Below are 72,089 nucleotides of genomic sequence, written 5' to 3'. Positions count from 1 at the left end.
ATTAATCTGGCAAAATTATGAATATTCAACTAAAGAAATTAATGTCATAAGATACAAAATTTAGACATAGCTAAGCATAAAAAAATACATGTGTAAAGTTAATTAATCAGTAAGCACCTATCTAACTTCTTTAAAAATCAAAATTGTGTTTTTTCAAAAACTAACATACAGCACAAACAATAAATCTCACTCCCCAGAAAAGAGAAGTGGATGATACAACTACATGTCAACTATTTGTTCTATACTCCACTTCAAAACTCCACTTAAACTCGACTTTAACTCCACTTTTGAATCCCAGTCACCAACTGGGTGAAATCTGGGTGCATAAACTCAACTTAAACTCGACTTTTTGAATCCAATATATTCCCAGTCATCAACTTGGTAAAATCTGGGGGCATAAACTCCACTTAAACTCGACTTTTTGAATCCCAGTTTTCACCGAGTTAGGGTGAAAACTGGGAGTTCAAATATCCACTTTAAAACTCCATTTTAACTCAACTTAAACTCCACTTTTGAAATCTACTTGTCAACTGGGTGAAATCTGGGTGAATAACCTCGACTTAAACTCAATTTTTTGAATCCAATATTTTTCCAGTCATCAACTGGGTGAAATCTGGGTGCATAAACTCAACTTAAACTCGACTTTTTGAAGCCCAGTTTTACCAATCAGGGTGAAAACAGTGAGTTCAAATATCCACTTTAAAACTCCACTTTAACTCGACTTAAACTCTACTGATGAAATCCACTTATCAACTGGGTGAAATCTGGTTACATAAACTCGACTTTTTGAATCCAATTTTTTCCAAGTCATCAACTGGGTGAAATATGGGTGCATAAACTCGACTTAAACTTGACTTTTTGAATCCCAATTTCTGTGTCAATATATTCACGAAACCTCAACTGCACAAAATTGAATTTTTAAGTGAGAATTTAATAATATTTGATGATTTTTGTTAAATACAATGTTTCAAAAATTCTATCAATTTGGTGTAAATCGAAGTTTTCATTAGAATCAATGTCAGAAATTCTTAATGTTTTGATAAATAGAAGTTCCACTTAGACAGTCTTGTAACAAGTTTAATGGTAAGTTAATACAGTATATCTAATATTAAAAATGTGAATGTTAAATATGTATGCTGTATGTATGTGGGTGATATCATCTGGATGACATGAGGGTGATATCATCTAGATATCATCTAGATATCATCCAGTTATCACACACATATCATCCAGATATCATCCACATTTCATCCGGATATTATCAAGATATCTCCCACATATCTTCCACATATCATTCACATATCATTCACATATCATCCAGATATCATCCACATTTCATCCACATTTCATCCAGATATCATCCATATATCACCCACATATCATCCACATATCATCCACATATCATCCACATTTCATCCAGATATTATCCAGATATCACCCACATATCATCCAGATATCAGCCACATATCATCCAGATATCATCTATATAGCATCCGCATATCACCAAAATATCATCCACATATCATCCACATATCATCCAGATATCATATCGTCCAAATATTATTTTTTACAACCCCCCAACTTGGTGAAAAGTCGAGTTTTAACCCTTGTATGGCATGACTATTGCAGGTGAAAACTCTACACTCGATTAAAACTCCACTCCTCATCATCCAGATATTACCCAAATATCATCCAGAAAGTCAAGTTTTACTCTACTTAAACTCGACTTTTTGAATCCCAATTTCTGTGGCAATATATTCACGAAACCTCAACTGCACAAAAGTGCATTTTTAAGTGAGAATTAAATAATATTTGATGATTTTTCATAAGAACGGAGATGTAAGAAATTTTATGCAACTTTTTTGGTAAACACAATGTTCCAAATTTTCTATCATTTTGGAGTAAATCGATGTTTTCATTATATTCAATGTCAGTAAATTCTTGATTTTTTGATAATAGAAGTTCCACTTAGACAGTCTTGTAACGGATTTAACGGTAAGTTAATACAGTATAACATATATTGATTATGTAATTGTTAAATATGTATGCTGTATGAATGTATGAGTGTTAATTTAGATTATGACAGATGGAGGAATGATGATGTTTTATAACCCCCCAACTTGGTGAAAAGTCGAGTTTTAACCCTTGTATGACACGACTATTGCAGGTGAAAACTTCACTTTTAAACTCGATTAGAACTCCACTCCTCATCATCCAGATATTACCCAAATATCATCCAGAAATCATCCAGAAATCATCCAGATATCATCCAGATATCATCCAGAAATTATCCAGAAATCATCCAGAAATCATCCAGAAATCATCTTGGTGAAAAGTCGAGTTTTAATCCTTGTATGGCATGACTATAGCCGATTAAAACTCCACTTTTAAACTTGATTAAAACTCCACTTCTAGAAGGCAAAAGTCAAGTTTTACTCGATTTTAGCTCGAGTTTTTGTTTGCTGGGTCAAGGACTATTTGATGAACTGTCTTATTCCATTCTATATATTTATTACCTTTATACTTCTCTATCTATCAAAACTTTAGTTACCTATATATGTAATAAATACAGTGGCAGATTCCAAGACTAATTACTTTGTACATTGTCGTAAAGCTAAATGTGCTTATCAGATCCATGCAAACCTTGTATTGGGATTAACCTAACCTTGATATGTCTATAAACAATTATGTCAAACATATATGTGATTAGCTTAACTATGTGTGTATGTAACAAAGCAAAACCTGTTTTAACATAAATTAAACTTAACATAGAACCTAAAAAACACTCAGTTGGAATAGACTCCACTTAAATTACAGTGAGAGAAGTATTCATTCCTTGTTTAGTGAACGAGTTGATGAGATCATATCCGTGTTTGACATTGAGGGCTCAAGAGATCATGTCCGTGTTTGACATTGATAGTTTATGAGATCTGTCCATGATTGGCATTGATAGTTTACGAGATCATGTCCATGTTTGACATTGATAGTTTATGAGATCATGTCCGTGTTTGGCATGATGGCAGAAGAGATTGTGCCCATGTTTGGCATTGATAGTTGTTGAGATAATGTCCATGTTTGATATTGATAGCTCAAGAGATCATGTCCATGTTTGATATTGGTAGTTTACGAGATCCTGTCCATGTTTTATATTGATAGTTTATGAGATTGTGTCCAAGTTTGAGATTGATAGCTCAAGAGATTGTGCCCGTGTTTGGCATTGGTAGTTTACGAGATTGTGTCCATGTTTGACATTGATAGTTTATGAAATTGTGTAAGTGTTTGACAATGATAGTTTATGAGATCGTGTCCGTGTTTGGCATTGATAGTTTACCAGATCCTGTCCATGTTTTACATTGATGGCGTAGAGTTGTATCTGGAATGATATGGGTCTGAGTGATACTTATGGAGTAGGGCATTTACTACATTAAGGATGGGACTGTAAGAAAAACTGAAACTCGTCAAATATGACGATCCCAAGTTAAAACTAAATCGTCTGTGGTCTTTAGATGGCTTATTCAATGATATGACAAAGAAAGAAAGAAGTTAAAAGTTGCAGGAAATCATGACTTTAAAGAAACAGAAAGCATAAATTCCGAACAGTCGTCTATAAAATCACATTTTTGTGGGTAACCCTGTAGGCTGTACATACTTATCTAGATATTCTTCTAATAATTTGAGTATAAAAGAGGAGAAAATATGTATATACTGATCCATTAGATGAGAGTAAGTGATGCTAAGATGATGAACAATAAATTGTCACATTTTGCCAGCATTTATCCAAATCAATCATTCATTAATAAACAATTTACTAGGTTCTTTTTATAGTTACTTTCTATCTATCAACCTACCTACATATATACTTATCTATGATTCTTCTGATATTTTTAGTACAAAAGAGGAGGAAACATGTATATACTGATCCATTAGCGCAGATAAAAGAGATGTAAGTGCAGATGTTAAAAGATGATAAAAAATAAAGTGTCACATTTGCCAGCATTTATCCATTGGGTTAGGAGAAAACTTTACAACCATCTTATTTCTAACATTTTATAAGGTTTTGTTTGCTAATCTTTCGAAGAAATATCAATACAAGTTTTAGCAAATTTTCTTGTTTTTAATTGCGGATTTCTAAACAAGCCTATTCCTTTACACTAATCAGCATTTTTTTATTGGTATTTTTTATGCATATAAATTTATTATCTTGCAGACAGCGCTTTTTAGCAAATCAGCTTTACGCTGGTTTTTTTAATTTTAAAAGTTGTTGTTTTTCAAGGTTGATACTTTTAGTCTTTTTAGTGTTTTATATTACACAACAAATGCTTAAAAAATCTCATTGGAGAAAATAATGTATGGATATCCAAAAAGAGAGAGAGTGGATTAAGGAGTAAAATTAAAAGTTTCCACAGTGGATATTCGGATTAAGTAGTCGGGATTAAAGGTTATCCATTCTAAAGTTCCCAGCTCTGGCCAAAATAGTATTGTTTGACTTAACAACTCTCCAAGGGTAGTTTATTTTAGTAAATTTTGAAACTCACAAATGAAAACAAAGAAAAAATTGCAATTTTTACTGTTAGTGTTGAAAGATACTGGAAGTTAAAATAGCTGAATTAAAGTAAAAGAATTGAGTCTTTGTCACACGCTCTGCTCTTCTAACCTCCTTTTCTTTGCAATCCAAAGTCGTAGACGTTAGATATTTCAAAGTATGAATTACATTAGATCAAATAAAATAAGTTTAAAATATCAAGTGTTTACGCCATCAGGTTGCAAAGATATAGGGATTTTAAAATTTCAGTTTGTGGCAAAGACTTATTTCTTGAAAGAAGTTCTATTTTGAGAAGCTGTCGGGGGGGGGGGGGAGGGTCATTCATTCCAAAACTAAATAGTTTATTTACTTTTTTTCCTCCTTCAATTTGTTCCGAATATTAAATGTAGTTGACATATTTAATAAAAACTTCTTAATTTAGTTTATTTATTATTTATTCACAAAAACCATTCTTGGGTCTTCATTTCAAATCATGCTGCACGGCTAATAATAATATTTATTTTTATTTATTTTATGAAGCTGTTGTGTACTTAATCATTCATACCCACTTCATCGTGAATTTCATTATGAACGTGCTGTAAAGTAATCATCGTGATAAAAAGTTAAATTAACTGTACATTACTTTACAGCACGTGTGCCATAAAGTTTTGATTGGTTCCCGGATTTTCTCCAAAAATTTAGGATATTTCCCAAATATTTTTTTCAATTGAAATGAAAATAAAATTGAAATCAACTTTATATTTTGACTTCTGAAAATTGTTCAAAGCTTATTTGATTTAAAAGAGCCATTGAAATAAGACGAATGGTTCATAAAATTGCCTAAACCACTGTTATTTTGGCACGACGTGCAATAAAGTTTTTAGACAGAAATGTTCTTTTTTATCGAGAAGGTTCAGGCCTTTTTAGATTTAATTTTGTCCCGAGCTTTAAGAGAAAATTTCTGTCCAAAAACTTTATAACAATGCGAACCAAAATATCAGTGCAGTTGTAAATAGTTATTTTAATAATTAGCTAAACTGAACAATCATTTGCATTACTTTTCAGATTAGGGTTTCACGGGTTTTGGCTCAATTTCCATTTTGGACCAAATTCTTGAGACTTTTTCCGGAATAATTGAATGTTACATAATTTGATCCCGTAAAATGTGGTTCACAATATTAATCCAGAAATGGAAATAAAATCTGGAAATATTTTGGCTTTAATTAAATAAACTGTATATTTTCCCGGTTTAGATACAAATATATCACTACAATTTTTTTGTTAACGGAAGAAAAGCCGGAAGTTTTCCGGTCTCTACATTTTGACCGGAAATAGACTTCCGCAATTGATTTTTATTCCGGAATATGAGAAATCCACTATCAAGGTTATACTGACTCGCATTAATAATGTATAAACCCCAATTTTTAGAACATTATCACTCAATGTTAATAGATGAAGTAAAACAACTCGAGAATTATATTATATAGTTGGTGCAGGGTTACCCACAAAGGATGAGACATTAGAGACGACTGTACGGAATTTGTTTATTCCGTTTTCTTGCATCCAGGGTTGGTTTCTTGTAGGCCAAAACTGGAATATTTCTGTGCTTGACCATATGTGTATAAAATCAAATTATTCTTGAGTGCAGAAACCAAAAATAATGCTTCAAATTGTCATATTTTTAGAGTTTTGGGTCGTATTTGCAGTCTCATTCTTTTTGGGTAACCCTGTAAAATATAGTTCAACCAATGAGAATTTAAAAAAGGTCGCCCTTGAAAAAGTCGAAACAGAATTTGCTCTAAAAATGTCAAGTTTTTAGAATCTGAAGAATCATCTAGAAAAGTTGATTTTGTCAATTTACGTGGAAAATATATTTACTCTAAAGATTTTGTATCGCCCCAGGGAAATGAAAATAATCTGATTTTCAATATGGGGTTTTATTACCATCTTGAACAACTATTGAAGACATTTTCTTCATTTCTGAATGTTCTTACACCTGGCCAACCTCAAATATGATTTTAATTTTACAAAACTCTGATTTTATAAGTTTGAAAAGCTCAAAAGAAAGGTATCTTGAAACTGGTGTATCATTTAATCCTTTTACAATATCTAAAGCCAGATTCAAAAATTTTATGTAAATTTTATCAACGGTTTTATTAAATTTTAGTCTAAAATTTGTTTTCTTTATTCTCTTTGAAGTGTCTTGGCATGTCAAGCGTATTTATCTTCAATGGTTTTTTTAAGATCACGGCAAATTACACTACAGAGGTCATGTATTTTAAAAGTGAACATTTTATACTTTAGAACCAATTTTTTTGCAATAATTATTTTAATCTATTTCTAATTGAGTTTTATTTACGTAATTTTAATAAGTCTTTTACGGTATTTTTGAAGATTAAACTGATTTATTGTTGTTAGTCTTGCGTGATATAATTTCCATATTCTGATAGTGCTAGTATTATGTATATTTTATGCATATTCCTTTATAGTCAAATAAATGTTATCATTTTCTTCTCTTTGAAAATCTAATATTCTGTAAAAAAATAATGCTTAACACTAGAAATAGGAAATGAAAAAAAAACCTAATGCATGACTGTAAATTTCTGAATATATTTGTATTCAATAAGTTTGATTGTTTAGCTGATAAGTAGGCATGTATGTTTCAATGTATATAATATTTATTTTGGTTATTTCAGTAAGAAATGCAAAGTGCAAATGCAATATATGTTAATTTCAAAAATAATGATGATTTTGTAAGTCTTTTCTTTTTTCAGAAACAAATTTTTTCAAATTTTATCAAAATTATATTTTTTTACGGAATCTCTTAAACTTTAATATTAAAAAATGGATAAAACCAATTCCCAACTTTTAAAAAGTTTCAAAATTTGTAAATATTTTGATAATTTTGACAAATTCTACGATTTATAACCTTGTTTTGTAATATTAATGAAAATGACAGTGTTAATGACTATAATAACAATAATGATAATGTAAATTATATTAATAAAAATAATAAAAGAGTCTAACACTTCACTGAAGACACATGTCAGACAAGAATATAATAAATCATTGGTGATGTTCAAATACAACAACTTGGTGTAAAGTTTTACACCTTTGTACACCAAGTACATGAACAATAAAACTAGTGAAAGGGTTCCCTGAATTACTTGGTACGACTTTGCGATAATTTTACTACTTCAGTTTTGATTTTCAAGAATGAATTAATTAAACTTTGAATGCAACTAAGTACAGTTGGGGTTTTGAAACACTTTCTCGCACTTAAAACCGAGTACTAGGGGTAGTGCTCGGTTTCTGCCTAATAGAAACTGAACCTGTGGGGGTAATGATCGGTTTCTGCCTAATAGAAACTGAACCTGTGGGGGTAATGATCGGTTTCTGCCTAATAGAAACTGAACCTTTGGGGGTAATGATCGTTTTCTGCCTAATAGAAACTGAACCTTTGGGGGTAATGATCGGTTTCTCCCTAATAGAAACTGAACCTTTGGGAGTAATGATCGGTTTCTGCCTTATAGAAACCGAGCGTTGGGGGTACTGCTCGGTTTCTGCCTTATAGAAACCGAGCATTGGGGGTTTTGCTTGGATTCTGCCTTATACAAACCGAGCATTTGGGGTAATGTTTGGGTTCTGCCTTATAGAAACCGAGCATTGGGGGTAATGTTTGGTTTCTGCCTTATAGAAACCGAGCATTTGGGGGTAATGCTTGGTTTCTGCCTTATAGAAACCGAGCATTTGGGGGTAATGCTTAGGTTCTGCCTTATAGAAACCGAGCGTCAGGGGAGTCAAGATGTAAAGGTTGGAATTTTTGAAGACTATTGAAGCAATTTACTCGCGAAGGAAGTAAAACCTCAATCTTCTTTTTATGAATTCTATTATGATAAGAACAGTATCATTTTGGTTGGCAGTGCTATAAAGTTTAAGATTTGGCATATTTCCTTTATTGAGAAGGTTCAACCTTTTTAGATTATATTTTGTCCTAAGCTTAACTGTGTCAAAATAATTGTGTGAGAGTTAATTTTATGAAAAGTTTTTGCACTTGTCTTATTTTAAGTAAAAACGAACTTTTAAAAAAAGCAAAAATCAAATTTGACATTTTCTTATTACCATAATTCGGCTAGTTTTTCTCATCTGAGGTTATCTGAGTAGCACTGGAGGTAAGGTACCGGGGTGTATACTTGAGCACCGGTGTGTAGAGGTCTACAACCGGAGTCAGTTTCTACCGGAGACCAACCATTGGTGTAGTTTATTCAAATTCTCTGGGAGGGAAACAACCTTCGGCAGTATTTATTATACAGAGGATATAAACAGTTAAACTTATGACACCGGATCAAATGTGTGTAGTTCAATTTTACCTGGCTTTTATTTTGTTAACCATTATTTATACTTTTGCAGTTCTAATGGATTTTAGTAAACACTTGTTTACAGTTTTAGTTTAAAGTATTTTAGAAAACATTTATTTGCAGGTTTAGTTTTGAAGAATAAAAAAAAAGTTGTTTAGTCATGAAGGATTTAAACCCTTGTTAACAGGTTTAGTTTGGAAGTATTAAGAAAAACTAGCTTTTTTGAAAGATTTTAGAAAACACTTGTTAGCAGGTTTAGTTTTAGAGGATTTAAACAAACACCTGTTAAAAGGTTTAGTTTTGCAATATTAAAAAAAGAATGTGTTAACAGGTTTAGTTCTGAAAAATAAAAAAAACACTTGTAAACATGTTTTTTAAAGGATTTTAATCTAGAAAGCACTTGTTGGCAGGTTTAGTCATGAAAGATTAAAAAAAAACACCTATTAACACGTTTAGTTTTGAAGTATTAGAGAAAACACTTGTTAACAGATTTAGCTTTGAAAGATTAAAAAAAATATTTGTGGACTAGTTTTGTTATAAAAGAATAAAAAAAAAATATGTTGAAATAGGTTTAGTTTTTAAATTTTTAAGAAAAACTATGCAAGGGAACTTTAGTTTTCTAATCCCTATATCTGTGCAACAGCTGATGATGTATCCTTTAATATTTTAAACTTTGATCAGAATGGACATATTTTATTGCACAGGGCATATAGATTCAAATATGTTTTTTCTTAACAAATTTTGCAAACTTTATTATTATCAATAGTTCTTTTGTGTAAGACAACCCATTCGATTGCATATTATAGCAATATAAAACTTGTTGGTTCTTCTTAATAGGTCTTATACAAAGGAGATATATATCCATACTACTGCCTAAAATAAACAAATATAGTAAACGTGATTGTAAGTAAAAGAATTGAGTTTTTGCCACAAACTCTGACTTTCTAATTCGTATAACTTTGCAACCCGTTTTCCTAGAAATTTGATATTTCAACCTATTATTTCTCTTAGATCAAATAGTCTAAGTTTGAAATATCAAAGATTTCATCATCAGGTTGAAAAGATATAGGGGTTAGAAAATGCGAGTTTGTGGCAAAAACTCAATTCCTTTGAAAAAAAGTTTGTTGAGATTCAAATGTAGATATTTAACACTAACAGATAATACTGAAATCGAAATATTATATGAAAAGAGGAATTTTTAAACTTTCAAGATATAAAAAGATAATAAAAAATGTGCATTGCCTATTATGATATATTTCTAAGCTTGACAGTGCTACTGATTTAATAACAAAACAACCGCCCAGTATTGGAAATGAACGGTTAAATGTGCATTTCTTGAAATCAAAAAACAATAACGATAACTTTAACATTATTGACTAGATACAGGTATGAGGGGTACCATATTGTGAATCAAGCGTAGGTACGAAAGTTTTATTTAAAAAAAAGGTTTTGTCAGAACTCTGACCTTGCAATCCTTTAATCTTAATGTTCTAATTAAACCTTAGATATTTCTAGTTATGAATTATGTCAGTATTAATAGCCTAGGTTTGAAATATCAATGGTTTACACATTAGAAAACTTGATTTTGTGGCAAAATAGGCTTCAAGATTGTTATTACAGTCCTTGAATGTTAATCCCAATCAACATATATTACAATAGTTGAAAAGTTTATACCTAGAGAATACATATATTGAGTAGAGAAGGTAAAAAGGTCCCAGGAGATTATCTATATGTACTAACTTATCGGAATTAGAGTTTCAGAACTTTTCCTGAAGGTGTGAAGCCTTGAATACCAAGTAGGTTTGGTATAAAACTCACATAAACTAGGTTTTAGGCTTTAAACTGCAGACTGTAGGATTAAGTTAGTTGAACTCAAAATTTTAAAGCCATGAAAAAATAGCTTTTTAGAACAATTTTCTAAAAAACTTAGTTTCAATGCAACATGCAATATTGTTTCATGCATTGCATTGCAAACAATGCATTTGGAGTAAATTTTAACACGGTAAAATTTAGAAATAAAAAATAGGACATAAGTCAAATTCAACTGTATGCATCACCTCCTCCTACATTTCATCTCTTATCATTTGTTTACTTAATTTTCCTTGACAATAGAATCTATCTATCTACATTCTTCCCCTTCATCCAAACTGAATCTAGTGTTCTTAAGTAAACTTAAACCTAGGAGAACCTAATCTAACTGGGGTTTCATCAGTAAGTGGATTTGCTTTTTCAAATGTTGAAAATTTTAAACACATTTAATATCTAATCGGCTAGCTGCTATCCAGTACTTGATGTTATATATAGCTGATACAAACAACATAATAAATTTGTTTCGATTTTAGCATATATTTAATTAAAGGAGCTGTACACGAAGTTTCAAGTGGTCTTATTGATCTATAAAACGATTTCATTCTTAATTCCTTATTTTACCCTTTTCCCATTTTGGTAGGATTTACAATAAGGAAGATATTGTTGTTTTTATGCCTTAAAATATATTTCTTTCTTCAGCTCATAAATACTCTCTTTTTTAACCCTATTCCTGTTGGGGGGGGGGGGGTCCAGCATATCCTGGTTTTCAAGTACCCCAGCAGAGATAAGGTTAAAAAGAACCTAAATTAAAAAATTATCAATTTTCAAAAAGAAAACTATGATCTTTTTTGGGTTTAGGGAAAGAAGTTAAAAGGGTGATATTTAGAATGTAAAGCTCCGTGAAATTTTGCAGTTTGTGAATTGCAGGAACTTAAACCTATTCACCTTGGTCTATTTTTGTCTAATATAGACGGGGTAGGGGGGGGGTCCACACCTATCTCACACACACTTAACCCATCTCCTTAAAGTGGAGATAGGGAAGTGTGATACATGTATTTAGTCAAACTTTTCAAAGCCTGCTCATTAGACCTCTAACTGTAATGGTTAAAGTGCAAGGGAGGATTTTTAAATAGTTCAAAAAGTACGCCGGAAAAATGTTTTCAAGGGCTTTTCATTAATTAAAAGTTTAGCCCTGTAGTTTAATCAATAAAAAAAGTTATCAGCATTTATTTTTAAACACCGTTCCGCCGTTTTACTGTCATTAGCCATATTATACGTAGCTAAAAGCATGTACAGATCAGTTCTGTAAACTTGCAGTACGTTGTTCATTACAAATGATTTAGTGTTCTAATCTTAGACATAATAACATTATTCATTGAAACTGCGTTTCAATTAAGAATACATTAATTAGCTTAAATCATGCGACATACTTAAATTACGCTTTAAAATATTGACAGAAATAACTGCGTTATATCTATTCTCTTTAATCTTTTAAATACGCACCTTGAACTTTTACTATGCAATAAATACTTTAAATGATGGTCTTAATCATGTAATATCAATAACATGGTAGGAATTGAGTTAAGTCAATTTCTGTTAACCTTGTAACCTAAGCTATTGAATAACGTGAGTTGATTAAGACTTGGCTTTTACATTTCCTTATCACAAGCATATTATGCTGGAAAGTCAGCTTTGGTTCTTGTTGAAACATACGAGCGTAGATCTTTTCTAGTTGATTTAGCATTGAATCAAATATAGTTTGGAAGATAGTTTGGGTCCTTGTTGACGTACAAGTTGAGATACAAGTTGAGATATGGCTTGTGTACAATTAAGCCTGAGAGTTAGTCGTACATCTATTGGATGCTTGTGTCCCTGTGTGGCATTTAGAGCCGGTCCTGGTTGAGTATAGAGTCTAAGCTTGAGTCATTGATAATTGGCAATTGAATCAAATAGAGCTTGAAAGATAGCTTGGGTTCTTGTTGAAACATGCCAGCGTAGATCTTGCCTTGATAATTGGCAATTGAATCGAGTAAAGCTTGAAAGATAGATTGGTTTAAAATTCAGTGATGGTGTTGGACCAAACCATCAAAATTGATAAAAAAAAATAAAAAATGTAAAAATCACAAGAAGATAAACAAACAAAAAGATTATTCAAAATAAAATTTGGGCTGTCAAATGGATAGATAGATAGATAGATAGATTGGGTTCTTGTTAAAACATACAAGTGTAGATCTTGCCTTGATAATTGGCAATTGAATTGAGTATAGCTTGAAAGATAGCTTGGGTCCTCTTTGAATTATTCAAGTTGAGATACAGCTTGTGTACAAGCCTGATAGTTAGTCCTATATTATTGGATGCTTGTGTCCCTCTGTGGCATTTAGAGCTGGTCCTGGTGGAGTATAGAGCCTGATATTTGTCCTATGTTATTGGACTCTTGTGTCCCTGTGTGGCATTTAGACCCGGTCCTGTTTGATTTTGTTTACTACAGACCTGGATAGATACGTCTCGAGTAATTTGTTATGGAGTAGGTACTTGCTACATATATGCGTACAATTTTTTTTAGCAAAATGTGTGCACAACTATGATGTTGAAAAAGTGAAAACGTTTAAGCATTCTTGCTTAACCCTATTCCCGCTGGGGGGGTAACTGAGTATGCAGTGTTGTGGAAAACTTCTTTCGGATTCATTTGAGACATATTAAACTTTTGAAAGATCTGTAAATCCTGAGTTTGAGCGCAAATTCGACGTTCAAAACTTCTACTTTGAGGGCGGATACTTTTTTTTAATTATTAAATAACCGTTTTTAAGTTATTTAGAAAAAAACACAGTGGGGGGAGTAGAACCCCCCCCCCCTCCCGGCCTGATAGGGTTAAAAACAAGATAAATAAAAAATGTATAATTTATAAATATCCATTAAACCTCTTCCATATTTTGTCCATTTATATGTTGTTTTCATGTTTTGGCAGGAATGTTACATTTTATATCATAATAAAACTTAAGTCTTCATAAAAGTTTTGAGAAGTATTCTCTCCTTATGAAATCCCTTTATATAAATCATAAATTTTAGATAAATCAGTAAACACATGATGAACAAATCATCAAACTAAAAATTAAATAAAAATAAAATAATTTCTATAGGTCTAGAATTCAATTATAATGACAATTATAAAATGGTTAATAGAATCGAGAGACAGGATTAGCTGCTAAACCAGTTCAAGTGTTGTTAATATGATATAATTAATGTCTTTGTTAAAGTTAATTCACTCAAGGGACAAATTGAAAATTATATAATTTTATGTTTCTTTTTACTAACTCAGTTACCATGTTTTAAATCATATTTTCGTTGCCTAACCCTCCTGTTTATATTTTCTGCTTGAGTTTATAGTATTTGCAGATGGGTTTATATCAACTAACACTCTCAATAGTCTTAACACAAAGTATAAACAAATCCTTCATACTCAATAATACATTGAAAGAAAATACTTTAAAGGAACTGAAGGGACTGTGCATGTCATTTCATTTAATCCTTCATTTCAAGAGTGGCAGGCCAAGTTCACAATAGCACCGTTTAAAGGGACTGTAAGCGGGATTTCAAATGAACTTCACGCACAGACACACTCCCCTGACCCTTTAGTAAAAGTAAATTCAACCGTTTGTTGCACCGGATATTCCTATTGAGTGTCTGCTTTATTTACCAAATGTCCGGGCGATACAGTACAAACTGGGATCGGAAAGGTTGACCCGGCTCGGAAATTTAAATGTACTATGGCTGCCCGAGCAGAGGACAATATCATGGATGTACAATTCGGTCTCTTTGTTTGATCAAGTATGAATTAAATATCTTTTTTATCTTAACTTTTTTTTTCATTTTTGGTTTAACATTTCTTGCTTTTAAGTTTTATACAGAGAATTTTCCAGAAATAACCAATTTTTGAGTGAGAATACGTTATCTTCCACATTTCCATATCTTTGCCATGGAAAATAACCAAATATCTGCAGCATTTAACCTTGATTAAACAAAGATTCAAAGATTAAATAATAAATATAGATCTATAAACATAGTTTCGTGAACAATCTCTTTAACACAAAGTATAAACAAATCACTCTTCCTCACACAATAGATATTATAAGAAAACACTTCAAACCTCCAATCCTTCCTTCTTTCATCTGAAACCCACTTGTCCCAAACTATCTCAGGAAAAGTTTTAAAACTTTCTTTTCAGGCAAAGTGATTTAGTTGGCCTAGTTTTTACAATTTAATTATTGTATGTTGATTCAAAACTACTTCTCTGACAAAAACTTGATAAAATTGTAAAATTAAAATACAATATAAAGATTTTAAACTTTCCTTTCCTCAAAGCGGCTCTAGGTGTTTACAAATACAATTGTCTTCAAAAATCAAATTCGTTTTTAAAGGGATTGTAAGCGTAATTTCAAGTGACTCTCCAGGGGGTACCCTTGAAGCCTTAATCTGATAAAAATGTGGAAGACTCAAATTGTGTTTATCTCTGATATTGCTCCATTAATTCTTAAAGCAAAACACTCTCTTTCGTAAAAAACCTCAAATGAAAATAAACAGTTTAAATACAAAGAAACATGGATATCTAATTTATATACTTGATCAGACAAAGTTTTCAAGGGTATTGTTGTAAATCGGACATTGTCATTCTTACTTGGCGGGTCACGCTTACAGTTCCTTAAGTTTATCCAGAAAATAACAAAATTCAAAAAAAAGAATATTTCCATAGTAAATTAGAAATTACAAACCAAATGTAATTACCGTAAATTGCAAAAAAAACTTGATTTTACAGCAACATAAAGAGAACCCCTTTTTTCTGTTCCAAGATGCTAAGACGAAGTACACATCCTAGTTTTTCTAGTTTAAAATTGATTATTTTGATTAGTGGGTTGATTGTTTATTTAAAATTGCATTGACATTCTCTTTAATTTGAAATAATGTAAACAAATGCAAGGCAATCAGTAAGTTTCTAAAAACTTGGAAAAGTTTTTCTAATCGCTAAACTTCTTAGTTGTTAAATTACCGGTAACCAAAAACATAATTTGTATAATTTACAGTGTCAAATATATAATTTGTATAATTTACAGTGTCAAATATATAATTTTTTTATAACTTTGTGTTTATATAGTTTTTTCTAGCTTTTGAAGTAATCAACTCAATGACAAAGGAACTGAGTTTTTGGCATAAACTCAAATTTTCTAATTTCTATATCTTTGCAACCCGATGGTGTAAACTTTCGATATTTCAGAATTAGATTATTTGATTTAATAGAATTCATGGTTTAAAATATCTGAGGTTAACGAGATTGGGCTCAGACTCAATTCCTTTTTTTTTCTTATTGATTTTTCGGAGCACAAGGATACAAAATATCGATTATTAAAACTTGGAATAACAAAATCGATAATACAAAACGTTGCAGCGCTCGGCCCGAACAATTTTTTGACCCTACCTAACCCAACACAATGTAAAATTCTGTAGTATTGAACATTTGTAGTATTCAACGTTTTGTAGTAGTCGACGTGTTGTAGTAGTCGACGTGTTGTAGTATTAAACGTTTTGTAGTATTTAAAGTTTTGTCGTAGTCAACGTTTTGTAGTATTAAACGTTTTGTATTAGTCGATGTTTTGTTGTTCGGTGTTTTAATAATTGACATTTTGTACCCACTCTGCTTTTTCTACCTTTCCCAAATTTTCCAGAAGTGGGGGAGGGGGGGGCGGGGTTACAAACCATCATAAGCCTCCTCCGTTGTGAAGATTTATTATGTTTAAGTGTGATATGTTTAATGGATCCCAAGTATTGTGTTTACAATATCAATAAAGGAAACATTATTCGTGTCTATACTATTAAACTTATATAAAGCATCTACATCATCTATCTTTTCAATGAAAATGATATAAACATAAGAAAAAGAAGAAAATATTTATATCTGAGGCAAATTTTAAAAAACATAATTTTTTAATTTTTAAAAACTTTTTTTATTAGTTGTCGAAAATATTTAAACAGTGCTTAGGTTTTTTTTAATAATTGATGTTCTTTAACATTAATAGTTTAAAAATTCACAAAAACATGTCATCTGGTTTAAAAACAAGATCAAGCGCAATTAAGCCTAGTTGAAAGTTCTCATTACTAGAGGAGCTAATTTCATTAACAAATATTGTGGTGTCCATTCATTTTAATAAAACTGCATGGTTCTTTAGTTATATATTTCAATTCCTGTTTAAATAATAAAATTAATCAAGTTGAAACGTTTAATATTTAATGAGATTACAATTATTTTACTTGTTTCATCCACAAACTTGTCTAATTTGTATAATTTTTTATGATTTCTACTCAGTAAGCTTTTTTTAATAAGTTTAAGGGTAATCGCATTGGAACACATCGGATTAAGTGATCCAATGCAAGGTTCATTTTAAAATTTGTTTAAAATGTACTCTACCTGGGAGGTATTATAAACCACATTGATGTTTTTTAAACATATGTGTTCTCTATTTTACCTAGATTTATAAACCATCTAAAGATATGTGGATTACAGCGAAATATATGATGGCAAAAATGACAGTTGTTTAAAACCTAGAGTGATAGTTGGGTTGGAAAGAGTACAATCATGTATTCATTAATCTTTTTTATAATTTACTAAATTACCAAAATCATCAACAGAAATTTTCTAATTAAATTTTGATTTAATATTAAAAATTATATAACATTTCTATGAAGGATTAATTTTGCTAAAACCTTTTAGAGATGGATTTTGTGGATTGAGATAAGGTCATTCATTGTACTTTTTATATTGAACAAATTCGGTTAATACAAAACAAAAAGTTATTATCAAGAGATTAAAATTAATAAATATTGTGTCATGGCTAAAAGAAAATCTTGAATTCAAACCTCAAATCTAAAAATAAAAAAAATTGTCAATAAAAAACAACATGATAAATTACAAATATCAAGATATCCCCGAAACGATCACACGCTTTATCAATATGAATTGAATATACAAACTATGTTAAGAATGTTATTTTATTTATGAAATATTTTCTTGTGTAAAACCATCATTCATGTTTTTTTCTTTGTCGAGCCTTAAATGACGAACGACCATGCTCACCATGTCTGGTTTTTATTCTAACTTTCATGTTTTATAAGCCAATGTACCCAGGTGTGTAGTGTAAATATTGATGGTTTCCAGATATAATGTACCCAGGTGTGTACTGTCAATGTTGATAGTTTCCAGATATAATGTACCCAGGTGTGTACTGTAATTATTAATAGTTTTCAGATATAATGTACCCAGGTGTGTACTGTAATTATTGATAGTTTACAGATATAATGTACCCAGGTGTACTGTAAATATTAATAGTTTCCAGATATAATGTACCCAGGTGTACTATAAATATTAATAGTTTGCAGATATAATGAACCCAGGTTGTACTCTAAATATTAATAGTTTCCAGATATAATGTACCAGGTGTACTATAAATATTAATAGTTTGCAGATATAATGAACCCAGGTGTACTGTAAATATTAATAGTTTCCAAATATAATGGACCCAGGTGTACTGTAAATATTAATAGTTTCCAGATATAATGTACCCAGGTGTTCTCTCATCTCACTACATCATCTTCTCAGCAATATTCTATTGGCAGTTCAGGTTAAGTTTTCAACAAAGAAAACAAATATTTAACTTCAAAATATTTTATAAACGCATAAAAATGGCTTTTTAAAGATACAGTAGTTGTACAAATAAATTACACCAGTAAAGTCAAGAAAAGTTATTTCAGGGGTGTACTCATTTTTTGTACTGCAGTGTACTGTCTCTGGGCGGTAATGTAAACACAAGACGGATGTTACAGCCTTGCATGGAATCCATTTTCACAAAAATAATCTATGAAATATTCTGGTCATAGGAAACTATTATGTGAATTTTCAAAATTATCAAAATTAAATGCGTTTAACCTCCTCGGATACTAAATGAACACTGATGCATCTATATTTGTTTACAAAGTCCGGCCGGAGAGAACTGGTTTCAATATGTACGCAGAGTATACGCGGGCGCAATTAACTTTCCTTCCATCAGTACCTTGAGTAAAGTGAGTTGTTTAATTCGCATAGGCACAATTTAAACCTTAGTCTGATATCATGTTTAGAATCTGTGAATCATAATATCATCACATGCATAAATAATCAAAATATATTTCTGAAGATAAGATATAAGTTTAACTTCTACAGTTTAAATGTTACTCCAGTGCATCAAACATGAAAATTAAAAAAGGTTCTCTACAAGATTATAATGGAAGGAAAGTTAATTGCAGTTGCGTATACTCTGCGTATATATATAATTCTCTGGGCGAAATTTGTAAACAAGAATAGATGCATCAGTGTTCGTTTAGTATCCGAGGAGGATAAAAACATTACATTTTGATAAATTTGATAATTCACATAATATATTCCAATGACCAGAATATTTAATTGATTTTTTATGTGAAAGATGGATCCCATGGCAGGCTTCCACATCCGCCTTGTGTTTACATTACCGCCAAGAGACAGTACACTGTACACTGCAGTACAAAAGATGCGTGCACCTCTAAAAAAACTTTCCTTGCATTATAACCTTGTCTATATTTAAGTTAATTAAACACACTCATTGAATACATTTATTTGCAGAGAAACCAGGAGTAAGCAGGGATTTCTAGAGTCAGACAAATTCATAGAAAAAGGAAAATTTGGTTCATTTTTATCATGTTTTATTTTTTTTTAATGCAGGATTACTCTTTTTTGTTGTCTATTCAATAATGTAAATTGCCAGGGTGTTAGTTTAATTGTTAATTATATTGTTAATTATATTGTCTAATGTATTATTGTCCTGTTGTTATGGTATTAGTTCAATTGTTAATTATATTGTTTTAATTATATTGTCTAATGTATTATTGTCCTGTTGTTATGGTATTACGTCAATTGTTAGTTATATTGTCTAATGTATTATTGTCCTGTTGTTATGTTATTAGTTCAATTGTTAATTATATTGTCTAATGTAATATTGTCATGTTGTTATGTTATTAGTTCAATTGTTAATTATATTGTCTAATGTATTATTGTCATGTTGTTATGGTATTAGTTCAATTGTCTAATGTTTTATTGTCCAGCTTTTATTGTACATAGTTCAATTGTTAATTATATTTTGAAAAGTGTCAATTGTCAACTAGTCAGTGTCTCTTGAACAATAGTGAAAAAACGTTTAATGTTTTGTGAACTTCCAAAAAATCTAAGAAGTTTTGAAAAATTTAAAATTGGGTTTTCTAAACATTATTTTCTGTTCACAAAAAAAGTAGGATATTAAACAATACAAATGGAGAAACCCGAAGCAATACCCATCATTATGTGTACTGTGTTTTATGAGACAGAAATTAAAGAAGCTCTGAAAATAATGGAATTTTATTTTTATTTGACACAAACGAGTCTTTTTTAGATATAGAATAATTTCAAGAGCTTCCAAATTCTGTGATTAACTATTTAAATATTAAAACATATGTTCAAATATACTTTATACACAGTTTCTGATGTAAACGCCAAATTTTTCCTTTTAGTTAAAAATGTAAAAAAATAGATTGTACCATTAAGTAGTTGTCATGACCAGAAATTAAAAAACTAATGCCAACAAAATTGGGGGGGTGATAGCATTATGATAATTCAATTGAATTCTTGTTATAAACCTTCACAAATAAAAATAAAATGCCCTTAGAAAATTGGCCTATGTGAAGATGCATTTTACAGTCATACCGTTACTATAACCAAGCAATTCTAAAGTTTGTTGGTGGGGGGGATAGACATTACCGTCACCATTATGACTAAAAGACCCCCCCCCCTCCTCTGTTTTTAGTATAAAAGGAAAATTGTACCAGGCAGTGGCATTCAAAAACATTTTCCTATCCTCTATCGATTTTCGAAATCCAGTCTTCCAGTTCAGTTTTAACTAGGAAATCATGCAATTCAAAACTTTAAATTTAGATAAATTTTACCAAGGTTGTAATGCAAGGAAAGTTATTTCAGAGGTGCAAGCATCTTTCCTTGCATTATAACCTTGAATTTTACTAGCTTTATAGGGACTGTAAGTGTTTTTTTTTTCATGTTACCCTCTATGCAAAGATGGCAAGGCCCTAATAACAACGTTGCCCGTGAAACCTGTATCTGATCAAAATGTAGAAGTTGTTGTTTGTCTCTAAGTTTAAAAGTGTTTAATTCTGGTTATTTCCGCAAATTTCCCTGCAGAAGAAATACAAAGGTCTCCATAATTGAAAATAATGATATTATTTTTTAAACTATAATCATTGCAAGCTATTTCTACTTGACCAGACAATTAAATATTTGAATGGCCCCGTTGCAAATCGTTGCATTGTCATTGTTGTGTGGATGGGGACTCGAATTTACGCACAGTCCCTTTTTTAAAAAATAATTTTCTTTTTTCTTTCTTTTTTGAAATATTTTCCTGCATTTACTGTTTTCCAATATAAGATGGAAATTGAATTCTAAAATTTAAATTTAAAACATATTTTGAAGAAATAGATGATTCAGTTAATATTCTTTCCAGGTTTTTAAAGAATTATGGATTGAATTGAACCCCCATCTAAAGAGAAGAATGCAGGCCCAATTCTTTAAGCTTTCATCTGAGTTAAAATTCAGGAGATATCCTTGGTTTTCTACTTTATACTTTTCTACTTAACTTCATAAAACCATGCAATAGAAAAGACAAATATTGAAAATTTTAGATTGCAATATATTGGAAAAAACAAATTAAGATATCTTTCTCAAGGTTTATTATATATCAGTGGAAAAGGCACTGTGCATAGAACTCTTTATTTGAGATAAAAGGTGGGATGGGGGGGGGGGGGTTGTAGACTAGAACGACAGCTTTTTTTGAAAATGTTTTTATTTAAACTTAAAATTTTGATTTTATTTCGATATGGTGTACTGGCCAAGATGAAAGAGAGAGTTAAGACAAATTTTAAGATATTAGTTTAACATCGTGAAAGTTTGCTTTTATAAGGGCACAAGGGATTTCAGATTTTCAAAAAAAATGTGCAGTATATTAAAAGTTAAGAGGTTGAGATTGAAAATAGAAGATTATATATTTTATTTAACATTACTGTTGCTCCTTTGTGACCTCGTGACTCCTATAGTTTGGATTTTAAAGCCAATGACGAGAAAGCAAATTAACTTGGTTATGGAGTAAAAAATTCATAACATTTCTTGTTCTTGTTAAAAAGCTTTTAGTCATGAGATTTAGTTTATTTTGACGTAGCTCTTTTTGGTAAAATTTCAGCACAATACACCTTTATTAACCTTTTTATTTAATGAAGAATGATTATGTTTGACCCCTGTGCTATGAATAAAAGTGAAACTAAACAATAGAAATTTCTCTAACAAAAGTCTTTTATTTAGTTAAAAAGTAACATCAGGACCTTCTCCCTGAGTTTTTATATAATCATATTCAAATTAATATGAAACTTTATGCTTGGCATGAAAAAGAAAACATATATCACTAGGATTTAATGGTGGATTAATGGTGGATTAATGGTGGATTAATGGTGGATTTCCAATAATTTTTATCGAAATAATTTTGTTGACACTTTTGTTTATTCTGATCATAACTTTTTCTTTCACATAATTGTTTGGTCTGGTCGGTTCAGCCGTTTTAATGTTTATTGGATAAAAACAAGCATGCCAACGGACAAACATTGTCTATATAAATTTGCTGCATTTCTTTCTATAAACTCTGCATTTATTTATTTGTTTCTCCAAGCTATAACATTAAACCTTTATAACGCTGGTTGAATAACTGAAAAGATATATAAGAGTGGGGCAGGGTACAGATTAATCATGGCCTGTTGGCAAATAAATGACTTCTCCTCTTCAGAATAAGTTTTCTTTACATTTCATTTAGATTTTCCAACCTTAATCCTGTTCATTCAGCTTCAAATCAAAAGGTTACGTTGTTTTTTTTTTCCAAAATTTATAAATTCTTGCTTGTAAAAGGCTCCTGAAGGTCTGTAAATATTAAAATATAAAAACAGAAAATTTAAAAATATTTTAACCAATGTTTACTAGTGAAGTTGTCCAACATAAGATTGTAAATGAATATATGAAAATACTAAAATAAAATAAAATATAAAAAAAGATATCTGAACCAATGTTTAATAGTAAAGTTGTCCATCTAAGATTGTAAATAGATATATGAAAATACTAAAATAAAATAAAATAACAAAAAGATATTTGAACCAATGTCTGATGATACAGTAGTACATGTGTACAACATCAGATTGTCAATGAATATACAAAAATAATCAAATAATAAAAAAAAAATAATTTGAAAATTACTTGAACCAATGTTTGATGGTCTAGTTGTCCAGCATGAGATAGTTGTAAGGGAAGGAGAGGATACAAGAATACCTTGTGAAATACAACCAGGATCTCAGGATAGGGTAAATACTTTCAAATACAATTTTATAATATTTTTGCCTTTTTTAATGTAACCACAGTGGATATCAAAATCGGGATTATGAATATCCAACAACATAATCCTGCAAAAAAACGGTTTAGTCGTTTTGTCGTTTATTGGATACAAACGGTTTAGTCGTTTTGTCGTTTATTGACACAAACATTACAATTACCAACGTCTAAGCTTAAGATATAGCTTCTAGATACGAGGATCTATTTTTTAGTAAAAAATGTCTCCTTTTTCTGTTAGAATCTTAGACGAAAAAAAATTGTTCAAACCAAAAAAAATGAAACGAATTAAGCAATGAAAGGACATTTAAAGTATTTAACCAAACTTTTTGTTTGTAAAGAATTTGATAATTTCTAAACGAGAAAAAAAGATGTATCTAGTTTTATTTTTAACATGAAACGTAATACTTAATTTTTCATTTTTGATCTATTCTATAAAGTTAAATAATTAACTGATTCATGGAATTGTGTCATTATTTGCATAATGCTCTGATTTCTAATCCCTCTATCTTCGCAACCCATTAAAATAGATATTTCAAACCATGAACTAAGATTTAAATTCTAATTTTTAGTTTCTAATAGCTATGCTTGCATTATTCAGAAATAAAATAGTTAAAAAATGGAAAACAAAAAGAATTATTGTTTCTGATTTATTATGATTGGATACATTTGCTTATCCAGACATTTTTTTCCAGTATTTTGTTGTTTTTCCTCTGCACAATTCTCAATCATGAATTCAAATGATTGAACATCTTTTGCATTAAAATAAATTGGTTCATTTCCTCTCGTTTGATTTGAACATCATGATTTCTATTTCTTTATAACAAAATAAATGATAAATTGGTTTATTGTATTTTTTGCAAATTCATTATTTTTATAAGAATACAAGTATTATAATGCATGAAAATTCAAAACATTTATTTAATCTTTAAACTCCTTGTTCTTCTAGAAATAAGAAATATAAAGTTACTAAATTCGCTACTTACTATATTTGTAAGTACTGTATCTTTGCAACCTGATAGTGTTAACTTTCCTATTGCAGACTCACAAAATTTGGTCTAACAAAATCCATACTTTGAAATATCAAAGATCCAACTTATTTTTTTGACAATGGAATGGGGGGAGGGGTTTAAATTGGCAAAAATTCAGAATTTATATCTTTTACAGGATTTTAATGATATATCTGACCGGCCTACTCTAATTATTTGGTACAAAAAAGACCAGCATCTTCCAATATACAGGTACAAAATATTTCGTAGAAAATAAATAAATGTCGTCTTTCTTATAGAAATGGAAATGCGAGAAGCAATAAACGAAAATTTGCAAAATTTAATAATTAATATTTCTTAACGTGAAGATATACTCATTGTTCAAACCTAATAGCTATTAAATTATTGTTGAAATTTTGTAGTAATATTATTATTGTTTTGTTTTTTCTAAGCAATTAAACAAATACAATGAAAAAAAACACATTGTTTGGTCTTTCTTCCTTATATATCTGTATGTACTGCATGATTGGTTACTTGGCCATTGGTTTTATTTTGCCTTAATGATACCAATCATTCATTTCTTTAGTCTGGATCTTAGAAGATATTCACAGGACTACAGAGGGGCACCATGGAGAAATAACGATACCACAGGTAAAGACAAACATCATAGTGAAAATATCAATCTGTGGTTCTTCATTCTTTTCTTTATAGTTTAAACCTAAGTTTTTTTTAAAACGTAGCTTATATGTAGGTCGCATATTTGTAAATTTCGAGTACATAGCTTAAAATTTCATATTTTTTTTTATTTCTTCAATGATTCTAAAGATTTCGAAATATAAATAATAATATAAAATAAATCTTTATATAGTTTTCAAAAATAGTTGTTGAGAAAATGTTATAATTAAGTTGCAATTGAAGAAAAATGTAAAAAAAGTGATATTTCATCTGAATAAACTATGTGAATAAAGTTTGTTGTGCATTAGATAAACCCTGGGTCCTAGATTACATGTAGACGCAACTTTAATTCCATTTCATATGTAAATGGACGGCCTAATATAGAGATGGGCTTTATATTTTTCATACTGTTTCTTAGAATAAGGATTTTTACCATCTGTAACGTACATATAGGTTGTAAGTGATGGTTGATAATAAACCTTTTTAAGGCTGGGGGTCTGCATTTATGTAAACCGGGCTCTTGGTCGCTTCGCGCCCATCTTCTATTTCAACTGTGAACATTTTCTCTTTGTATTAATTTAAAACAAAAACAAGCAAAAATTTCGCGTATTTTATGAAAAGAGGTTTTGTAAGGTCCCACACAAAATGTTGGCCCGCTCGGTTCAGCCGTTTTGACGTTTATTGGATACAAACGGACAAACACTTATACAGACAAGTAGAGGATATATGTTAATTATAAAAAATGTGTTTTTGACAAATGTGACATATGTTTTAGATTCACTTTTTAATGTATACCCAACTGTAATTCCATTTCATATGTAAATAGACCTAATCTAGAGCTGGGCATGTTCTATGTTTTTTTGGTTTTATGAGGGCCATCAACTTACCATCTGTAACATATAGATCGTTAATTATGGGTGATGCTACCCTGTAAATGCTGGGGGCCTAAATATATTTATATAGATGTTAATAATAAAACATTTCTTTCTGACAAACGTTACAATGTGTTTTATTTTCAATTTTCAAATGTCTTTTTTGAAATGTTAACTATAGATCTGTAACTTGAATAAGAAAATAAGAATGGGCTATTTTTAAAATCATTCGCAAAAAAATCCTTTAAATTACAATTTGAATAAGTCAAGAAATTTCAAGTGGCCNTCGGGATTAACACGAAATTCCGTTTATAATCTAAAAAAAGATTGCTCCCTGTTCTATTAACAATGCCTATCTCTAGTCCGGACCTAAGGAAATGCATGAACTGAATTTATTTCCTCGTAAAGAAGAATGTGTACAAGGGAAAAGTAGAAAGGAAGATAAACTCTGGGCTAGGCCAACACATGAAGGTTCAATTTAATAAAAACAATATTTGCAATCATTCTAAGTATCTCCAAATGAAATACAATATGGGCTTAATTTCTTTATACCTGGTTACCAACAAAGAAAGATTTCTCATGGCTCTAAATGTGCTTCAATTTCATATTTTCATGCCCCCGTCCCTAAATGTGGTTTCAACCCCGATCCCATTTGGGATCAGCAATGGAATTATATGGACCCCTGCGCTAGATGCATTAGGTTTCTTAAATTTTAATTAAAGCAGGGGTATTCATTTCAACAATTATACAGACCCCCCAGCCTTTATATGGTTAAAGCATAAGATACAGAAATGACAAAAGAGTGGTCAGCGGTAACAATAAAATGGTCTCCAAAAACAATATATTTATTGTTCAGGCTTAAAAGCAGCCGGGAAAATAAAGAAGGGTAAAAAAGTTTAAAGTAAATGTGTTGTAAAGAGGAAGCTAATAGTGTGGTCACCAGGCTGGATATTAAACCTAAGGAAAATGCATTAAAGAATATTCTATTTCTAGAGCGTGGGGAAATCCATTACGAAGAGAATGGTAAAGTGAGAAGGTCCCATCTTTTCCTACCAACAGTTACCAGGGAGGACGGGGGTAAATACAGGTAGGGTAACTATAGTCCTATATTTTCCTACCAACAGTTACCAGAGAGGACGGGGGTAAATACAGGTAGGGTAACTATAGTCCTGTATTTTCCTACCAACAGTTACTAGAGAGGACGGGGGTAAATACAGGTAGGGTAACTATAGTCCTATATTTAGAGAGGACGGGGGTAAATACAGGTAGGGTAACTATAGTCCTATATTTTCCTACCAACTGCAGTTACCAGGGAGGACGGGGGTAAATACAGGTAGGGTAACTATTGTCCTATATTTTCCTACCAACAGTTACCAGAGAGGACGGGGGTAAATACAGGTAGGGTAACGATAGTCCTATATTGTCCTACCAACAGTTACCAGGGAGGACTAGGGATATACAGGTAGGGTAACTATAGTCCTATATTTTCCTACCAACAGTTACCAGAGAGGACGAGGGTAAAAACAGGTAGGGTAACTATAGTCCTATATTTTCCTACCAACTGCAGTTACCAGGGAGGACGGGGGTAAATACAGGTAGGGTAACTATTGTCCTATATTTTCCTACCAACAGTTACCAGAGAGGACGGGGGTAAATACAGGTAGGGTAACTATAGTCCTATATTTTCCTACCAACAGTTACCAGAGAGGACGAGGGTAAAAACAGGTAGGGTAACTATAGTCCTATATTTTCCTACCAACAGTCACCAGGGAGTACGGGTGTAAATACAGGTAGGGTAACTATAGGCCTATATTTTCCTGCCAACATACAGAAAGAAAAAAATAGAGGGATCTTGGCTTCAAATACAAGTCCTTAGCAACATTTCAAAATTAAAAAAAGGAAAGTGGTGGTATATAAGATATATATTGTATAGGTGCAGACTGGTATATAAGATATATATTGTTAAGGTGCGGAGTGGTATATAAGATATATATTGTTTAGGTGCAGAGTGGTATATAAGATATATATTGTTTAGGTGCAGAGTGGACTATGTTCAATATCCAACAAGGAACAGTTGGGTAAAGCTAAAAGTTATAGGTAAACTATATTTTCCATTGTTGTCAAAGTAAGATATTAATCAAGGAGGTGTCGCGTCAACACTCAACTGCAAAGGAAATGATTACTAACCTCGAACTCTAATTTCTAATTCCTTAACTTTGTATCTTTGAAACCTTATGTTTTACATTTAAACTTACTAGATTAGAATGTCAACGTTTTAAATATCAACGTCCACACCACCAAGTAGCATAAATATAGCATTTCAGGCAATTAGTCAGTTCTATATCAACATATAATATAGTTTTCAACCTAGAATACATTTTTTAATCTTAAATATAGTTATTAATCTGGAATATAGTTTTAACCTAGAATAAAGTTTTCAAACTAGAATATAGTTTTTATCCTAGAATAAAGTTTTTCTTAGAATATAGTTTTCAAACAAGAATATAGTTTTTATCCTAGAATATAGTTTTTATCTTAGAAAATAGTTTTATCCTAGAATATTGTTTTAACCTAGAAAACAGTTTTCAAACTTATCTTAGAATATTGTTTTCAACCTAGAATATAGTTTTTATCCTATAGAATATAGTTTTCAACCTAGAATATAGTTTTTATCCTAGAATATAGTTTTATCTTAGAATATTGTTTTCAACCTAGAATATAGTTTTTATTCTAGAATATAGTTTTTATCTTAGAATATTGTTTTCAACCTAGAATATAGTTTTTATCCTAGAATATAGTTTTCAACCTAGAATATAGTTTTTATCCTAGAATATAGTTTTCCACCTGGAATATAGTTTTTATCCTAGAATATAGTTTTCAACCTAGAATATTGTTTTCAACCTAGTATATAGTTTTCCTACCTAGAATGATGTTTGATTTTTTCTGCTGTGTCAGCTGTTACATGGTTATAAATCAAAAACATCCTTCTGAAACCGAAGTAAACTATCGGAAACTGGTTTTGAAAATTGTGTTTAAAGAATCTTGAATAATTTTTAGTAAGAGATATTGTTTCATAAAGTAAGATTATGTTCGTTTTTTTTACAAAAATAAATCAAACAACCATTTCATATCAGCTTTTATATACTTAATAATAATTAGATTGTTGGAGATTATAAGTCATACTGTAACAATGGGTGATTTTGTTGATCTTTTACGATCAGCGATTCAAGGATCGTTTTAGATCGCTGAGATCATAGCTGGCTAGAGGCATAACCCCCCCCCCTTTATACCCTTCGGTTGGACTTTTGAATCCTATTTTGAATCCTAACGGATTTATTTGAGTTTGCATGTGAATTCTATAAATAACCCAAGCCAAGCTGAAAGTTCCGTTATTCCAGAAGCACGGGGGCTGGGGGGCTAGCCGGCCAGCTCTTGGGGAACTAGGGTTAAAGCGAAAGGGAGGGAGAGGAGTTAGTTGATCATCAGCTCCCTTAAACAGAGGTTCCCTTGAAGATTCCCACCACTCTGAAACTAATTCATAATATTTGATTCGTATAGTATCATCTTTTTAGTTTTTGTATCTTTGTAAATAATAAACTGTAAGTTAAACCGACTCGTCGAATATTTAATAATACGAGTAGTTGCCTTGATTCATTTTTCTTTCATATGCAATAATTCTAAATCAATCCAAACTTTGAAGAAAAGATAAAATTTTCTTAAAGAATAGTAAAATAACATTTTTCATTTTTCAAGTTTTTTATTATAAAATTGCAAAAGAAACATTTTTTCTTTCAGATGGAAAGACATATTTCTTTGTTATTCTACATATTCTATTCTGTAAAATTTAATACTCTGGTTCTAGACAATCTACTTAGGAATGTAAATCTCTGGGAAATTTGTCAGTTAATCCCTTTAAACAGATTACAAGAAAACAAGGAGTAGGGAATACGTTCAACCTAGAGGGGTAGAAAAGACACTGGATTACAGGGTTACCCACAAAGTATGAGACTGTAAAGACGACTTAAAACTCTTTAAACATCTTATGTTATTATTTTACAAAGATAGAATGAAGTTTATAAGTACAGAGAATCATGAATTTAAGGAAACGTACAATCTCTTCATCCTTTGTGAATAACCCTGTAGATAGAAAATTGAAAGTTTTCATTGAAGAAGATTTAGAAAGATTATAGGGAACCGGCGATAACCAAACACTGGAGGGTCATGTAACTTGTAAGACCAAACGACAAAATTTGCCCGATCGGTTCGACCGTTCTGATATGTATTGGATCCATAGAAACCATACAAGAAAAATATATTCATAGCAAAATAAAAAATTGCTGAATTCAGGCTGACATATGGTTTACCAAAAATAGTCTGTGGGGGGGGGGGGGTTTACCCAAAATAGTCTGTGGGGAGGGGGTCCTTATTGTGACACAAATCTATAACTTTTGATTTGGAAAGCTCTTGGGTTATAATTTAATAATCTGCAGAAAAAATTTGCACATTTGCTAAATTTCAAATTTGGTTATTGCAATTTCAATTTATTAGGCAAAAATGTGCAATAACAAAAAGTTATAAAAGTTTTATATTTTGAAAAGCCCTTACCACGGCGAATTCAAATATGCAAAAATATTTTTAAAGTTTTCTAAAACTAAATTTTCATTCAAGGAAAACTGAAAATGTGCAAATTCTGTTTAAATGCATCTGTGCAATAAAAACTAGGTAAAATTTCTTCGCAAAAATTGTGCAATCTGCTTCTTTTTGTTTGAAGCTTTCCGAAGAGCTATAAAAAGTCAAAATTCAATGACCAGAAGAAGGTCTAAATATAGATTTAGTTGGAAAAAACTGTAAGATAAGGCATTCAGGCAGTATATGCCTGAGGACTCTGGCAGTAGGTATAAAAGCCCCACTTTGAGCTAAAGTGTTAGTTAGAGAATTCAAAAAGCTTGAACACCCTGTTGAGACTAATACTTTTCGAGTTATCTCCAAAAAACGTCATGGGGGTCCCAGAGGGACCCCCCCCCCCCAGCTAGAATAGGGTTAAGTATGTTTTTTTGTAAAAACCTCATAAATAAAATTTCAGATTGGATAAAGCTTTAGACTGTTGCTTTATTTAGTTTAATGTCAATAACCATGATTAAATGTATTCAAATGCATTCTGCAAAAGATTTATTTCGTATTAAAAAGTGCAATACATTTTCAACATCAGGAATAGAAGAATAATAAAAACTTTTGATATTAAAACTTTTATTTAATATTAAAAAATGTTCTCACTTTTTTGACTTAACAAATTATTAGTCAATTAAATTATGTTGCAATAAAAAATATAAAAATCTTATAAAAATAGGAACTTAATGCAACTGTAATTTTTACTAATCTAATCTTTAGAGGTAATTGCTTTGTTCACAACGGGACAATTTAAATCTTGACCGTACAGACAAGGAAGGAACTAGACAGAATTAGTCTATTTGTCCAAGATAAACAAACGATGAAGACTACTTTTTACTAAATTGTGCCGTTGATATTTGAATATTATTTGAAATGATGGGTCACGTGAATCTTGTTTACAGCCCCTTAACTTAAAACATCCCCTTGACAACTTTTTCCTTTAGTGCAAGGGTTCAAATTTAAAGAAATTATTTTCATTCTTCTCTAAAGAGTTCTTCACCGTAGAAATTTACCGCAGTATATTTGCAGTTGCATCCAGTGCAAACTTTTATCTACGAAGATTGTCAGTTCTCAGTGTTTTTGCATTTTTAAACATAGAAAACTTTTTAATGCATTTCTTGACATACTTCAACTTGTTATCTTCATGAATGGCTTTGTATGACTTAGAAAAGTAAAGTTGGCTTTCTTTTAGATTAAAAGTAATTGTTTAGATATTTGAGTAAAATACCAGGTTTAAAGGAATTGTTAAGATATTTGAGTAAAATGCCAGGTTTAAAGGAATTGTTTAAATTTTTGAGTAAAATACCAAACTTAAGGGAATTGTTTAGATATTTGAGTAAAATACCAGATTTAAAGGAATTGTTTAGATATTTGAGTAAAATACCAAGTTTAAAGGAATTGTTTAGATATTTGAGTAAAATACCAGGTTTAAAGGAATTGTTTTATAGATATTTGGGTAAAATACCAGGTTTAAAGGAATTGTTTAGATATTTGAGTAAAATACCAGGTTTAAAGGAATTGTTTAGATATTTGAGTAGAATGCCAGGTTTAAAGAAATTTTTTAGATTTGAGTAAAATACCAGGTTTATTAAAGGAATTCTTTAGATATTTGAGTAAAATACCAGGTTTAAAGGAATTGTTAAGATATTTGAGTAAAATGGCCGGTTTATTATAGGAATTGTTTAGATATTTGAGTAAAATACATGTTTAAAGAAGTTGTTTAAATATATGAGTAAAATGGCCGGTTTATTATAGGAATTGTTTAGATATTTGAGTAAAATACCAGGTCTAAAGGAATTGTTTGGATATATGAGTAAAATGGCCGGTTTATTATAGGAATTGTTTAGATATTTGAGTAAAATACCAGGTCTAAAGGAATTGTTTGGATATATGAGTAAAATGGCCGGTTTATTATAGGAATTTTTTAGATATTTGAGTAAAATGCTAGGTTTAAAGGAATTGTTTAGATATTTGAGTAAAATGGCCTGTTTATTAAAGGAATTCTTTAGATATTTGAGTAAAATGCTAGGTTTAAAGGAATTGTTTAGATATTTGAGTAAAATACCAGATTTAAAGGAATTGTTTAGATATTTGAGTAAAATACCAAGTTTAAAGGAATTGTTTAGATATTTGAGTAAAATACCAGGTTTAAAGGAATTGTTTTATAGATATTTGGGTAAAATACCAGGTTTAAAGGAATTGTTTAGATATTTGAGTAAAATACCAGGTTTAAAGGAATTGTTTAGATATTTGAGTAGAATGCCAGGTTTAAAGAAATTTTTTAGATATATGAGTAAAATGGCCGGTTTATTATAGGAATTGTTTAGATGTTTGGGTAAAATACCAGATTTAAAGCAATTGTTTAAATATTTGAGTAAAATTCCAGGTTTAAAGGAATTGTTTAAATTTTTGAGTAAAATACCAAACTTAAGGGAATTGTTTAGATATTTGAGTAAAATACCAGATTTAAAGGAATTGTTTAGATATTTGAGTAAAATTCCAGGTTTAAAGGAATGGTTTAGATATTTGAGTAAAATTCCAGGTTTAAAGGAATTGTTTAGATATTTGAGTAAAATGGCCGGTTTAAAGGAATGGTTTAGATATTTGAGTAAAATTTCAGGTTTATTTAAGGAATTGTTTAAATATTTGAGTAAAATGCCAGTTTAAAGGAATTAAAATAATCTTAAAGAGACTGTTAAGGAAAAATGAAAGGGGGTATAGGTTGAAAGCTAATCACTTTAGCTCTTAATCGCGACCCATGAAATTTTTATCTGATGTTCCTGTCTCCTGAAATTGATATAAAACTGTTTCAAATTTATACGAAGATTCATAAATATACAATTTTGTATAGAAATAGGTTTAAACAGATCATTTTCAGCAAATATGCAACGAATCTGATAACGAAGATATCCCAGAGAAACCTAATTGTACTTAGATTTTCTCCAATTTTTATTTTATAATTTTTATTATAATAGATAAAATTGATAATATTATTGATTAAGTCTGTATTACATCATTAGAACTTCCACCAATGGTAGTGCAGTAAAGTGGTCACATATGTCTCTGTCTGTATCACGTGACTAGTATACTGCTCTCTCATTGGTGAAAGCTCTTGTGACGTAATTCTGACTTATGCATAATATTATTTATTATAATATTTATTTGACACAGTTTTATATTAATTCCTTGAGACAGGAACATCAGATAACTTTTATGGGTTGTGATCAAGAGCTAAAGTGATTTAGCTTTCAGCCTATACCCCCATTTCATTTTTCCTTTAAAGTCCCTTTAAGGAAAAATATAATATACTAGCTGAAGTGCCCACCTGTGAAATGTTAGAAACACTTAAAATTTAAAGTTTTAAAAAATGTCAGCCAATTTGGTTCAACCGTTTGGACAGCGTTAGCTAGCATATATATGTATGCGCGAAGAGCTTCATTTTAAAGATTTTTTTTGCAATCTCTCTCTTTTTGATAAGTCTTTTTATATAATATATGCATTGTTTTTATGTTCCGAAAATGCCCTATCTTTCATTTTTATCCTATTTAAAATTATAATTTTCTGCTGTTTTTCGTTTAGATTTATTACTGGTGTAAAACACGTTCTGAATTCAGTCCAACATTCCAGAATTTTCCTTCAGCAACTTTCTTTTCTTATATTTTCAAATATCATCTAATTTGTATGCATTTAATGGGCTCACTGCTTTAGCAGTAGGGTCAAAAGCATCATATATATCTATGTCGAAGATAAAGAGCACATTTTAACAATTTTTAGAGGGCCGCCCCCCCCCCTCCAATCGTGATAGGGTTAAGTCAAAATTATCATTTTAATTATCATTATAATCAATTTTCAACCAATCTAAAATGTCAAATTACATTTACATGTAAGTAATATATAGTAAAAATTTTACACAGGGATATAATATTTACACAGAGGATTTACAATTTACATTTATATTTACATGTAAGTAATATAAAGTAAATATTTTACACAGGGACATATCCTTTACACAAAGGATTTACAATTTACATTTACATTTACAAATTGCAAATATAAAGTAAATATTTTTCACAGGAATATAAACTTTACACAAAGGATTTACAATTTACGATTTACATTTACATTTACATACTGGTAATATAAAGTAAACATTATACACAGGGATAATTCCTTTACAAAAAAGATTTACAATTTACAATTTACATTTACATGATAAATATTTTACACAGGTATATATCCTTTACACAGAGGATTTACAATTTACATTTATATTTACATGTAAGTAATATAATGTAAATATTTTACACAGGGATGTATTCTTTACACAGAGATTTACAATTTACATTTATATTTACATGTAAGTAATGTAAAGTAAATATTATAGGTGCAAGGATTTAATTTTTACACAGAAGATTTAAAATTAACATGTAAATATTATAAAGTAAATATAATACACAAGTATATATTTGAACATATAAAAATATACATATGAGAATTGCAGATAGATCAAGATAGTCCGTTTTAGCCCAGCTTTTTATGTTGCTTTTAAAATGTGGAAAAAATACTTTATTTTACAAACAAATAGATTGAATTTCTCCTGCATTTCTTCTCTAAACCAATTAGAGACATGTTTCAAGTTTCCCACACCTCTTTACATACTTCTTTTAAGAAACTAAACCTTAAGTTTAATTTGTGTGTATTTTCTGCAGACTAAGCTGGTTCAGTTTTTGTAGATAAACTGTGCACTTTGTACCTTATAAACCGTAGACTATTTGCTGGTTCAGTTTTTGAACAAAACTTGTTTCTTTGTGCAAAACTGTGTACTTTGTACTTTGTGAACTTTACTCAAAACTGGTTTAATTTTTGTACAAAACTATGCACTTTTTACTTGGTGAACTATAGAATAAACTGGTTCAATTTTTGTACTTTGTACTATGTGAACTTCAGACTGGTTTAGTTTTGGACAAAACTGTGTACTTTGTACTATGCGAAGTGCAGAATATACTGTTGTAGTTTTAGCACAAAATTGTGTACTTTGTAAAAATAATTCTTTCTTGTAGAGTGGCCTACTGCAAGGATATCCAAAAAAAAAATCTTTTAATTTTTTGTTCAAAATTAGCCAAAATATGATTGAAAGATGTACAAACAAGAAGAAAATGAAGAACAAGAAACATAGAAATGTCATAATATTTTTATCTGATATCATATAGATATTTAAAGAATATTGTAAAACTTAATGACAGTAAATTATTAAAGTTAAAAAGATTAAACTTTGTAAATTGCTGAAATAAACTTTTACAGTCTATTAAACTTTTACAGTCTATTAAACTTTTACAGTCTATTAAACTTTTACAGTCTATTAAACTTTTACAGTCTATTAAAAGTGCGTTTAATTTCAAACCTTATTCAGGAAACTAGCATTACCTTAATGTGAACCCTTTGTAAATGAAACTAAATCTATCTTATTTTTAACCCTTTTTTAACCATAACTTTAAATATCTTTAATTAAACTGCATAGTACACAATATACATATCTTGTCTCTATTATTGTAGCTGGGCCTAGTAAACCCCAACTATCTCTAATATTGTAGTGGGATCTAGTAAACCCCAACTATCTCTAATATTGTAGTTGGACCTTGTAAACCCCAAATATCTCTTATAATGTAGTTGGACCTAGTAAACCCAAACTATTTCTAATATTGTAGTTGAACCTAGTAAACCTAAAACTATTTATAATATTGTAGTTGAACCTAGTAAACCCCAACTATTTCTAATATTGTAGTTGAACCTAGTAAAATTAAAACTATTTCTAATATTGTAGTTGAACCTAGTAAACCTAAAACTATTTCTAATATTGTAGTTGAACCTAGTAAACCTAAAACTATTTCTAATACTGTAGTTGAACCTAGTAAACCTAAAACTATTTCTAATATTGTAGTTGAACCAAGTAAACCTCAACTATTTCTAATATTGTAGTTGAACCTAGTAAACCTAAAACTTTTTTTAATATTGTGGTTGAACCTAGTAAACCCCAAATATCTCTAATATTGTGGTTGACCCTAGTAAACCCCAAATATCTCTACTAATGTAGTTGGACCTAGCAAACCCCAAATATATCTAATATTGTGGTTCGACCTAGTAAACCCCAAATATCTCTAATATTGTGGTTGGACCTAGTAAACCCCAAATATCTCTAATATTGTGGTTGGACCTAGTAAACCCCAAACATCTCTAATATTATGGTTGGACCTAGTAAACCCCAACTATCTCTAATATTTTAGTTGAACCTAGTAAACCTGAACTATCTCTAATACTTTAGTAGGACCTATTAAGCCCCAATGCTCTCTAATATTGTAGTTGAACCGAGTAAATCCCAACTATCTCTAATATCGATGGTAGGACCTAGTAATCTCGAACAATTCCTATTAGGGTAGCAGGACCTAGTAAAACCCAATTATCTATTATATTGTAGTTGGGCCTAGTAAACCCCAACTATCTCTAATATTGTAGTTGGACCTAGTAAACCTCAACTAACTCTATTAGTGTAGTTGGACCTAGTAATTTCGAACAATCTCTATTAGTGTAGTTGGACCTAGTAAACCCCAATTATCTCTAATATAGTAGTTGAACCTAGTAAACCCCAATTATCTATTTTATTGTAGTCGGACCTAGTAAACCCCAACTGTTGGATGGGTTGGGTCTGGAGGTAGTTGGCTCTGTTATGGTTGGATTAGGAGAACCTGTCTCTTTACTGTGTCAAACTAAGGAACCCAAAATACACAATATAAAAAAATTAGATTTATAAACTGTTCCTTTTATTTACACGTTTCCTTTATTAAATAAGTTTATATAATGATTTGAAGCCTTTCAGTCCTGTGCAGAAAATGCTAATTCATTTCTTATATGCAAATTTACTTTTTGCATTTGATGGTTTATTTGTATTCTTCTTGGAATTATAAACTAAGTTAATGCTGGAAACTAAGTACTCTGCAAACCAAGGTGTGACGTTAACAATATTATACCAGGTTATTTGGAGCGACACTTTCCCCACAAACATAATTTATAAAAGCATGCCTTTTCTTTCAAAAAATTAAAAACCCGGCCTTATCAATCGTGACACCGGCTTTTCTTTAAAAAGGCTATCAATTTCGATGATTTGAAGAAGCATATTTCCAAATGACAACGGTACCTAAAGAACACCTTTGCCTGAACCCTGTCTGAAAATGTGCAATAATCTATATTTGATATAATATTGCAAAATCAAAGTTTCTGCAGAGGCCAGCCTTTATTTACCTGGCTCGGACTGGTTTCGTGACTTATTTCAATTCTTGGAAGAAAATTCACCAAAACTTTGTGTTTAAATCCTCAACTTAACCTTATATTTAGCAAGCAATATATTAGAGGTAAATAGAAATGTTTAAATTTTGAAAATAATCAATCAAGCTATTTCATTTTAGTTCAGGATATTTTTTTTACTAACAATTACTTGGCAGGAAAGTTTACTAAATTTATTTGACCAAAGGTTCTCAAGACCAATTTTGCAAACAAAACATCCAGAGCGCAGCGAGGGATGATTTGTTTCTTCCACTCTTACAGACAAACGATATTTTAAGTTTAAAGGATACGACATTGTTATTTTGAGTGAACTCACATTTAAAGATTTGCAAGTCAGATTCATATCGGCACCATTTAATCCCCTTTCATCATATTTAATCCCATTTAATCCCATTTAATCTCATTTAATCCCATTTAATCTCATTTAATCCAATTTAATCCCATTTAATCTCATTTAATCCCATCTAATCTCATTTAATCCCATTTAATTACATTTAATCCCATTTAATCCCATTTAATCTCATTTAATCCCATTTAATCCCATTTAATCCCATTTTATCCCATTTAATCCCATTTAATTCCATTTAATCCCATTTAATCTCATTGCCAAAATCTATCACTTTCCCTAATTTTCCATCTTGAACCTGAAACTCTGTAAAATGTGGATTAATGCACCATAGAGAAAAGGAAATTAAAAGAAATAAAATGTTATCAAGTCAAAAAAATATAAAATATTTTTCCCATTTTAAATACGATACCGATTCAAGCTTAATACCGTTGTAAACACTGTCGCTATATAGGACGGTCGTTGATGAGCTCATTGAAATATAATACTTTTTAATTAATGTTATTAGATCTTTGTCAAAAGGAATTTTTCCACTAAATGAAAAATTTCTGTTGTACCAAATATATCAAATATCTATATTTTGCTGAATCATTAGAAAAATATCTTCAGTCATTTTCTTTAAGTTACGTCATTTACAGATTCTTCATAAAAATAAATAGCTTAAAGTCAGAACACTTTATTTTAAAGTTGAAAATTAGTTTTTTTTGTTCACAGCCATTGCTAGATTCTCAATTTACAATTGAAGGCAAAACACTTTTAACCTGATTGGGATGGATATCTCATGCCTTCCTATTAACGATTATAAAGGGTACCTATAAGTGTGAATCCAACATTTCATTATCAAAGTGAAACGTCACTCGAAATTACGCCTTCCGTCCTTTTAACCTTGAGTATATTGGGTACACTAGGGTATACCATTCCCTACAATACTATGGAAACTGAAGGGGAATCCTCTTCAGCCGATATCCTACCATACAGACACTCTGTAAGTTAACTTAGTATTTTCTTTTGGGAAAAATAAAAAAATTATTTTTTAAACTAATGCGTTTTTAAATATTTAATTTTTGGCTTTTCAAATGGAATTTCTTTAAATTTTAATGTTTAAATTTAATGTTTAAAAACACCATCCAAAATATAAATATTGTTTATCGAAGTTTATTTTAGATCGGGAGTAGTACAGAGTAGGGTTAGATTAGAACAGCAGCGTCAAGAACTAGATGGAGCAATTATTCAATGCGAAGCTTCAAATAGGTCACCAGTTATTTTGATACAGGGTGTCCCATAAAACATGGAAATTAATTGACGACTTTTAAATCGTCTTTGTTTCGCGTGACATTATTACGTAAACATAACTTTTGAGATATTTCAGTTTGAACAATGAATAATTTGAGCTGCCTGTTTTGGGAATTCCTAAATGTGTTTTACCATATCTGCAACTTCAAAACTGACGGAGATATTTGGAAATATATTCAGATTCCAGTTAATTAATAAACAAACAGAACTGACGGAGATATTTGGAAATATATTCAGATTCCAGTTAATTAATAAACAAACAAAACTGTTCAAATGTCTGATATCTCCGTCAATTTTAAAGATACAAAGAAAGTTGATCACATTTTGGAAAGCTTATTAGATGGTACATTTTTGTGATGCACTTACCGTTAATTTATAAATTATTAGAAATCAAAGACGATATTCAAGTCCCATGTTTATTGGGACACCCTGTAGCATAAAATATTTCTTTGATAATGACAATTGTAAAGCTAATCAATTAGAAATAAAACATTTAAAACTTTTTTTGAGTTTTTAAACCTCTTAATCAAATTGTTTAACGTTCCAAATAGGTCTCTGTATAAAAAAATATATAATTCAAAGTTTAAGAATGTTTTATTCTGTTCAAACGAAATATTTAAGAGTTTGATTTCTGAAAGAGGTTTCAAGTTGAAAAATGTTTTCTCAGAATCAATAATTCACAATAAAATTTCCTGCCTTTAAGATTCTAACTTTATTTTACGTTTATTTTAAATTTGTTTCTTGGCAAAATGTTGATTATATAAAAGGCTACCAAATGTTTCCTGGCGCTAATGATTAGAAATTAGAATTTTATATTAATTTTATTTTACAAGGGAAATGCATTTATTATGCATGCATAAGCTCTGCCAACTTGTGGGCAAGATTATAAACAGCAAACACGTGAAAATGATGAAAAAACAAAAAGAGAGATATAGTTTCCTCCCACCCCTTTTTAATCAAATATTTATTCGTTTAAAAATATCTGATTTTTGGTAGACAACAGTTTTATTGAATTCCGCAAATCCAAAACTTATTTAGGCAGTTACTTCTTAGCAACAGCTGTTTACTATGAGAAATCTGATCTACTCTCATAAAAAATGAAATTTAAGATCATTCTCTGATTGACATTTTGAACACAAGGAACTGAGTATTTTCCACTAAATTTCCAAATCCCTATATCATAGCAACCTGAGGGTGTATATGTAAACTTTGATATTTCAAAATTTTGATCGAACAGAATTTTTGGGATGTAAAAATAAGGTGATTGAAAAATTGTGGCAAAAATTCATTTTCATTTTGAAATTAAAATAAAATATAAAAGGCCCAAAAAACATTTCAATATTTTTTATTCTTTATATCACTAACATTCTCTTCTTAATTTTAACAGAATTGATAAATGTTAATTAAAAAAATATTACGTTACAAGAAACCTTGACATAATGTGTTTATGAAGATTAAGAATTAATGTAAAGTATTTTAGTGACAGAGCAAGTGAGCCTGTAGTAAGCCAAGTAGTAGTCCGTGTTCTAGCTCCTCCTGCTAGCGTTCAAATCTCCAGATCAGAGGAATTCTTTAACCTTGGACGCAGGTAGATAAGTATCCAGGTATCCAGGTATCCAGGTATCCAGGTATCCAGGTATCCAGTAATCCATTAGTAGTTATCAAGGTATCATTGTATCCTGGTATCCTTGTATCCAGGTATCATTGTATCCAGGTATCCTTGTATCCAGTTATCCTTGTATCCAGGTATCCTTGTATCCAGGTATCCTTGTATCCAGGTATCCTTGTATCCAGGTATCCTTGTATCCAGGTAAACTTGTATCCAGATATCTCGGTATCCATGTATCCAGATTTCTAGGTATCCTTGCATCCTTGTATCCAGGTATCAAGGTCTCCTTTTTATCCAAGTATCCTTGTATCCAGGTATCCTTGTTTCCAGGTATCCTTTTAATCGGGTATCCAGGTATTCAGGTATCCAGGTATCCAGTTATCCAGGTAACCAGGTATCCAGATATCCAGGTATCCAGGTATCCAGGTATCCAGATATCCAGGTATCCAGGTATCCAGGTTTTCAGGCATCCAGGTATCCAGGTATCCGGGTATCCAGGTATTAAGGTATCCAGGTAAACTTATATCCAGGTAAACTTGTATCCAGGTATCCTTGTATCCAGGTATCCTTGTATCCAGGTATCCAGGTATCCAGGTATCCAGGTATCCAGGTTTTTGCCAGGTATCCAGGTATCCTGGTATCCTGGTATCCTGGTATCCTGGTATCCTGGTATCCTGGTATCCTGGTATCCTGGTATCCTAGAATCCAATTATTCTTGTATTCTGGTGTTCAGGTTTCCAGGTTTAATGTATTCTTAATCTGGGTATAATATATACTAAATCTAGGAATAATGTATCCTGTATCTAGGTGTAGTATCATGTATCTAGGTATAATTTTTCCTGTATCTAGGTATAATGTATCTTGTATCTAGGTATAATGTATCTTGTATCTAGGTATAATGTTTCCTGTATCTAGGTATAATGTATCCTGTATCTAGGTATAATTTGTCTTGTATCTAGGTATAATGTAACCTGTATCTAGGTATAATGTAACCTGTATCTAGATAATTTGTAGCCTGTATCTAGGTATAATGTATCCTGTACCTAGCTATAATGTAGCCTGTATCTGTGTATAATGTATCCTGTGTCTAGATATAATGTAAGTATCTAGGTATAATGTAGCCTGTATCTAGATATAATGTATCCTGATTTAGGTATAATGTAACCTGTATCGAGGTATAATGTAGCCTGTATCTAGATATAATGTATCCTGTATTTAGGTATAATGTATCCTATATCTAGGTATAATGTATCCTGTATCTAGGTTTAATGTATGCTGTATCTAGGTATAATGTATCCTGTATCTAGGTATAATGTATCCTGTACTGTATCTGGTCTGAATATAGAACCTGCTGTATCAATCAGTTTTCAGAACAATCCTCTTTCAATCCAAACCTTACAGGTAGATTTTACTCAAAAATCCAAACCTTACAAGTAAATTTTACTCAAAAATCCAAACCTTACAGGAAAATTCTACTCAAAATCCAAACCTTACAGGTAAATTCTACTCAAAAATCCAAACCTTACAGGTAAATTCTACTCAAAAATCCAAACCTTACAGGTAAATTCCACTCAAAAATCCAAACCTTACAGTAAATTCTACTCAAAAATCCAATCTTATAGGTAAATTTTACTCAAAAATCCAAACCTTACAGGTAAATTCTACTCAAAAATCCAAACCTTACAGGTAAATTCTACTCAAAAATCCAAACCTTAAAGGTAGATTCTACTCAACAAGCCAAAAAAATATTGCTAAAAGCAGCTGCGGTTTATTTAAGTACTAGGCAGACCTCTAGGCAATTATAAGCAAGTTTACAAAAAAATTATAAGGCGGTAAATAATCATTCCTGACGTTTATTTAGATAACTAAAAAAGTATTGTTTTGACACTGTTCAAACTTTTTGGCTTTTCTAACTAACACATGCCCCTCACTCTTTAGGCTTAAAGCGGGGTATTTATACCTACTGCCTGAATGCCTTATTTTACCTTTAACCCACTAAATCTATATTTAAACCTATTACCTATTTTTGTATATCTCTTTGGAAAGCCTTGAACAAAAGGAATTAGATTGCATAATTTTTGCTAGGAAATTTTGCGTAGATTTTTGCACAAATGCCTTTACAGAGAATTTGCACTTATTTAGTTTTCCTTAAATAGAAATTTAGCTATGAAAATTTGGCAAATATTTTTGCATATTTGAATTCGCCGTGATAAGAGCTTTTCTAATTTGTATGATTTATCACAATTGCTACTTGATATTGCAATAAATATTTAATTTTTTTTTTAATTTGCATTTTTTTGCAGATTATTAAAGTAAAGCCAAAGAGCTGTCCAAAAATTTATCAAATGTTATAAATTTGTATCACAATAAAAAATAGAGGGGGGTCCCTGGAATCCCCCCTCCAGCGTCTTTTGAGGTAAACTCCATCTGAATAGGCTTAATGCTACAAAAATAGTTAATTTTAACCTTTTCAACCAATGGAATTTTTTCCCTTACATTACTATTGCATTTTTATTCTCTTAAGTTTTCTTAAACTGTACGGTGTACGGTGTACACTGTACAGTTTTCATAAACTGTACGGTGTACACCCTTTTTTATGTTTCTTTCGCTGAATAAAACTAAATATGTAAATAAGACAAATCTTTGTCTAATGGGTGGAACTGTGATTAATTGTCACAGCTTACTGAGACAATGATTCCACTTTGCATGCAGATTTATTCACTGTATGACTATTGGATAGATATATATACGTTACACAATATACGATATATTTATCACACCTGTATGCTGAGTCCATTAGCGCCTGATCCAAGAAGGGTTCTGTCATGTGTTTGGTGTCTATTATGAGCCAATAGAAATAGTATGGCGGTAATATTTATCTTTGTGTCTCAATTAGAGATATGAAACCTTCAATCGGCGCTATCAGTAAATGGAAATATTTACTTCTACTGAAACTATAGTGATATATTATGCAATATATATAATACATGCATGTAACCATAAATTTATTAAATCAAATGAAAAAGAAAAAAAATTATATATTTATTCTTTTTAAACCAAACCCAAACTTAATTATCAATTAGCACATCTACCTAAATCTATCAATCATTAACAACAATCAGAGTTACAATTATTGATATATTTCAGTTATTAAACCATTTATTAAAGCACAAATTTTGTGCAAATCTATGTAATTAAATAAAAAATTTATAAATTGTGTTAAAGTTAGAAAAAAGTTTGTGATTATTTCCACCAACTTCTCCTGGTGCATTGTTGCGTTTACATAAATAAAGTAATAATCTTTTTTGTTTTTATGTCCGATCATAGCTCATGAACCCCTTGACCGATTTGTCACAAATTCTTATTGGCAAACTTGGTATAACTACAGGATTGCTCAAAGCTTGTTTTAAATTTTTAACTTGACAGTTTGACTTTATACAGAAAATTAAGATAATAAGTAAATAGGTGATGTCATAGTCTGAGAGAAATGTATTTAAATTAATTTTATAAAAGCTTCCAAATACCACCCATCTATATTACTCCTTTATATCTAGGAATATCTCCAAATACCACCCATCTATATTACTCCTGTATCTAGGAATATCTCCAAATACCACCCATCTATAATACTCCTTTATCTAGGAATATATCCAAATACCACCCATCTATATTACTCCTTTATCTAGGAATATATCCAAATACCACCCATCTATATTACTGCTTTATCTAGGAATACATCCAAATACCACCCATCTATATTACTCCTTTTTCTAGGAATATATCCAAATACCACCCATCTATATTACTCCTTTATATAGGAATATATCCAAATACCACCCATCTATATTACTCCTTTATCTAGGAATATATCCAAATACCACCCATCTATATTACTCCTTTATATAGGAATATATCCAAATACCATCCATCTATATCACTCCTTTATCTAGGAATATCTTCAAATACCACCCATCGATATTTCCTTTATCCTGGAATATCTCGAAATACCACCCATCTATATTACTCCTTTATCTAGGAATATATCCAAATACCTTACTCCTTTATCTAGGAATATCTCCAAATACCTTACTCCTTTATCTAGGAATATCTCCAAATACCTTACTCCTTTATCTAGGAATATCTCCAAATACCACCCATCTATATTACTCCTTTATCTAGGAATATCTCCAAATACCTTACTCCTTTATCTAGGAATATCTCCAAATACCTTACTCCTTTATCTAGGAATATCTCCAAATACCACCCATCTATATTACTCCTTTATCTAGGAATATCTCCAAATACCTTACTCCTTTATATAGGAATATCTCCAAATACCACCCATCTATATTACTCCTTTATCCAGAAATATCTCCAAAGACCACCCATCTATATTACTCCTTTATCTGGAATATCTTCAAAAGGATTATCTCTAATCCAAAGGACTCTTTCTCTAAGGATTAACAATACAATAGATCCAATACTTCAGTTATCCTTTTTTAGAATGTTGCAATGCTACAAACTTTCGCATTTTTTTGCATTTTGCAGAATAAAATCTAGATAACTTTTTCCTTCATTGCAGAGGTATTTTAGAGTTAAAATTCACCATTATATCGGTGTAAACTCGACTTTAAAGCCCGAAAGATATGGGAAAACGTAAGCACTGAATATTAATATTTATTTTATGTTACTTGGATCTCTTGTAACATTTTTCAATTTAACCTATTAAATGCGTTTTTTTGCGGAAAATATTAAAACCTAAAAAATTCGCGGATTTTTTTGGTGTTGGTGGATTTCCCCACCAAATGTAAAATGATATTTTCTAGTCAAACCTTTAATTTTTTAGACCTTCAAAACCTTCCCAGGGGTCAAATTTAGACACAATCGGTTCAGCCGTATCAACCTTTTATACTTTTATACATTCAAAATAACACCCACATTTAGATAGACTATTCAACAAAACTGTACTTTTTAACAGTCCTTTTTTAGTACAATTTACATTTCTTCTAAGTAGAATTTGATATAAATTGGATTAAAGTGTTGTTGTATAGCCAGGCATCTTGTGGTGAATAAGAAGATTGGATTGTTTAAAATACAAAATATAGAATTTATCTACTTTCAACACTTCTTTACTCTGTATACAATATTTTAAAGTTCCAATACAAATAGACAAATACATATAAATAGAATAAAAAACAAGAAAAAGAGAGGTGTCACGTTAAACAGATTAGTACTTTGATTTCTAAATCAAAATCAAGTAGCAAGCATATCTTGAAAATGTTTTCTTTATTTACAGTACATAGTTCTTAAAGAATGTGTCTAAACTTCCACTAATTATATACTCAAGGTTCAACCATAGGACCAGAGTTAGTTGATGACGTCATTGTACCTGCTAAACTCAACACTTGACAAATGATAGCTCAAACTTTATATTAAGGCACAAATTGTGCAAAACTTATTTTTAATTTTGGAGAGCTTTTCTTTTTTTCCAGGGGGGGGGAGGATCCCTGAATTTAAAGAATGGTATGATATTGAAATTGGAAGAAATTTTGAGAATTTAACACTTTTCGAGCTGGAAAAAAGTGACATTTCCATGTATGGATCACACAATGATTGTGAATCAGCAAACGTTTGCTAATCAATAATATGGATTGATCAAGATTTGACTTTTTTTACTTTTTAAATTTTAATATTTTTGATAGGTATAGATTCTAGACTCTTGCTTACCACAATAGATTAATTATATGTCAGGTTAATGTTAATGTTATATGTTAAGTAGATGGGAGAAAAATAATTATCTCATGTAAAAATCCCGTGTTCATCTTTTGAAATAAACTCAAGTTTTCACCGTGTAAAAACTCGGTCCTAGACCCGTGATCAAATCTTCGACATTCACCTCGACAACACGTGAATTATCACAGGATATTCACGGGTCACTCGTGTGAAATACACCAAATAACCTTGTGTTCTTCACGGGGTTTTGTTAGTTGGGAAAATGGTTTTCATTGAAATTTCTTTAGATGAAGAAGTAAGATAGAATTTTCTTTCAAATTAGTTTACCTAACTTTCTCTTCAGTTGAAAACAAAAGACTGTGGTTATAAAGTTTGTAGACGAAAACTGGAAAGTTAGAAAGATAAGATTTTTAGGTTTTGTTTTAAGATAAAACTAATTATACAGACTTCTCTGCATTTAGTATTCTATGCACATATATGCTTACTATCAACTTAATTCTCTAAGAGAGGGGAAGAAGAGGGGGGGGGGGGCATCTCAAATCCACATTTTTTCCTCCATCTTTTCTTATTATTTTCTGTTAATTTTATGTAATTATTTTTTAAAATTTTTTTTTCTATAAAAGTATTTTTTATTTGTTTTTTTATTTTAGGAAAGGAGTCTAGGAGAGTGGGTGGCTACAGCTGAGGTTTATCCCACTCAAGGAAATTAAATTTATCAATAATTCACTGTTTCCAATATTTTTTTTTAACTTTTTATGAGAAACAATATCTGGAATTCTACCTCCTTCATTTTTGTAATTATTTTAGATTAAATTTTTTTTTTTCTGCATTTTTCTTCTGCGATCATAAAAAACCCTTTTTGTTTTAATTTATTATTTTATTTTCATCATTTCATTTATTCAAAAATCAAAATTATTGTCATGTGGCACATTTTTTAGTTCTAACCAACCAAATACCCTAAGGTGCCACACACAATTGGGCCCGATGGGTTCAATCCAGGGGGCGGATATATTTATCTAGCTCCTGTCCTGGTTGGCTGTATGCGTACGGTTGACATAGACGAATATTTCACTAAAGGTTATAATGCAAGGAAAGTTATTTCAGAAGTGTGCGCATCTTTTGTCAAAAGCAGAATAAAATAATAAGGATTAAAAATATCTTATTTAAAATTTGTTTAACCAAAAAAACCTGAATATTTAATTTGTGAAGGAGATATCCTGTTAGAGAGAACTCAGGGGTTTCAATGGAACCAAGATACCTTCTCCCCAAGCTCTAATGATGATGATGATAAAAAAGAATCTATAGGAAGATATACAGATCAGCAGAGTACAAGGCTAGAGTACCATGTGGTGCCACAGGTACGGATGGCCAACATATTTTATTTTCGAAATTTTCGAATTTTTTTATTTTGTTTAACATTTCTTTCAACACTGATTTCGAATATTGGTTTCCGTTTAGATTTAACTTTTTTTAAATGAAGCCCATCCTTAACCCCAGGTTGGAGAGGATATTCATGTGGTTGGATGTCAAGGATCTAACCCTCTTCTTCCTCAGATTGTTCTTCACGATCAATGGAATATATCAGTTCATTGTAAGTAGTAACAATAACATTTTGCCATTTTGTCTAATACCGTTTTGATATATTGTCCATTAAGCATCTGTTTGAAAATATGTAATTTTGTCATATATCATTTTGTCAAATGTCATTTTGTCAAATGTCATTTTGTCAAATGTCATTTTGTCAAATGTCATTTTGTCAAATGTCGTTTCGTCAAATGTCATTTTGTCAAATTTCGTTTGTCAAATGCAATTTGGCCATTAGAAGTTTGAAAAATGTAATTTTAACTTTTTCTCTGCTCATAAAAGTTTGCAAGAAAAAACTTGGCAGTTTCATCTTTGAAGTCTTAAAATTAAATTTTGATAAGTTTGTCTTGTGGCTGATGTTAATTTATTTTCCTGTGGGGGGGGGGGGGTCTCTCCCCTTTCAGGTGGGTGTGAACCTGTTGGCTTTCCCCTCTTATTGTTCAACAAATATTGAAAGATGGCTGTTTTTTCCTCTTTTATCTCAGTCGGAAATATGTTTGTTTCATCTATAAAACGGCATATTTTTTATGCAAAAATTATAGTTTTTTTTGTTTACAAAAATAAATTTTCAATTGTAACTAGATGGACCTTATGTGAAGCTTGAACTAGAAAACACAGAGAAGATAAAGGAAGGAGACAATATTTTCCTAAACTGTCAAGTACTCTCCTACCCTCCCTACCAAACCATACAGTGGATACGACAGGTACAGGATGAAAGGAGATAATATTTTCCTAAACTGTCAAGTACTCTCATACTCAATTTTGTGATTGTAAACTATATCTGTATACAGATACATTTATTTTAGCAATAAACTTTATCTTATCTTATCTTACCCTCCCTACCAAACCATACAGTGGATTAGACAGGTATAGGATAGAAGGAGATAATATGTTTTTAAACTATAAAATAACTTTATATTTTTCCTTATACTCATGCAACATTTGCCCCCTTTTAGTTGTACAAATATAAACATATTTTTGTAAAATTCTTGTGCATACATTCCACCATTTTATAGAATATTGATATTTAATAATTCATTCGAAACTGTTGTAAAGCATAATTAACATCATAAACTATAATTTATATATCTTAACATTCAACTATCTGATTATGTTATTATAGTTTGAGGTTTAAACCCACATTAATCTTCAAGTTCTCAGTTTATTCCTAAAGATGGAAGCCTTATTACTTAACCCTAAACAGGCGGGAAAACGGGGTAAAACATATGCTCATCAAGAAACCAAAAAAATATTATACCTAACATTCTAAAAATTAAAAGTTTTTCAGATAAAAGTTTTTTCTGTTTGGTTTTAATTGAAGGATCTGATCTAAAAAACTCTTGCAACCAACTTTGTCGTAGACTTGAAATATTTCAAACTATACATTCTGTTAGATCAAATAACCTACGTTTGAAATGTCAAAGGTTTACACTATATCAGGTTGCAGAGATATTGGAATTAGAGAATATTGGTTTGTGGCTAAAACTCAAATTAAATGTTTAGAATGAGGACCTAGAATATCAGATGGAAACTAATGTAATGATAAGAGCTGACCGACTTTACATTAGGTATATCATATTAATTAAGATAAAACTAAATAAAATTTTTATAATTTTATAATTTAAATAAATCATTTTTGTGGTGATTAGAAATTAAAAATTGTAATTTCAATAATTCAGGAATATAACCCGAGAGCAAGGGGGGAAATATGTTTGCAGAGCCAGCAACAAATTCTCATCCCAAAGATCTAATATTCTAGACATTGAGATTTCAGGTCAGTTTTATATACTCATATCTTACATCAAGAATATATTATTGGAAATATATTTTATGCAAGAAATGTTATCCCCCCGTCTCAAATTATTGCTAAAAGAACTGAGTTTTTGCCACAAACTTAGCTAATATAATCGCTAAATAGGATGGATATGTTCACTCTTTAGTTGAAAGATCACATAGAATTACACTTAGTACAGTCCTCTTAATGAAACCTTATGATATTGGAAATATTTGTTTAGAGAGATGGGTTTGGGAGGTTCGGGACTGTAAAACAGTAAATCAAAGTTCTAGTTCATTCCTCATCGATTGTTTATGGTCAGGAGCTGATCAGCAAAAAGAAACTGTTTTTATATTTGAGGTAAGAGGTTTTACCTGTAGGTAGGAGGTAGGTTATAAGGTAGGTAAATAATTAGGTAAATATTTAGGTAGGTAGGTAGGTGGAAGGATAGTCTTGTTTTTTTTGTCCTAGCACTCTCAATTTTGACATTAAAACCATAATTTTTTTTAATGTTAATAAAAAAATTCAAAGGATTTCTTGTAAATTATTTTTTATGCATATGGTAGGGTAAAGGGCAGTAAAAAAATAAAATCTTAAATACTAATTTTATTTTTAAAAAGCCCTTGAAAAATTGATTTAAAACATGTATCACACTTTGATAATTGTTTTAAACAAAAAAAATTTTATATTTTTTTTTCCTTTTTACCCAAACTACAAAAGCTATCTATCTAATTTTACAGGGTTAAGTATTAAAGTAAAATCTGACAGAACAAAAATATTGATAATTACTTCAATAATCAATTTTGTCCATTTTAAACATTTTACAGCGGTTTACATTTTAAATAAGAATTATTGCCAGGTTATGAAATCTGGTACTAGGGAACTGATCGCAAATGTGAGCACTGATGTCCCTTCTCTGTTTGTATCTCAGCTTCCACCTTCCACTGACTTCATTGTAACTGTCAGGAGTGGGGTAGGTTATTTAGTCCAGTAGATATGTCAGGAGCAGGGTGGTTATTTAATCCGGTAAATATGTCAGGAGCAGGGTAGGTTATTTAATCTAGTAACTATGTCAGGAGCAGGGTAGGTTATTAGATTCCAATAAGTCTGGCAGGAGTGGGGTAGGTTATTAAATTTCAACAAGTTATTCAATTTCAATAATTCCCCTTTTTCCCTTTATTTCCTCTTTACTCCGCCCCCTCCATTAGATCTTTTATCCCTGGAACTTGAATAGATTGAATCTACAAATTACAATCCACATACATTATTTTAACCATAAAAAAGGCAAAGGGGGGTTTGCCCTTCCCCCTTCTAGTTTTGACGATTCTTTTTTTAAAATTTAAAGAATATATTTTATTTTATATGAGTGCAAAAAAAAACTTGAATGGCTCACAAGTTTTAATGATTAGCTGTACTTTTTAAAACTGTATTTTATAAAAGCCCTTGAAATACTGACATAAGGAATGTGCCTTATTTAATATATTTCATTTATAAGGCACGTAATTTTGCATTTTATCCTAAAATTAAAGTATTTATAAATTAATAATAATGAACTTGCCTTTAAAGATCAGTCAAAATACAAAGTGGTTTCTCCCTTCCATTTCTAATATATTTAGGCAAAGTAATTTTGAATATCATTTCATGTTGGGAGTTTGTAAGGTGCAGAGAACTGAATTCTATTTTGTAAAAGTTACTTTATTGAATTCTCTAGACACAGCTTAGTTTCTGTTGTTTGTCAAATTATAATCATTGAAACTTTTCACCAAACATTTCAACTTTCCTTTGTTGCCAGCATAATGTTTAGTGAGGGGTGTATATTCTAGAACAACATGTAATGTTTAGTGAGTGGTATATATTCTAGAACAACATATAATGATTCAGAGCCATTTATCTATTTATTTCCTCCTCAGGGAGGTGTTGGATGTTTTTAAAATTGGAGGGAATAAATAATATCAGTATGTTTTACTTCATTTTAAAACTTACTTTCATAAACAATCCCCCCTGCCCCTAAGATGTCTCACTTTCTTGGAAGCAAAGAGTGGTTAAGGATTTGTCTTCAAAATATATACCCTTTATATGTAAATAGATGCCTGGTGCTGTCTACTTTTCTCCTATTAGTATGGAAACCTTTACTCTAAGATCTGAAGAACAGCTAGCAACCACTACTAGAATATCTAACCCAGGGTATATAAGGTAAACTAACTGCATTACTTATTCACACTTTCAAACTCTATAACTGACTAGAACAATTTCCTGAATTAATGAAATTCTAACCTTTAACAAATTATTTTGAGATGTCCCTGATCGCCGAAACTATAAATTATATCTAAAAAATGTATCAAATTGGTCAAGTCTAAATATATAAACATGAATGGTGTTTTCAAATCGGTTAACATGTATCTTAAAAAAAAATTCTGAGAAAAGTGAATGAGTCTTTTTTTCTAAAATTTTCTCAAACATTTCTTCTTAAAACACTCTTTAAAAATTTCCTATAAAAATTTTCACAATATTCCTTTAAAAATTTTAATAGTTCAAAGTTTCTTGGAGGCAGCGGGTGTTGATATACATTTAGTTTCTACAGAATACATTCCACAGATTTAGATTGGATGAAAGGTTTTCTAAATAATTAATACAATTTTAAACTTTAAATAAATGTACTAATTTTAACAATAAAGCCGTCAAAAATAGTATAAAACCATAGAGAATAGAATATATATTAAAGGGGAATTTACTAGAAAAAAGTGTAAAACTGCCATTTTGTTGTACTGTTTCCATACTGCATGTGTACTTCACATATTTATTCTATATAACCTTTTGGGCCCTGTAATATCATTTTATAGAAAATCTAAAATTTTTGCTAAAAGAAAACCAAATTATGAAATAGGCTGGTTTCATAATTGACCAATGATCATTTCACATAGAATAGACTCTATGCCTTTCACTTTACAAACCATGATTTTCCATTATAACTATAAATCAAATGATGTTTTTTATTCACCTAATTAATTTTATAAAAGCTCAGAAGGTCTAGGGGGAGGGGGGGGGGGAAAGGAATCATTTTCTACATGAACCTCGGTATTTCTTTAAGTTTTTCTTTGCAAAAAGAAAAAAGAAAAAAACTTTTGACAGATTTTGAATTAGAGATTAAAAAAATGACTAAAATATGACGATACTAACTTTGTTGTTTTTGGTATTCCGTGAATAGGAATATATCCAAATACCACCCATCTATATTACTCCTTTATCTAGGAATATATCCAAATACCACCCATCTATATTACTCCTTTATCTAGNTTGATACTGGTGAAAGTATTCACTGCAGTAACATCCAAGTATCTTTCATACAAAGTCAATAAATAATTTTTTTTATATATTCATGACAAGTACATTAAAGTAATACTGACAACTCACTAATATAGACTTTATATCAACAAAGTCAAAAAAATTTTTTCTCTATTTTACTTTTCCATTGGTCCTAGAAATTCAAAGAAATAATATATATTTCTATTGAAGGTTTTTACCAATGGTTGGAATACTGCTAGGTCTACTCCTAATCCTCTCAGTTTTACCTATCTCAGTTCATCTTCTTGTCAAGCATAGAGATATCTCAAATCTACAACGCCAGGTGAAATAATATTACAAAAATAATTTGAACAAACCAGGAGGTTCCATTTGCCTGAGGCTCAAGCTAAAAATTAGTAAATGCTAACTTATTGACACTCCCCCATTGAAATAATGTTACAAAAAGAACAAATCCTATGTCATTATATTTTTATTTAAATGCTCTATAAATGATTTTTTTTTGGGTCTTAAGCTATAAAAGTTAATTTTGCACATATGGTTGATGGTGCACTGATGTTTACAACATAATTTTTCAGGGTATGAGAGGACTAGAGGATGATGGAGGCCTGCTGTTAAGAACAATGGAGACTACCCCAGGAACTCCTTCATGTACCCTATCTACTCCATCCTCTTGTATGCACCTAACAACCCATTCAACTCAACCCAACACAATACATACTAATCATTTAGTTCATCAACAGAGGATACCATCAAACAGTAACACAATAGATTTAACAGATGAAGGCTCATCAACAACTCATCAGCTGTTATCATCCTATCTTTCATCATCTAGTATAGAGGAGAGACCTATACCTCCTCCACCTTCATACTCAACCCCAGTACCTTTGTCATTATCATCATCTTCATCATCATCATATCCAACATCTGTTTCTCCACCGGAGCATTTTCAGAGCACTGGTTCCACCTCTTTGTCTTCCAAGAGTAACCTAAAACCAATGGAGTCTTCCTCTCTACCTATCTCAACCCCTGAGGAATACTGTAGTCCTTTACCCAACCCTAACACCTTTACACCTGTAGTAGTGAGGACCAGTAGTCTTGAAAATATTAATTCTCCAAAAACAAAAACAACCTTTTATACTTATCAAACTATGGATAGGAAACCGTTGCCAACAATTCAAGTTTTTCAAGGTAGGTTTGGTTTTCCAATGTAAATATCTGACTTAACCTTTATTACCACTTCAAATATTGAAGTTTTTTGTCTACAATACCAAACTGGTATTAAACAAAAATAGTCAAAGAGGTATATAGTTCGAAATTAGTGAGAAGCAGTTTTTAGGATCCAAAATAGAAAAGAAAAATTCTCTTTTAAATTAAAGTCCGGTAGTAAATGAGATTATGTTTACACAGACTAAATACATAGGATTTTAAAATCTTTTGAATAGAAGATTATTAGAGATTTTATTAGCTTAGGTTGACAGTATATTGTAAAACTTGGAAACTTTTTCAATATTACAAAAGAATGTGGATACAATGTCTTTTATGGATATATATTGAATACAATGTTTTTATGGATAAAATGTTCTTGTATGGATACATAGTCCTTAGTATGAAATTGGTTTCAATGTCCTTGTATACATATTGGATACAATGGCCATGTATGAATACTAGATATAATGTCTATGTATTATTATTGGATACTAGGCTATTAATGCGATTCCCAACCATATTTTTTTTCAACTTTTAATTGTGGCTTAATCTGTGAGTATCGTCTCTTTGTACAGTATTAAACAAATTTTTTTTTTTAATTTGAGGATTTCATAATATTTTTTGCGCATTTTCAAAATTTTACTAAATTAAATAGTTTAATTTAATAGTTTATTTTAAGATTACATATTTAAAGTCTGATGGGCCATAACCCTGGGGCAATGTGAGGTCCCACACAAAATTTGGGCCTTTAGGTTCAGCTGTTTTGACGTTTAATGGATACAAACAAACAGACAAGCTAAATTTATTAATAGAAAATATCCCTATATTGATACATATTGAATACAATGGCCATGTCTGGATACTAGATACAATGTCCTTGTAATGATACGTACAAGACAATGTTCCTGTATGTCTTTGTATTAAAACAAGGAAGGAAAAGAGAATATTGTTATATTTTTCCTCTGTATTGAATTGATCAGTGCTTTTAGTGCTTATTGAATATCTGTCATGTGTCAAAACTTTCTTCAGCCTCAATCCTTCCATCTTATCCTTCTTTACCAAACATTTATCTTATTTACCAACCATTTACCTTCTTTATCAACCATTTTCCTTCTTTACCAACCATTTACCTTATTTACCAACCATTTTCCTTATTTACCAAACATTTACCTTATTTACCAACTATTTACCTTATTTACCAACCATTTTCCTTCTTTTACAACCCTTTTCCTTCCTTACCAACCATTTTCCCTCTTTACCAACCATTTTCCTTCTTGTACAACCATTTTCCTTCTTTACCAACCATTTTCTTTCCCTACCCAAAATTTTCTTCTTTATGAACAATCGTTTGATCTTTCATTTTCTTTTAATCCTAAAATTTCCATTTAATCCAACCATTTTCTTTTTATCCTAAGGGTGTCCAAATAAACATGAGAATTCAATGACGAATTCGATATGAATTAGCATTGAAATACCTGATTTCAAAAGACTTAACATTATTATGTCTACTAGAGTTTATTTCATGAAAACGGTGAATCGCTGTAAAGATGTGTCCATAATGTCTTTGTAAGATGGACAGGGAAGACGGACAAGTTTACTCTGTTTGTATACCGTAATTTTCTTGTTTTACTACGTACACCCATAAACAAAGAAATTGTAAACATAGTTGACGAAAATCTCACGAATTACAGCTTTCTCAGTAGGTATTACTATACCAAATCAAAGAAAAGACGATATCAAATTTGTCACTGAATTCCCATGCTTATTGGGACACCCTGTAACATTTTCTTTTTATCTTACCATATTCTCTTTTAAGAAAACCTTTTCTTTCATTATACTAAACATCAACAAGTAGCAGACCAAAAAAAACAATTTGTTACACCTGAAGCAATAATATATATAAGAAAAACAAATCTACTAACATATACAGAGCAATTACTATTACAGCATATTAAATAAAGGGGGGAATATTATATTGCATATTTTGCAAGGTCTTATTGACTTTTTTAAATTTTAAATACATTGATAACCAGAATACTCTGAAATAGTAAGACAACTTTACAGCAATATTTAAGTGTATTTGATGTTGTTACAAAGCAAATAGTTTTACTTGACTCTTATTAAATCACTAAATAAATTAAATTGGTCTGTTTACACTGCACAATTGCTGTGTCCCATGCTTATGGGGCTTTTTAAAGTCTTATTTTGAGTTTTCTAGTTATCACTGTATAAATTTCCAAGAAACTGAATAAGTATAATGAGTTTTGACTTTATTAACCCTATCCCTGCTGGGGTACCTGAAAACCAGGATACGTTGGGGGGGGGGGGGGTCAATTTGACCCAACCCCCTCTAAATCTCATGTTTGATGTCCAAATATGCAAAAACAATGTTCAAGAAATTATAAAGAATACATTTTTGAAGAGCCCTTGACCATGTCATTTACAATATTCCAAAAAATTTCAAAATTTTAAATAACTTGATGTGTAATTAAAAAAAAACTAAAATGTGCAAATTTCTTTTAACGGTTTGTATGCAAATAATTTGCTAAATTTATTTTGTAAAATTTTTTTAATCCGTTTCCTGATGTCATTGTCTTCCAAAAAGTTAAAAATTATCATAATCCGACAACTAAAACTGGGTCAACACAAAGATTTAGTTTGTTACAGGAAAAAATAGTCATTCATTATTATTATTATTATTAAACAAATATATTCCTAGATGTTGGAAGGGGTGAACGTGTTCAATCTGGTCTAAAGAGTATATTAAAGGTATTGTATATAGATTTAATAATAAGATTTTTTTCTTCTTTCCATTCTATAGTATGACATGTATCACTGCAAAACATGAATAAATTGTATCGTTAAAAAAGATGAATATGTTGAATTGTATCAAAGGATACATTGTATTGTACAAGATAAATATATTTCAATGTAAAAAATGAATATAAAGCATCAAATAAATATATTGTAGAGTGCAGAATAAATATATAGTGTAATGTATCAGATGGATATATTTCATTGTATAAATTAAATATATTATATTTAATAAGACTAGGATAATATATTGTATTATAGAAGAGGATGGTATATTGTAGTATACAAAAGAATGGTATAATGTATTGTATAAGAGATGGTATAGTGTATTGTATAAGAGATGGTATATTGTATTTATTAGACGATGGTATATTGTATTGTATTGTATTGTATTAGAGGATGGTAAATTGTATTGTATTAGAGAATGGTATATTGTATTGCATAGGAGGAGGGTATATTGTATTATATAATATATAAAAGAACGGTATATTGTATTGTATAAGAGGATGGAAATTGTATTATCTAGGAGAATGGTATATTGAATTGTATAAGAGGATGGTATATTGTATTGTATAAGAGGATGGTATATTGTATTATATAAAATAATGGTAAATTGATGGAATATTGTAAAAGACAATGTTATATTGTATAGTATAAGAGGATGGTATATTGTATTATCTAGGAGAATGGTATATTGAATTGTATAAGAGGATGGTATATAACAATACTGTCAATTTACAAATCTATTAATCAATGTTTGTTCTTCTGATGATATTCGGGGCTTAAGAGCATAGATACTTAAACATGGATTATCTAGAATAAACATATATCCAGATATATAAAGTTGTAATCTCTGTTTGTCTGTCTGTCTGTTTGTCCGATCATAACTTAGTAACCCCTTGAATTATTTTCCTCAAATTTCGATTGGGAACTCGTAAGACACATGGAAATATTCTTAGCAGTTTTAAGATTTTAAGTTAAGTGATTCCACCTATAACGAAAAAAAACAGCTAAAATCGTAGTTTACGACCAAGCGCGGGTAAACGACGGGAGTAACAATGAGCACCCCGGGGGGCAACGCTGAGTTTTCAAGCTAGTATAAAGTGCTTGGTTCACTATGTATATTCATATATATATATATATAGAGATTTATAGTATATTCTATGTATATTTACGGGATAAAGTGAGATTTACAGTGTATTCTATGTATATTTACGGGATAAAGTAAATATACGATAGTACAAACTACATATATATTCATATATATGCTGGCAAGGCATATATATTGTATAATGTATATTTCTTTGTAAAACAAAAATATTAAGTTGAATTAAAAAAAGTATGTTCTTATTATTTTTAAATTTAAAAATAAAAACCTGTTTTTTAGGAAAGACACAGCTGTGGAAGAGAAAAAAGTTTAATGGCAGACCAAAACTGTTGATACAGAACCAGTATTTAGTATTATGGAGTGCAACTGAAAAGAATACAAGCATGTACTATATCATTTAACAGTGTACATGATACAGAATCAGTACACTGTATCACTGAGGAGTGAACAGGATACAGCTAAGCATTTCACTGTATCATTGAGCAGTAAACGTGATACAAAAGTATTGTGCTATATCTTTGAGCGGTGCAGATAATACAGAAGCAGCGCACTGTATCATTTAGCAGAGTAAGGATGCAGACACAGTGTACTACTGTATCATCTAGCTGTGTACTGTATCACTGAGCAGTGTACAGGACACCGAAGCAGTGTGCTGTATCATTGAGCAGTGTACAGGATACAGAATCAGTGTACTTGATATAAAATCCGTACACTATATCAATGCTCAGTGTTCCTTATACAGAAGGAGTGCCAGTGCATCGTATCATTAAGCAGTGTACTGTATCATTAAGCAATCACATGATACAAAAGGAAGAAATTGTAAAGAAAAGAAAACATTACACAGGATAAAATGCATGTGGTATATGAATATGATACACTGTACAATGTGTACCATACAATATACACCGTATATTGCATACTGTACACTGTACACTTTATACTGTACAAGTGAGACAAAAAAAAAATAAGAAACATACCCCATTTTTTTCTGTATGTACAATATTTAGAAAGATTGTTTTTTTTTCTTCTAACGAACAAATCAAAGCTATATTTTTTAAATCCTTAAAAAAACAGTTTTCCATGTATAGATTTTCCTCAACAGGATTCTTCTTCCCAGAATATTTTTTTCAAAATTGTAGTTAACCAATGTAATAATCAAAATTAAATTGTGGTTGAAGAAATGGTTAGTCCTGAAAGAGACTGCATAAACGTATTTTTAAATGAAATAGAGACTTTTCTGATAGACAACAGTACCTAAAGAGAATAGAATATATATTAGAGGGGAATTTAGAGAATCTCTCGGTATGAATTTGTTCAGTCCCTTTCAGCCTGAAAAGGAGTTCAAAGTGTACAAATCATGTAAATGTTCACAAATTATATGCAGTAGAGTACATTAATACAGTATGTTCCCTAGACTATCTATTTCAATTTTGAATTTTTTAAAGCTGTTAACCCTATTCCTGCTGGGGGGGGGAGTCAATTTGACCCCCCCTGTAGTTTTTTTTACATAACTCAAAAAGTATTGGTCTGAGGCTGTTGAAATTTTCTGACTTTTCCTACATACCCAAAGCCCTCCCTGTAGGCCTAAAACCGGGCTTTAATACTAACTGCCTGAGTCCTCAGGCACACTGCCTGAATGACTGCTTTTTCCTGTAACAAACTAAATCTTTGTTTTGACCCACTTCCACTTGTCAGATTTTGATAAAATTTAGCTTTTTGGAAAGCCTTTGACATAAGGAAACAAATTGCACAAGTTTTGCGAAAATAAATTGCAAATTTTTTGCAAACAACCTGTCAAAGTAAATTTGCACATTTTTAATTTTTCTTGATTAAAAATTAGGTTATTTAAAATTTTGCAAAAATTTTTGCATATTTGAAATGGCATGGTCAAGGGCTTTTCAAAAATGTATAAGTTTTACTATATAACTGGATTTTGCGATAAAAATTTAAATTTTTGCAAATTTGCAAATTTGTTTTGCAGATTCTAAAAGTAGAGCACAAGAGCTTTCCAATGATGTATCATTTGTCATATTGGGACACCAAACATGGGAATTAGAGGGGGGGGTCAAATTGACCCTCCCCCCAGCCAATCCTGGTTTTCAAGTACCCCAGCAGAGATAGGGTTAAATAAACATTATAAAATTAATTAGGTGAATAAAAGACATCATTTGATTTATAGTTAAAACGGAAAGTCATCGTTTGTAAAGTGAAAGGCATATAGTTTATGTGAAATGATCATTGGTTAATTATGAAAGCAGCCTATTTCATAATTTGGTTTTCTTTTAACATTAATTTTAGATTTTCTGTAAAATGATGGTCCAGGGCCCAAAAGGTTATATAGCATAAATATGTAAAGTACACCTGCAGTATGGAAACAGTACAACAAAATGGCCGTTTTACACTTTTTTCTAGTAAATTCCACTCTAATATATATTCTATTCTCTTTGACAGTACCCTTTGCCTGATCAAAATGGTGGAGTTATCCTTGTTCTTCTCTCTCAAAATTCAATATGACGGTTTCTTCATAAAAGTTACTTGCAGGTTTCTTGAACAAGAAATTACAGAATAAATATCTTTCACGTTATTGATCAAATAAAGGTACCAAAGTACCATGTGAATCGGGCTCTGTCAACAGTGTGAAGGGATGTCAAGCACTGATTAACTTGATTAAACACAATGTGCAGGTTTATGCCACAATATTATTATAATGTACAACACATCAAAATAAAAACATTAAATGTCCTCCATTAACTTGATTAAACACAATGTGCAGGTTTATGCCACAATATTATTATAATGTACAACACATCAAAATAAAAACATAAAATGTATTCCATTTGTTTATTAACAATGTACAATTAATTGTATTAAGTTAAATATTGTAAGATTTTTATACTTGAAATTAATGATTAAAGAATATATTGAAATATATAAAATATTGGTTTGAAACTTTGGCAGAGGATTTAGAATTCAGGAATAACTGTGTTGCCCTTTTCTACACAAATATTGTCTACTATTTGTGAATATAGGAATAAACCCATCCTTAGTCCTATTAATTTGGCCCATGTAAGCTTTTAAGTTTTAACCCTATAAAGATCGGGGGTCTGAATCTTTCTATATTGGCTGGAGGTGAGCAGCGTCTCAAAGCCCCCCCCCCCTTTCTAGAAAAAAACCTAACAGTTAAGGTATAGGGTTGCAATGCTTGTTCAAAGCCCAATCTTTCAAGGACAGCTCATTGAAAGAATTTTATCGCTAACTTTCTTAGTTTTGATGCTAGGAGGGCTTGAAAAAAATGCTAAAAGCAGGTCGGAAAAATGTCGGAAAAATGCAAAACGTAAACTTTTTTTTGCTTTTGACAAATATCAAGACATGACACAGCTTTTACATCTTACCTGTAACTTGTTCAAGAAGAGGCAAGATAAATTTTCAACTGTGGTTGATACAAACAAAAGTAGGATACAATTTCATCTCTGATTAGATAACCTACTATATGGTACAAAAAGAGAAACATTACAATTTCAAATGAATTTTAAATAGTTTAAAGTGTTCAAAATCATTAAAAGGTTGTTAGCTTCTAATCTAATTATCTACTAGCTTGGGAACCGCTTAGCCAAGGTTACTAAAGATACTCACGCCGTTTACCCGAACTTGTACGACTTTACCGTGAATTTAAATGTTCGCTATTAAAGTCGACCCACAGAACTTAGAATCTCAAAACCAAGCTCACAACATTCCAGTGGGTTTCCCGAGTTACCCATTCAAAATTTGAGGCCGATCGGTCAAGGGGTTCATGAGTTATGATCGGACAAACATACAGACAGACAGATAAACATAGATTACAACTTTATATATATAGATTATATGCTTTGCTTGTTTGGTATATATCAAGCAAAGGAATTGAGTCTTTGCCACAAACTCTGATTTTTAAATCCCTATATCTTAACAACCCAATGTTGTATACCTTAGATATTTCAAACTATGACTTCTGTTATATCAAACAATCAAAGTTTGAAATATCAAAGGTTTACATAATTTGGTTGTAGATATATAGGTATTAGAAAATTAGGATTTGTTGCAAAGACTCAATTCCTTTTAAGAAAATATAGGTGTTTCAAAATTTACTGCAATGCAGTTGAAAAGTCATCTATAATGCAAAGCATGGCAAATTCCAAGCTATCTGTCTTCAAAGAAAAAAATAAAGAAAATGTCATCTTTTTATATTCTGGGCTCCAAAAAATAATGAGCCTTTCTATTGGATAAATATTTTTTTATCTATGATGATTTATATTTCTAATTGAATGTACTGATGGTGTAAACCTTTCATATTTCAAACTTAGGCTAATTGATTTGATAGAATTCATAGTTAAAACATTGGGTTTCAAAGATATAGGGATTTAAAAATCTGAATTTTGTTGCAAAGACTCAATTCCTTTCCATTGAAAATAGGGGAATATGATTATTGTGGGTCATTATGTAAAGTACACTTTCACATAGTTCGTGTCATCATTAAAAATCATTAAAATATAATTTATAATGTGTATAGAATAACTATTTAACTTTTTCTTTTTCTTATTAATTTGAATATATACAGATTAGATGAACTCTGTGAAGCTTTGATTAGGAACAATTAATTATTTTTGAAGATTAAAAACTAGTTTGTAATTTAAAATTAGAAACTTTTCATCTTGTAACATGATTTCTCTCTGTGGGTTGAGAGTAGGGCTGGGCAATGTTCTGTTACCGAAACGGAGGTTTTCGGTAATTTTTAAATTGTTAAAGAAATGGATTATCCGTTTTTAAAAAAATATTAACGTTTGAAAAGGAAAAGGGAATGGATTATTTTTAAATGGTGAATTTCGCATGAAACTTTAAATTTTACAATTTTATATACCGTTAAAATAAATGTTCGTTGCTTTGAGCAGTTAACCCCTTTGATACTATAATAAACTTTTAACAGCTGTGCCGTTAACAATTTAATTAACCATTAACAAAATTAGTTTGGCACTTTGCGCCATTAACGCTCTTAAATCTGTTATAACGCTGTTAACTGTTAATAAAATTGAGATTGTTAACTAACGGTAACTTTAAAAAAACGTTAAATACCATTAACAAAACAAAGTAACGTTCTTACCCTGTAAAACTAAAAGCTACCTGAGATCTTTAATTTGAAAATGGTTGGAACTAACCATTAACAAAACGGCTTAAATAGTTGGAATGTGCCCAGCGCTTATTGAGAAGTGGTTTAGAAAAGTTATACAAAAAAAAATAATTATTTTATAAGATTAATGAACAAGCTTCTTTTCAACTTAATTTAAAATGAAATTACTTTTTAAATTCCAGTATCCAAATTCCAAATCTTTTTTTAATGTGTTCAATGGTTTGTTCTCATAAATTTATTTAGTTTGAGCAATAAATGGTTGCATTATTTTTTTTCTATATATGTTTTCATTCGTGAAAAAACTTCCCATTGTTTGAATTATGGCCGTTGCAAAATAAAAATACTTGGAATATGAACGAAATGCTACCGAAAAATAAATACTTTTTAGAAAGTCCAAATATAGAATTTTAAATTTTTAAAGGTTTAGTTTCAATTTTGTTTCATCCCACATTAAAGTAATACAAAATAAGTTCTTTTTGATGTCTTGCATATGGATGATAGAATTAATTATTTAATTATACAGGGTGTCCCACGAAACATGACAGTTGGTGAACAGTTTTAAATGTCTTCTTCCATAATTATTTGTTAAGTTGTTGGATACTAAAGAGAATAATACAATTATTATATGGCACAATATTTTAGTAAAATTGATTCCAAAGTAAACTATCTTTAGTAAAATGTTTATTTAACGTAAAAATGCAACATATATATATATATATTTATATATATATACTTTAATTGATTAAGTCTAAAGTCTCTTTAATTGATTAAGTCTAAAGTCTCTTTAACTGATTAAGTCTAAAGTCTCTTAAATGGATTAAGTCTAAAGTATCTTTAATTGATTAAGTCTAAAGTCTCTTCAATTGATTAAGTCTAATGTCTCTATAATTTATTAAGTCTAAAGTCTCTTTAATTGATTAAGTCTAAAGTCTCTTTACATTATTAAGTCTAAAGTCTCTTTAATTGATTAAGTCTAAAGTCTCTTTAATTGATTAAGTCTAAAGTCTCTTTACATGATTAAGTCTAAAGTCTCTTTAATTGATTTAGTCTAAAGTCTCTTTAATTTATTAAGTCAAAAGTTTTTTTAATTGATTAGGTCTGAAGTCTTTTTAATTGATTAAGTCTAAAGTCTCATTAATTGATTAAGTATAAACTCTTTTTAATTGATTAAGTCTAAAGTCTTGCTAAATGATTTAGTCTGAAGTCTCATTAATTGATTAAGTTTAACGTCTCTTTAATTGATTAAATCTAAAGTATCTTTAATTCTGCTGCGGAAAATAATATTTTACATTTTGTGATTTTTAAAAATTAATTCGTAAATATTGTTTTTTTTCTGCAGAAATAAATGATTTGATTTGATTTGATTTGATTTGATTTGAAATTAAGTCTAAAGTATCTTTAATTGATTAAGTCTAAAGTCTCCTTAATTGATTAAGTCTAAAGTCTCTATAATTTATTATGTCTAAAGTCTCTATAATTGATTAAGTCTAAAGTCTCTTTAATTGATTAATTCTAAAGTCTCTTATATTGATTAAGTCTGAAGTCTCTTTAATAGATTAAGTCTAAAGTCTCTTAAATTGATTGAGTCTAAAGTCTCTTTGATAGATAAATTTTGATATATTGCACTCTATCCATGTTTAGCCATGAATATGTGCACAACAATGTAATATTTATGATATTTATGATATGTTTCTAAAATTCGGAGAATGTTTATAGTTTCCTTAATGTTTATTTCTCAGCTAACTTTAACCATTAACCATCAAGAACTAGAACCAGAAAATTGTAAGAGTAGATCACTCGATACAATTTTAACAAAATATAAATCTAAAAATCTAGCTGGTTACTTGTCTCTCTGTCTCGTTATCTATCTAGCTGTATAGCTGTCCAATGTGCCTATTTGCCTTGCTGTCCCATCTGACTATCTAACTACTTGACACTGTCTATATATGTCTATCTATCCTAATTGCAGTCTATCTGTCTAATTGTCCCTCCTGTCTATTTGCCTTTCTACCTTCTATATTATTGTCTAACTTATAAAAAGAAAAAAACCCGTTTTTTTCAAAAGTACCTTTCAGAATCTTCATGAATTTCCATGCAAGAACAAACCTTCCTGTTCATCTGTTTTTTTTTAAACTTTAAAGGAATTTAGCTTTTGTCAGAAACTCAAATTTTCTAATCTCCATATTTTTGCAAACTTATATTTGATCCAGCATAATTCATAATTTGAAATAATTCACGTCTACGGCATTGGGTTGCAAAGATATTGGTATTAAAAAAAAAGAGTTTGTGGCAAGGACTCAGTTTTGCCCACATTTTCCTGTGGCCCTAAATCAGCGGTTAGATTTTGAAAATCCTATTCTGGGATCTTGGTATAAGAATGAATCAGCAAAATAGAAGAAAGAAACATATAATGGAATAGAGCAACAAATCTGTTGGCTTAGCTTGAATGTTTAAACTGTCTGTGTTATAGGGCAGTTAGCAGGCTTAGTCTTGTACAAATCCTAATAAAATACAAAAACTTTTTCCATTTAGGAAAATTCAAAATGTTGTTTGGGTTAAACTGCTTGTAAACTTTTTAAATAGTGCAATGAAGCGTTGCTTTAATTAAATTATGCAGTGCAAAATTATGCAGTGCAAAATTATACTGTGCAAAAATTCTACTATAACATTGCAATATTTTTATTTGAATTACTTGTACTTCTAAATCAATAAAAACTTTCATGAAAGGAACTGACAAATAATTGACTAAAAATTTCATATTAAATCTCATTTTTCTGAAGGGATGAATGTAATTAAACTTTGGCTTTAGCATATAAGTATTCATAGATTTCATAAATAGAATTCATAGATTTCATAAATAGTATTTATAGATTTCATAAATAGTATTCATAGATTTAATAAATAGTATTCATAGATTTCATAAATAGAATTCATAGATTTTTGTCCACTGAAACTAAGTTTGTATAAAATGAATGACCCTGCAGTATTTTAATGGAATATTGAGATAAAGTATACTCTATCCTCACTTACACAGTTCGTGGGAGAAAAATAATTTAATTGTTGCTAGAAATCAGAAAAGTTCACTTTTTATCGAGCCACCAAAATTTAAAAGTATTGTTTTTAAATAGAAAATTATAGAAGCAAAATATGCATAGGTTAGAATTATATTATTAGTAAATATTCAACAAATTAGATAAATTTCAACATAAGGTATGAAAATGACAGCTAATTAAACTCTATCAGTATGATAAACTGTTTCACACAACTCAACATTTAAAATCTAATAAATGTTTAATTTCACAAAATATTGAAATATATTATGTCTATTTGAATATATTTCAAACCAATGTGATATATCTTTACAAAATATTTGTTGACAATAAGTCTGTTTTTTATTCGGTTCTTCATTCCAGTTCTTTCTAGCTTCAGATAGATATACATATATCTACCATAGATATACATATATCTACCAAAGGGACTGTTTAGTTTTGGTATCTATAGTCAAAAAAAACTTAGTATTTTTTCTGGAAACTATTAGTTTCTTGCTTATATTGGATATTTAGTAAATGTTTTGTATTCAATGTTCTATTTATTATTCAATATCACAACTAAAGCACAATCCACTAGAGATAGTCAGAGAAATTGAGTCTCTGCTACAAAAACTCAAATTTTTCTAATCTCTATCTTTTCAACCTGATATTGTGAACATTTGATATTTATAAAGTTTATAACATTGGATTGTAAAGATAAAGGAATTAGAATATCAGATTTTTTGACAAAGAGTCAATTTCTTTTATTGATGAGACATTAACGTTACGTCTTTGTTACTTCGTTGCTCATCTTTTTTGGGTACACAATAAAATTCAAAATAACATAAGCCAACAATAATTCAAATTTTATTTCAATTTTTTTATTTTTATTTTTTTTTATTTTACGACCAACACCAGACACATTAGCTAGTTAATTATTATTTATTTAAGGTATNTTAGGGTTAACTCAAGTGCTGTGTGAATATAGAATATAAACAATTTAAAGAAAATAACAAATTTTAAAGTTTCTAAATACATTTAACAAGTTTTGCAAATATGTGAATGCAAAAGTTCTTTGACTAAAACAATTAAGAACATATTCTTGCATTGGAAAAACAAAAAATGCAGTATTTATTTCTAATTATTTAACATAGTTTAAAAAAGCTTGTACTATTAATAAAAAATTAATATACAATATTTAAGTTGTATGTCCCTAAAATTTTTTTCATTTTCAGGCGCAAATTTAGATATATTGTGTAGAATGCAACAAACTATCTCAAATTTATAAACATTAAGATATTGAAGTTTCCTTGACAGAAAACTCTGAATTAAATCATATCAGGAGAACACATAATCTTATTTACTACACATTTAGACAGAATCCTATTGTGGAACTGCTTTTGTAATGTTTAATTGACCCTCTTTAAAATGTAGATAAGGAATGCCTCTAATTCCCAATGGTACCCTTAAGTTCTTCATCTGATCAGTAATTTAGAAGAAGTAGTAGTTTCTCTTACTTAAAAAGTGTTTAATTTTGACTTATTAAATTCTGAATCCAGAGGAACCATAAATGACAATAATCAATTTTCTAGAAAAACATGGACTGTAAACCAATATAAAAAGGTATTTAATGTTACTTTTTTCAATTTTTATAAATAGTGGGTTAATTGAAATAGTTTAAAAACTTAAGAATGTATTGCAAAAAGAATATGGCAAGATGAGAGGCTCGGACAAGAAAATGAAGAGAATATGGCTCGGACGAAGAATTGTTGTGGCTGGACTCCCCTGAATCTAGGTTCTAATTAACACTGACAAACAATCCATTAAATGGTATTGAAAGCCAATACAAGACAATTAATTAACTAGAGAGATCAGAAAATAAAGGGAAATAGCAAGATAGTGTTGTGTTGTTTTATGAATTTTGTATCCAAATTTTTAATTTTTTGTTTGAAATCTGTGTTCGTATAAATCTTGGAATCAGATGTCATTTTTGAACCTTTTTTCACATATTTTCGGCAATTCATTAAATCTAGATTTTCATAATTTTTTAAAATTTTTGTTTGAAATCTGCGTTTGAAATCTGTGTTTGAAATCTGTGTTTTGAATATATATATATATGTTTTGAAAAACATTTCAATTCTTCCACTTAAGATTTATTACTTCCCCCTAAAAATTAAATCCTTCCTCCCAAGATTTGAATCCTGTCTTCAAGAGTTTGATTCCTTTCTCCTATGATTTAAATCCTTCCTCCCAATTTTAAAATCATTCCTTCCAATGTTTGAATCCTTCCTTCCATGATTTGAATCTTTCCTCCCAAAGGTTAATTGCTCCTCCCAAAGTCACAAATATTCTTGCTTAATATAATCAAGATGTTTATCCCTACGATAGCAATATCTTATTATTATACACCTTCCCCCACATAGATAATGTTTTGCCCTTGAATGCTTTGTTTTGAACCCCATACATCAGATTTTGCAGTTCCTTGTCAATATATTTCTTTATAAGATTTATCCAGTTTTGTGTTTAATGAGTTGTTTAATTGAAATATTAAAATATAGGAATAATTTTTTGTCAGTCAGTTTTCTTGAATTAAGTTTACCATTTTGAATAATTTATTTAAATCTGAAGAAGTAAGATCGGTTTTCTAAATATTTTAAAATATATTTTAGAATTCAGCTAAATACTAAAGGCAGTGTAGTTCAGTGCAGCAAGAACTGCATTTATTTCCAATATCTGTAAATCAAAGTTAAATCTTTAATCCAAGACTATGGAAAATTTCAAGGTATAGATTGTCTTTATTCAAATTCCTTTTTAACCCTAAACAGGCTGGGGGGGGCGTTTGGCGCCCCCCCCCTGTAGTTTTTGTTTTGCCCTTGCACTCTTATTTTGGACACTATCACCGTGAAATTTTGGGACTTTTTATGAAGAAAAATATTTTTTTTAATTTATAGGGTAGGGTACAGGGCAGAAAAAAAAGTCTGGTATGTGAAAAATCTTGTGACTAAAGCTACAGATCTAAAAACTATAATTTTGAAAATCCAATGTAAAATTCATGAAGAAACATGTGTCACACTTTGAAATTTGTTTAGAACAAAAAAAATCATTTTTAAAATTTATTGACCTTTTTTAGGCATTTTTTTCAATCCTCCCTAGCACCCAAACTATTAAAGTTCTAATTTCTTTGAGATGACCATGAAAAATTGGGCTATGAACATGCATTTCAACCCTATATCTCTAAAGACTTTTTCTAGGCTATACATAGATTCAGACCCCCCAGCCTTTATAGGTTTAAATATTTTTATTCATGAAAGTTATGGGCAAAGAAGATAATTTTTAACAAAGAAATTGGAAATGTTAACACTTTTATTGTTTTTTCCTTCTCTTTATCAAAGAAGCGTATCTTTTACTGCTATATTTGTTTATAATATAATATTGTTACTTTGTGTGCTTTTTTAACAAAAAGCTTTTTTTGTTGCAATATGTTTGAAATATTATTTTGTTGAGTTTACGTTTTTTCACAAGAAAAACATTTTTAAAAACTTTTTTTTTCACATAAATCAAAACTTTTATTCAATTTTAAGAAAATTTTATCCCCTGCATTTTTACTCACAATTTCATTACCTTAGGTATAAAAAGTTTCTTATTTGTTCCGAGGCAAATTAGTAAAATTTTGCAGGTTTTAATTAAAAAAAAAATTTTGAAACTTGAATTTAATAATACTGTCATATCATACTTGTGAAACTGCCTTGTGATATTTTGCGGAACAATATGTTTTTTGGCGAGATTTTTTATTTTTTGCTTTGTTTAAGATTTAAAGTTTTTTAATCCCAAACGTAGTTAGGGATTAAAAAAATTGATTTTAAATGGAAAACAAACCAAAAAAGTAAAAATCACAACAAAAAAACATATTGTCCCAAATGATAACACAAGGTGGTTGGATATATAAATTTATTTAATTGAATCTGATTGAAAATGTGCAAATATCTTTTTTTGAAAATCCACAAAATATAGAAGTAGCCAGGTATAAAATGTTACTTATTTTCCTCGGATTAAAAAAAGAAACTTTTTATATCCTAGATCATAAAATTGCGAGTGCTTTTTATCTTGGGTTAGAAATCTGTAAAAATGATTATTCTTATTTCTTTGACTATTATTATTTGAGAACTTCTGATCTCAAAGAATAGTTAAAAATTGACTCTTTTTTATACTTCTTATCTAGTCTTTAAATTCAATTATGCTTTTGATTCAATGTATTAAAATAAGCATCTAAAATCACATTGTTGGTGAGTATTTTCCAGGGAAAAGCGTTTTTTCTCTTTTATTTGATCAATAACTATTATTGTTTTATATTACAAACATTTATCTGAAAATTTGATACTTCTATAATTTCTGCATTTTTTAGATTAATTCTTTTTTATTGCAGAAATTTAATACATGAAATCAGAATCTTCAAATATAATTAATTCTTTGCAAATTGAACAAATTAAATCTAATCTAAAATATTTCTAAAAATGGAGAGTATGGGGGAGGGAAGCCCTTTATGATTTTTCCTTCAGAATATTAGACTTTACTACAAAGGGTTGTGCATGATATTTAAAATATAAAAAAAAAAACAGAAAACGAAAGATATAATAAACCCATCTTAAGAAAAGATAAAAAGATTTAACATAACATGCCACTTCAAAAAGAGAAAAAGAAAAAAACTTGAAATAAACAGAAAAAAAATTATAAAGGTTAATCTTTAATATTTATAAAGACTTCTAAGAAAAAGGGTTGATAGAAAATTATCATTTATTTCTTAAAGAATTTTCTTAAGCTTTAAGTTTCAAGTTGATAGTTTTAACCCTGTAAAGGCTGGGGGGTCTAAATCAAAGTATAGTCTAGGGGGGGGGGACGTCCCACGCCCTCCCCAACCTTAAAAAAAAGCCTTAAAGAATGTTAAAATGCAATGTTAAAAACCCAATTTTTCAGGGAGGGTTAAAAAAAATTCCTAAAAAGGTTAAAAAATGTAAGAAATAATGTTTCAACATTTTTTTCAAAATTTTACACAGATTGGACTTTTTACCGCTCTGTACCACTAAAAGTAAAATAATCACGGTGATAGTGTCAAAAATGAGAGTGCTAGGACAAAGAAATTAAAGGGGGCGGGTGTCAAAGGCCCTCCCCCCCAGCCTGTTTAGGGTTAAGCACCATGGAGTTTATCAACTGATTTATGGAGTTTATCCACTAAACCATTGAGTTTTTTTAACTGAACCATAGTTAATCAACTAAACAATGGAGTTTATCAACATGTAGTTTATCAACTGAATCATGGAGTAAAACCAAATAAAATAGATTAAAGAATAATAGGATAGATCGATGAAACAGAGTATTAATTACCATGTTAATTA

At 30.1% G+C, this 72,089-nt stretch overlaps 1 protein-coding gene across 1 annotated transcript; it reads left to right on the top strand.

Annotated features, from left to right (window-relative positions):
• The first annotated feature begins 18,250 nt into the window (after positions 1 to 18,250).
• Positions 18,251 to 59,501, top strand: LOC111717898 (uncharacterized). The gene is made up of 25 exons (XM_023493363.1): positions 18,251 to 18,353; positions 19,367 to 19,419; positions 23,099 to 23,178; positions 24,371 to 24,444; positions 24,779 to 24,843; positions 26,733 to 26,826; positions 27,775 to 27,836; positions 37,070 to 37,173; positions 38,997 to 39,073; positions 39,253 to 39,339; positions 40,862 to 40,969; positions 42,298 to 42,391; positions 47,374 to 47,425; positions 47,933 to 48,081; positions 48,221 to 48,314; positions 48,890 to 49,011; positions 49,811 to 49,875; positions 49,987 to 50,081; positions 50,323 to 50,441; positions 50,941 to 51,054; positions 52,168 to 52,274; positions 53,595 to 53,706; positions 53,960 to 54,572; positions 57,310 to 57,359; positions 58,792 to 59,501. Exons 1-25 carry the CDS (start codon positions 18,289 to 18,291, stop codon positions 58,843 to 58,845), a joined length of 2,709 nt encoding a protein of 902 aa, XP_023349131.1. The 5' UTR covers positions 18,251 to 18,288; the 3' UTR covers positions 58,846 to 59,501.
• The last annotated feature ends 12,588 nt before the right edge of the window (positions 59,502 to 72,089 follow it).

This window comes from Eurytemora carolleeae, unplaced genomic scaffold (assembly GCF_000591075.1).
Source record: "Eurytemora carolleeae unplaced genomic scaffold, Eaff_2.0 scaffold181, whole genome shotgun sequence".
NCBI classification, from domain to species: Eukaryota; Metazoa; Arthropoda; class Copepoda; order Calanoida; family Temoridae; genus Eurytemora; species Eurytemora carolleeae.
Note: the sequence above shows the minus strand (reverse complement) of the source record. Positions and strands in the feature narration are given on the sequence as shown.

What these genes read in the sequence shown, in the direction of transcription:
- LOC111717898 (XM_023493363.1), top strand. Translation starts at nt 18,289, where the DNA reads ATGTACCCAGGTGTTCTCTCATCTCACTACATCATCTTCTCAGCAATA. An exon ending in TTTCAATCCAAACCTTACAG is followed by an intron (nt 42,392 to 47,373) that starts GTAGATTTTACT and finishes TTTTTATTTTAG; the next exon opens with GAAAGGAGTCTAGGAGAGTG. An exon ending in GTCTAAAGAGTATATTAAAG is followed by an intron (nt 57,360 to 58,791) that starts GTATTGTATATA and finishes CCTGTTTTTTAG; the next exon opens with GAAAGACACAGCTGTGGAAG.